Here is a 72,089-nt window from a genome sequence, read left to right as displayed (position 1 = left end):
TTTAAGCTGTTGGGTTTCTCTTCCCATCTTACCATTCTACAATTATATTTTCTTCTTACGTGTCTGGGTATCAAACCCAAGTCCTCATGCTTATAAGCAAGTGCTTTATCACATTGTTAGCCACTAAAATTATCTTTTGATACTTAGTGGGGATATTTGAAATCACTATTTTACAAATAATTAGGTTGTTACATATTTTCATCCGTGGTTATCCCGTTTCACTATAATTAAAATTCAGTATATTTCTCTACTCTTTTCAAATCCCTAAACTCTTAATGTTTTCAAGGCTCCATTTCATATGCTGTAAGTTATCTGAATTTGAAATATTTCAAATTGTGTTGAATAAATTGATGTATTTTAAATAAATGCCCCTGCTTAGAGTTTCCATGTGATGTTTCATTGGTAGAATCATACTTGTGCTTTACTGTAATTGAAAAAGTCTGGTGTTTCTTTGATATCTGGCTTGTTGGTCATTTCTCCTTTCCTTCTAACTTTTATTTACACCACAGTAATCGCATTGGTTATGAGGTACTCACCATAGCTGACAAAATAATGTTAGGACTTTCAGGCTCCTAAACTATGAATTAAATAACCATCTGTTCTTTATAACACAGCCAGCCTCAGGTGATTTTTGGAATGGAAAATGGTGTAACACAGGAGAAGTTGCTTTACTCAGTCTGCCAATTCAAATTTAATCTCAGCAAACACAAACTCTCATAGACACATATTCAGAGAATTATGTTTTTATTGAAACCTGTGCTTCCATGGTACATTAAATTCATGCATAAAATTATCCACCACACCACCTCACAAAAGTACTGGGCTAAGTTTCATAGATATTTAGTCATCACTTCTTTTTCTTCTGCAATTCTGGACTTCTATATCATAATCCATAATCTCATGAAAGCAGGATTAGTTGACTCTATTGTTTTATTAGTAAGAAGAATGGGATTATTTTCTATCAATTGAAGAGTTAAAGAATAAAATTCAGAATTTGATCAGTTTTATATCTGGCTTGCAGCCAGATAGCACTGAGATTAGGTCTGATGAAGCACATTTTTCATCAAGTCCCAGCCCTGTTGGGCAGGGTCAAAATGCACTGAGAGTACCCTCTAGAAGATGCTTTTTTGTTTCATGTGTTTGCTCCAGGTGAAACTGGGAGCTCTAAGCCCAAGAAGTATGGATCATATGATTTCCCTTAGGCTCCACACTCCCACAAAGTTATGATCTGCTAGTAGGGGACTGAAACCATTGTGTATGACAACCAAAGTAACTGAGCACCTCAGTTCTCACTCTTCTGTTCAGAAGTCAGTTGTACGTTCACTTGCCCCATTCACTGACGTATTTGGGGAGTATTCCTAGACTTTGATACTTGATGCCTCTTATAGTATACACTGGAGGGCTTGTGTAAAAAGGGAAACTGTCAGACATACATATTTCAAAGCTCCTGTGTAGAGCAGCATTTCCTATTAAATAAGGAAGGCAATCTCCAAAGGTGAAAGCAGCCTCAAAGACGACTGATCTTTGGCCAGTACTGAGATCAGGACACGTATATCTAGAATTCCTCTATCTATGTAGTACTGTGGATCAAGACCAGTGCCCAGAATATGTGGGCAAATGTTTTGCTACTGAGCTATAGTGTCAATCTACCGGTGACAAACTGAACTCCTTCCCTGACACTACATTGCCTTGCTTGAAAATTAAGAATACTTCAACTGAAAGACTGCATCTTCAATTTATTGATGCTATTGTCAAAGGGATTATTTTAATGTATTCTATGTCAGCCTGTTCATTGTTGGTTTATAGAACAGCTACTGACTTTTCTATGTTTATTTAAATTACTTCTACTTTGCTAAAATGTTTACCAGATCTAAGAGTTTTTTAATATAAGTTTTGGGGTCTTTTAAGTATAGGCTCCTATCATTTGCAAATATCAATAACTTGACTTCTGCATTCCTTATTTAAATCCCTATGAATTTTTTCTTTCTTTTCTGTCCCCTTTAGGAATTCAAGCACTGTACTGAGTAAAAGTGGAGAGAATTGAAGCACTATATTGAATAAGAGTGGAGTGAGTCAACTCCCTTTTCTGTTTCCTGACTTTAGGGGAAATGGTTTCAGAAGTTGTTCATTTAGTTGAATGATAGCTATAGATTATTTATACATAGGCTTTATAATATTCAGATATGTTCTTTCTATTCCTAGTTTCTTCAGAGCTTTTGACATGAAGGGATGTTGAATTTTCAAGGGCATGTTTGGCATGTGATTTTGTCTTTTATTCTGCTTGCTGTATTATAATTCTTGATTCATGTATGCTAAAACATTCTTTTCAATAACTGAAGTGAAACTAACTTGATCGTGTTGTCCAATGACCCATGACAGCTCATGTCCTACTGACCTAACTGGGACAACTGGAGATGCAGAAAGGACAAAACATAGAAAACAAACATACAGAAAGTTGGAGTCAGGTGTCTGTGTGCTTGGATGGAGAAACACAGCAGCCCCATTACCTCTTTTTCACTTGTCTTCTCTTGTTTTACTTTGCTTCTTTTCTCTATTCTTTAAAACCTTTCATCTTTTCTATTCTTTAAAGCCTTTCTTCTTTTCTATGCTTTAAAGTCTCGGTCCTTAGACACACACTGTCACATGTTTTCTTTAATCTCCAGCATAACTCCTAAAGTCTTGGTCCTTAGAATTGCAGACACACAACAGCAGCCATACCTGCAGCAACCGCAGCCTTGGCAGCATCATCAGTGGCTGGCAACCTTGCAAGCAGCCAAAAACCAATCAACCTAATCAATCTGTGTCTTCCTTAAGCGAGTCTGTCATATACAATGGCAAACAAGGAGGTGGAGTAACAGTTCTTGGAGAGGGGCATGACACTGTAACAGGAGAAATCTGCAATCGCTATTCTCTAAACATTAACATCTTAGGAAAAACACCTGTGCTGCACTTTGCCCTTGCCCTCTTCTGTGGCTGGGGCTGTGCCAAACTCAGCTTGCAGATTATTTGACATAGCTGTGCTTATGCCAAATTCTCATAGACCTCTAATCTGCTCCTCACAATGGTGTATGACATTCTTTTGTATGTAGTTTGATTTAATTTGAAGCATTTTATTGAGAATTTTTGTGTTCATGTCTATAAAGGGAAATGGTCTATAATTTTCTTTTTTGCTTATGTCATCCCTTATGTGTATCATGGCAGTACTTGCTTTATAGAATGAATTTGGTAGTGTTCATTCCTGTCTACTTCATGGGATAGTTTGAGGAGCATTGGTGTTAAATCCTTCTTAAATAATTGATAAAATTCAATAGTGAATCTTTCTGGTTCCTGGTTCCTCTTTGTTGGGAAACTATTATTTCTTTAATCACATTGCCCATTATATATATCTTTTAGGGGATGATAACCTCTAAGGTCAATTTAAGTAGCTCATATATGTCTAAAAATGGATCACTTTCTTCAGATTTTGCAGCTTATTAGAATGTAAATTTCCAATGTATTTTCTAATGATCTCATAGATTTCCTATGTTATTTGCTGTGATATTGCTCTTTTCTTCTCTAGTTTTGCTAATTTGGCTCTTTTTCCCCTTTCTTTTGGTTTGTTTGCCTATGGTTTTTCCATCTTCTCTTAATTTTTCCAGGAACCAGTTTTATGATTCATTGATTTTTAATTTTTTGTGCCTTCCATTGCATTCATTTCTATCCTGATCTTTATAATTTCCTTGGTTCTACACAATTTAGACTTGTCTTCTTTTACTCTAAGAGCTTGAGGCACATGATTTAGTGATTTATTTGAGATATGTCTGGTTTTTGTAAGGCAAGAAAGGAAGCAAATATGATTGACGTACTCTCCATATAAGAATAAATATAGAATTTGTAAACATGTTGGAAACACCATGAGGAAGAGATGAAGGTGGAATTAAGAAAAATAGAAGACAGTAATTCATATATACATGGAAGAGACACATGAAAACTCCCTGAGTAAATAACTTAAGCAAGAAAAATGTCATTTTTAATTTACAAACTAGAAGAACTGTATGGCAGAACAGGTCCTGACACTCGGGGAAGGATGTTGGTAACAGTGGAAGGAGGTTGGAAGAAGGGAAAGGATGGAGGAGGTGAATATGGTGCAAATGTTGTGTAAACATGTATGTAAGTTCAAAATGATACCTGTTGAAACTATTCCAGTAATGGGGGGAGGGGGAGATAAAGGAGAAGGGTGGAGGGAGTGAATTCAGGTGTGTGTTTGATGCATTGTAAGCAGTATTGTAAATAACACAATGTGCCCCACCCAGCACAACAATAAAAAAGAATCCATCTTAGTGGGAAAAAAGCTGTGTGTGTTGGCTTGTACCTGTCATTCTAACATTAGTGGGAAGTATAAATTAGGAGTACTGTAATCCAAGCAAGTCTAGGCAAAAAATAGAAGACCCTATCTTCAAAATAACTACAGCACAAAGGGCTGGAGATATGGCTCAAGTGGTAGAGTGCATGCTTATCAAGCATGAAGTCTTCAGTTCAAATCCTAGTACCTCCAAAAAAAGTAAAAGAGAATTTCAAAGTCTTCAGAGATAGGTACTGAGTTCTGTCCCACACACATATATTAAATTCGAGAGCTTATATTGTAAGTCCAATTTTCTGCTTTTATGTCCATTATGGAATGTATTAAGTTGAGAATCCAAATTTAAATTATTGACTCATTAAAATGCACTACTGTTTGCCATAATCAATATGTCAAACTACATCTTTTCAAGCATCCTCTTGGGTAAGAGTGTTTTAGGCATAAACATACAGGTGACTAGAATACAGTTTTCATATTAAAAGTCACACTCTTTATAAGATCTAGTTGTATTTAAATGTTGGATGCTGAACTTTAAAAAATAAACTCATTACAGCAATGAAAGAATCTTTTTTGACAGGAATCTTTTTGGTCTTTCACAAATTTATCAATAATTATTACATGAACATGAAAAATAAGTACTGTGGCACCTAACTTGCTTAGTGCAGCATCTGAGCATTAGAGAAAAGACTGGGAGGTTGGAGCAACATGGTGGCTGAGTTAGAACCTATAGCAATGGATTCCATGGTCACATGAATTTGAACAGGTATTTGTGCACAAATCTACCTTCAGAAGTCCTAAGGAATCTGGGTGAAAGAACACAGCACACAATTATAGAACAATAATGAGGAGAGCTGTAATCTACCAAAGATCTCAAGTTAGCACTTAATTAGTGGGTTGTTTGGGGGAGATCTTTAAAATCCCTCACCTGTCTACTGTCTGTGTTTGTCCTGCCAGAACTTGACAGAGTACTTTACAGATAAAGTTACGTATTCTTCCTGATATCAAAAAAACAATCCACAAATTTCCTTTAGAAGTTTATGGATAATACTATAGAAGGTTGAGCATTCTAGGAAGCAAAAGAAATATTGCCTATGTATCTGTAACTTTGCAATGTATTATTGTGACACAGTATGACAGATTTTTATGTGTTAAGTTCATAGATAATGGGTGCCAGATATTTGGTTCCAGATATTATTGTGGGAATATGCCTGTAAAGCTCTATTTTCTACTAGATTATCATTTGAAATGGTAGACTGAGTGAAGCAGATTATCCTCCTATATTAAACAATTTCCACTGTGACACAGAACACCTGAAGATGAGTGGATTATAAAGAAAAGATAAACAAATTTATTTAACTCACACTTTTCTAGGCTGAAAATCCAAACATCATGGTTTTAGCTATGTTGACAACCTCATGTTAAATGAGATTACAGTGGTGTGAACACATGTGAGAGGGGAGAACACATGACAAAAGCCAAAGCCAGATACCAAGGAGGAGACAACATTTGTCCTTTATAGAAAACATGGAATAGGATACCACCAATGAAACTTCACATAGACATTCAATATATTTTAACCTTCTTTAAAGCACATTTTGAAATATTGCAATATCTTGTGACTCATAATATTTTCAAAACTAATTATTTTGTAAGGATAATTTCAAAATGGCAACAACATCTTCAAGAAGAAGGTAATAAAATGGAGACTCTACAGCACTGAATGTTTTAGGGATGGGAAGCAAGTAATGAAATATAATTAACTTTATGTTGTGAAAGTTAATGACCATGAGTTAATGTAACAACAAAACCAGATGGAAAATAGAGTATCCCATTCAGCATCAAAATATAATTATATTGACTGCATTTGTACCTCAGGGATAGAGTCCTCTCATAGTGAACATGAAACGCTGGGTTTGATACTCAGTAATGTAAGAAAAAAACATAATTGTGGAGGGAGTGGTTGGAGGAGAAACACAGTAGCTTAAAAGCTAGCATCAGGATAACTTGCGTGGTGCTGAAGGACAATTGGGTTAAAGAAGATAATTGAAGGAATTTGTTTCACCTGATACCAAGACAACCCTTATTACCCATCATGTCTTAAAACTTTCAGAAACTAGCATCTGAACCATTTCTGGAGGAGTGTAAAATCCTCACATTTAGTTCCACATGAATCAGAATTTCTGGAGATGAGATCCAGTTATCTGCATTTTTAACCTCCCAAGGTGATTCGAATAAAATTCAAATTTAGGAATAGCGATATAATTCCTGGAGATTACCTACATAAGTAGATATCGCCCATGTAATTTTAAAAGAAAATTTATTTAAGCTATGAAACACATATGAATTTGAAATAGAGTTTACCATTTATCCTGGAGATCAGGGTCATTGCTTAGAAACAACAGTGACTGCACAGGTGTATTGGATCCACTTGTGATGTTTTTGAAGGAAAAGATTTTCAGAAAACTCACCAAATTCAATGAGGACATAAAACAAACAATATTCATCATACAGAAAATGGAAAGAAATGAAATTTATCCAAGTTGACTCATGATATGACTAAGAGAAATTTAGAGGTTTGGATTGTGGGTTTTGCTACTCTATACTAGGAAAAGAATGGAAGACAAACTGAGGTTATATTGACCTTCTGCACTCTCCAGAGGGCACTTTGTATGTCCCTATTCCTTAGGCTGTAGATGAAGGGCTTTAGCTTGGGGGTGACCATAGTGTACATAACAGAGGATACCACTGCTTTCCTAGGGGAAGATGACACAGCTGAAGCAAAGTACTCACCAACAGCTGTTCCATAAAATAAACAAACAACTAAGAGATGAGACCCACAGATGGAAAAATCTTTATTTTTCCCACCTGATGATGGGATTCTATGAATAGAGGATATAATTTTATAGTAAGAGAGAAGGATGGCTGAGATTGGGAGGAAACCAAATATGGCACCAGCAAAATACATGACTACGTTATTTGTGAAGGAGTCAAAGCAGGTAAAATTCAAGAGTTGAGAAGGGTCAAAGAGGAAATTACCAATTTCCACATCCTTAAAGTATAGGAAATGTAAGGCAATCAAATTGTGCATCTGGGAGTCCAGAAGGCTAAACAGAAATGACACCAAAATTACAAGACACAGAAGCTGGAGTTCATGATAACTGGGTAATGCAGGGAGTGACAGATGGCCACAAACCAATCATAGGCCATCACAGTCAAAAGCATGTCCTCCATACATCCAAAAAAGAGAAAAGAAAACATCTGAGTCAGGCAGCCCACATAAGAGATGACTCTGCTGTGAGTTTGGATATCTGTAATCATCTTTGGGACTGTTGTGGTGATGAAACACATGTCAGCCAAGGATAGGTTGGAGAGGAAGAAGTACATGGCGGTGTGGAGTTGGGAGTCTGACCTGATAATCAGTATGATGAGCAGGTTCCCAAGCACTGTGATCAGGTACATGGAGAGGAAAAGGCCAAACAGGATGGGCTGCAGGTCTGAATCCTCTGAGATTCCAATGAGATGAAATTCTGGGAAACTTGTTATATTTGTTGGATCTGTATTTTTTGGACACCTTTTTAAAAAAATAAAGTTTGGGAAAATTAAACCAAGAGGCATGTAACAATCTGAATATACAATGAACTCAATTATTCCGAAATAATATATTCACACATGAGAGCATACATTTCAACAATGTTTCTCAGGATTTTTTGCTTATTTAATTTGTCGACAGAGTATAACTATGTAGCCCAGCATGACCTATATCTTATGAACATCCTTCCTCAGCCTCTGTATTGCAGAGATTATTACCCATCATGCCTGATTTCACGATTTTAATACATTCACTCTTAGTGGAACTATTTAATTTTTAACTTCTGTGTCATTTACCTTCATGAGTCCATACCTACTTACATGATTATCAGCCATGATGAAACATTAGAGGTAAGATGTCTATGATCTCACAGCCTATTTTTGAAGATAAATTGGAAATAAGTAGTAGCCTTCCTCACTAGTGAAATACTCATGCTTAAATTGTTAACAAATACTTAAATAAATCTTAATTTATTCTAACACAATGTTACAAATTCCTTTGTCTCTGTGTGCTTATAAACTGCACATTAGAGCCATGACTGTATTATCTGCACATTAAAATTTATAATTCATAAATAGAAAACATCATTAACTCTCTGTTATCTTTTGGGGGCCTGATCATTCTTTGATTTTCTGATTTCTAGTTTTTATGGATCTGAGTACTCTGTCAAATTTTAATTTTCTTTTAAAGCTCATTAAATTACTGATGATGGATTAGGAGAGATATACATGTAACTTGAATTCAACTTACACTCTATATACATGTGTCAAAGCATCATTTAACACCAATTATATGGGGACTCCAAGATGGCGGCTAGAGGGAGGAAGCAGAAAGCGAGCCTCCTATAGTTAAATCTTGGAGAGAGGCTGGAGACACACTGTGCAGGCATAATCACTGAGAAAAGGCATAACTTTGACCCCTCCACACCTCCAGATGGCACAGAGAATCTCCACTTCACGTTAAATGGAGAAACAAGGAGGGCCCCCAGGCCGCCAGTCACCAGCGCCCAGACTGCTTGGGAAGACGCAGACCAGGTGAGCTTTGCGGTACCATGGTACTCCCACAGACAAGCCTGGGCCAGAGCAGCACAGCCCCCTTGACAGACTGACCTCCACCCCGGGACAAAAGAGAAACTGTATAATAAGCAATAAGAGCAATAAAGACACGCTGGAAAGAGGGTGGGGTGCCCTGAGCACTGAAGATTGGGGGAAGGGAATCCTTCCCAGGACTGTAAATACACCAGCCGGGTGGGCCGGAGAGGCTCCAGCAGGAGAGGGGGTGGGGTGTGTGCCTGGCAACCAGGAGCGGGAAAAATGGTGAGAGTGGCAGAGGGAGGAAAACTCCACAGGAGAGGAGGGAAGACCCACTTCCCATGTGAACTGTAAACAAACATGGCAGCTGGCAGGAGCAGCAGCACCACCCAGTAATCAGCAGCAGGAAAGCTTGTGAAAGTGGCAGTGGGAGGAAAACTTCACAGGAGAGGGGGGAAGACCCACCTCCCACATGAACTGTAAATAAACATTCAGGCCTGACAATGCAGGTGCAGTGTCACCTTTCCCAGTGCTTGGAAAGGGGAAAGCCTGTAGCAGAGGCTCCTGAACAGGAGAACTCTGAACAAACAAAGACTGCAGGGCCAGGTGAGAGCTAAGCTCAACCCAGAGATCTGCAAAAACAATGCCTCCAGCAACAGCAGGCTGAAAGCAGAGGGCAGGCAGGCCACAGCTGCAGATACCATTCTCAGAACTGTCTCCAGACTTTTTTTTTTTTCTCCTTACCTTTGATGAGAGAACAACCGAATTACACCTGCAAGTAGAAAAACTTACTGAAACTGTATTCCATTTGAACATGGGACACTAGGTGGGGTTTTTGTGTGTGTGTGTGTGTGTAGTTTTATTCTACTTTATGCGTCCCCTTTGATGAGACAACTACAGAACAACATCTGAGGCACCATCTCCAGGATTGGAGACTGAGATAGACACCCAAAATATTAAGATGGAAACTTCATTGCATTTGAACTTCAAGGGTTTTTTTTTTTTAATTTTCTATTTTCCATTTTATTTTAATTCATTTTTAATATATAGATATTACTTTGATTTACTTATTTTTATTTTTATTCTTATCTTAATTTTTTTTATTTTTTATTTTCAATCCTATCTCTGTCCCTCTAATGTCTGTTCAGCTTACTGTCAATTAGTACACTAATGCTCTCTGTTTAAACTTTTGAAACTTCCTTCTCTGAAACCTTGTTCTGCTTTCTCCCTCTTGTCTGTGTATTTGTTTTCTCCTTTTCTTTAACTTCTTGCTTTCCATCAGAGCTCACCCTTCCATTCTAAATATTACTATTGTTATTATTACAAGCTAGAAAATACTTAATTGCACCCAGTACAGTGACAGTAACAACACCAAAGACAATGACGGGAAGACAGAAAAAACAGGAAAACCAGTTTCCCCATAGCAAAAAATTAGTACAGGAACCAGAGGGGAATGAAGAAAACACAAACTCAGATCCAGACTCCAACAAAATGAAGATAAACTATGCCAAAGGACCCAAAGAAGCCCACAAGAATAATTTCAAAGAAGACATACTACAAGTACTCAATGAGAATTTTATAAAGATGATACTGGATAGGGTCAACCAAAATGTATAGGAGACACTCAAGAAATTTCAAGACAACAAAAATAGAGAATTTGAAAAAGCAAAAGAAAAAATAAAGGAAACCATAGAAGCACTGTATAAACACCAAAGTGAAAGAGAGAACATGAGGAATAAATGGATAAATGAACTCAGGACAAAAATAGACAACATTAAAGAGGAAAACAGCCAGGATATGGAAAACCTCAGAAAAAAAGAATGAAATAGAACTGCAAAACAAAACAGAAGGCCATTCCAGCAGAATAGAAAAACAGAAGACAGAATCTCAGAACTTGAAGATGAAATGGTAATTAAAGGAAAAACTGAAGAACTATTAATTAAACAACTCAAGACCTGTGAAAAGAAAATGCAAGAACTCACTGACTACATCAAAAGACCAAACTTGAGAATCATGGGCATCGAGGAAGGAGAAGAGGTGCAAGCGAAGGGAATGCATAATCTATTCAACAAAATATAATGGAAAATTTCCCAAATCTAGCAAAAGATATTCCCATACAGATGCAAGAGCCCTCCAGGACACCACACAGACCAGATCAAAATTGAACTACACCACAACATATCATCATTAAAACAAGTTCAGAAACTAAGGAAAGAATATTGAAGGCTGTAAGAGAGAAAAAACAAGTAACATACAAAGGCAAACCCATCAAAATCACAGCAGAATTCTCAACAGAAACATAAAAAGCAACAAGAGTGTGGGGTGAGATCTTCTGGGCACTGAATGAAAACAACTTCAATCCCAGGATACTCTACCCAGCAAAGCAATCATTCAAAATAGATGGAGCAATAAAAGTCTTCCATGCTAAGCAGAAACTAAAACAATATGTGACCACAAAGCCACCACTACAAAAGATTCTGCAAGGGATTCTGCACACAGAAAGTAAAACCCAAATTAACCATGAAAAGACAGGCAGCACCAAACCACAGGAAAAGAAAAAGCAAGACAGTAGAGAGTAACCTCAACTTAGGTACACACAATCAAACATTCAAACAACTAAGACAACTAAATGACAGGAAACACCACATACCTATCAGTACTAACGCTTAATGTTAATGGACTTCATTCACCCATCAAAAGGCACTGCTTGATGAAATGGATTAAAAAGGAAGATCCAACAATTTGTTGCTTACAGGAGACCCATGTCACTGACAGAAATAAGCATAGGCTTAGGATGAAAGGCTGGAAGAAGATTTACCAAGCCAATGGCTCCCGAAAACAGGCATGAGTAGCAATACTTATCTCTGACAAAGTAGACTTCAAACCTACATTGATCAAACGAGATAAAGAAGGACATTCCATACTAATTAAAGAGGAAATAGACCAAAAGGAAACAATAATCATCAATCTGTATGCACCCAATGTCAACGCACCAATTTTCATCAAACATACCCTGAAAGACCTAAAAGCATATATAAATGCTAACACAATGGTTGTGGGAGACTTTAAAACCCCATTATCATCAATAGATAGGTCATCCAAACAAAAAATTAATAAAGAAATCCAAAATCTAAAACATGCAATAGATCAAATGGACCTAGTAGATGTCTACAGAACATTTCATCCAACCTCTACACAATAAACATTCTTCTCAGCAGCCCATGGAACTTTCTCCAAAATAGATCATATCCTAGGGCACAAAGCAAGTCTCAGCAATTATAAGAAAATAGAAATTATACCATGCATACTATCTGATCACAATGCAGTAAAAGTAGAAATCAACAACAAAAGTAAAGACAAAAAACATGCAAACAGCTGGAAACTAAATAACTCATCACTTAATAAAGAAAGGATCATCAATGAAATAAAAGAGGAAATTAAAAAGTTCCTGGAAGACAATGAAAATGAAAACACAACCTACCGGAACCTATGGGACACAGCTAAGGCAGTCCTGAGAGGAAAGTTTAGAGCCATGAGTGCATATATTAAATAGACTGAAAGATTCCAAATTAATGACCTAATGATACATCTCAAACTCCTAGAAAAACAAGAACAAGCAAATCCCAAAACAAATAGAAGGAAAGAAATAATAAAAATAAGAGCTGAAATCAATGAAATAGAAACAAAAAAACCATACAAAGAATTAATGAAACAAAAAGTTGGTTCTTTGAAAAAATAAACAAGATCGATAGACCCCTGGCAAACCTGACTAAAATGAGGAGAGAAAAACCCCAAATTAGTAGAATCAGGAATGCAAAAGGGGATATAACAACAAACACCATGGAAGTCCAGGAAATCATCAGAGACTACTTTGAGAACCTATATTCAAATAAATTTGAAAATTTTAAAGAAATGGACAGATTTCTAGATACATATGATCATCTAAAACTGAACCAAGAGGAAATGAATCACCTGAATAGACCTATAACACAAAATGAAATTGAAGCAGAAATCAAGTCTCCTCAAAAAGAAAAGTCCAGGAACTGATGGATTCTCTGCTGAATTCTATCAGACCTTTAAAGAAGAACTGATACCAACCCTCCTTAAACTGTTCCATGAAATAGAAAGGTAAGGAAAACTGCCTAACACCTTTTATGAAGCCAGTATTACACTTATCCCAAAACCAGGCAAAGACACCTCCAAAAAGGAGAACTATAGGCCAATCTCCTTAATGAACATTGACACAAAAATCCTCAACATAATAATGGCAAACCGAATTCAGCAACACATCAAAAAAGATTATTCACCATGACCAAGTAGGCTTCATCCCAGGGATACAGGGGTGGTTCAACATTCGAAAATCAATAAAGGTAATAAACTACATTCACAGAAGCAAAGACAAAACCCACTTGATCATCTCAATAGACGCAGAAAAAGCCTTTGATAAGATCCAACATCATTTCATGACAAAAGGTCTGAAGAAACTAGGAATAGAAAGAAAGTACCTCAACATCACAAAAGCTATAAATGACAAACCTACAGCCAGCATTATATTTAACGGAGAAAAACTGAAACCATTCCCTCTAAAATCAGGAACCAGACAAGGATGCCCACTATCTCCACTCCTATTCAACATAGTACTGGAATTCCTAGCCAGAGCAATTAGGAAAGAGGAAGGAATAAAAGGAATACAAATAGGTAAAGAAACTGTCAAAATATCCCTATTTGCAGACGACATGATCCTATAACTTAAAGACCCAAAAAACTCTACTCTGAAGCTTCTAGACATCACCAATAGCTATAGCAAGGTAGCAGGATATAAAATCAACATAGAAAAATCATTAGCATTTCTATACACTAACAATGAGCAAACTGAAAAAGAATGTATTAAAACAATTCCATTTACAATAGCCTCAAAAAAAATCAAATACCTAGGTGTAAGCCCAACAAAAGATGTGAAACACCTCTACAAGGAAAACTATACACTTCTGAAGAAAGAGATTGAGGAAGACTATAGAAAGTGGAGAGATCTCCCATGCTCATGGATTGGTAGAATCAACATAGTAAAAATGTCAATACTCCCAAAAGTAATCTACATGTTTAATGCAATTCCCATCAAAATTCCAATGACATTCATTAAAGACATTGAAAAATCTACTGTTAAATTTATATGGAAACACAAGAGGCCACAAATAGCCAAATCAATATTCAGTCAAAAGAACAATGCTGGAGGTATCACGATACCTGACTTCAAACTATATTATAAAGCAATAACAATAAAAACAGCATGGTACTGGCACAAAAAACAGACATGAAGACCAGTGGAAAAGAATAGAGGACCCAGATATGAAGCCACACAACTATAACCAACTTGTCTTTGACAAAGGAGCTAAAAATATATGATGGAGAAATAGCAGCCTCTTCAACAAAAACTGCTGGGAAAACTGGTCAGCAGTCTGCAAAAAACTGAAACTAGATCCATGTATATCACCCTATACCAAGATTAACTCAAAATGGATCAAGGATCTTAATATCAGACCCCAAACTCTAAAGTTGATACAGGAAAGAATAGGAAATACTCTGGAGTTAGTAGGTATGGGTAAGAACTTTCTCAACGAAACCCCAGCAGCACAGCAACTAAGAGATAGCATAGATACATGAGACCTCATAAAGCTAAAAAGCTTCTGTTCATCAAAAGAAATGGTCTCTAAACTGAAGAGAACACCCACAGAGTGGGAGAAAATATTTGCCAACTACACATGAGACAAAGGACTGATAACCAGAATATATAGGGAACTTAAAAAACTAAATTCTTCCAAAACTAATGAACCAATAAAGAAATGGGCAAGTGAACTAAACAGAATTTTCTCAAAAGAAGAAATTCAAATGGCCAAAATCACATGAAAAAATGCTCACCATCTCTAGCAATAAAGGAAATGCAAATTAAAACCCCACTAAGATTCCACTTCACCCCTGTTAGAATAGCCATCATCAAAAACATCACCAACAACAGGTGTTGGCGAGGATTGGGGAAAACGGAACCCATTTACACTGTTGGTGGGAATGTAAACTAGTACAACCACTCTGGAAAAAAATTTGGAGGCTACTTAAAAAGCTAGACATTGATCCACCATTTGATCCAGCAATACCATTCTTGGGGATATACCCAAAAAACAGTGTCACAGGTTACTCCAGAGGCACATGCACACCCATGTTTATTGCAGCACTATTCACAAAAGCCAAGTTATGAAAACAGCCAAGATGCCCCACCACTGACGAATGGACTAAGAAAATGTGGTATCTATACACAATGTAATTTTATGTAGCCATGAAGAAGAACGAAATGTTATCATTCCCTGGTAAATGTATGGAATTGGAGAACATCATTCTGAGTGAGGTTAGCCTGGCCCAAAAGACCAAAAATCGTATGTTCTCCCTCATATGTGGACATTAGATCAAGGGCAAACACAACATGGGATTGGACTTTAAGCACATAATAAAAGCGAGAGCACACAAGGGAGGGGTGAGGATAGGTAAGACACTTAAAAAATTAGCTAACATTTGCTGCCCTTAACGCAGAGAAACTAAAGCAGATAGCTTAAAAGCAACTGAGGCCAACAGGAAAAAGGGACCAGGAACTAGAGAAAAGGTGAGATCAAAAAGAATTAACCTAGAAGGTAACACACACACAGGAAATCAATGTGAGTCAATGCCCTGTATAGCTATCCTTATCTCAACCAGCAAAAACCCTTGTCCCTTCCTGTTATTGCTTATACTCTCTCTACAACAAAATTAGAAATAAGGGCAAAATAGTTTCTGCTATGTATTGAGTGGGTGGGGGGAGAGGGAAGAGGCGGAGTGGGTGGTAAGGGAGGGGGTGGGGGCAGGGAGGAGAAATGACCGAAGCCTTGTATGCACATATGAATAATAAAAGACAAAAAAAAGAAAAAAAAATTAAATTCTCTTCCAAGTTGAGTGCAAAAACAATTCTTGGAAATACTTCTTTTAATAATAAATATTATACACTGTTTCTGAAAAGAACCCACCAATTATATGCAAATTTTATATTTATGTGTCAGTGAAAAATGAATGAAATTATGCCTGCATGTATATTTATTTATATACTCATGGATATATCCCTATTTATATATGTTCTATTCCTGCATTTTGTTGACATTAAATTTGGAGAAATTTGCTTTCATTAAATATTTATGTTATTCATACAAAAAGTCACCCAGAAACATAAAAAGTACCTGTAATTGAATAAAACATAACAAAGGCTGGGGTGGTGTTCAGTGGTAGAGCACTTGCCTAGCACCTGGAAGGACTTGGATATTAACCCCATATCTATAAATATGAATAAATTAAATAATAAGAACTTATTTAAATTATTTTATTTTATGCAGAATTAGTTTTAACCAATCCCTGATAATCTTAGTTAACCATCCTATGTAGAAAATAGGTCTTTGGATTTTTTTGTTGTTGTTTCTTCAGTTTTTAATTATTTTGTTCTGTGATCCATAATGTCCAGCTAAGGTTACTTTTGTTTATCATCATAAACCTTCATATGAATGACAGACAATTTTAGGCCCAGGGAAAATCCCATAGCCTGGGTTTCTGTACCATCCTCCTCAACCAACCTCCTGTTTCTGTGCATAAGTTATAGGTTTTCTATTTGGAGGCACTGTGGTTTGAACTCAGGTCCTCATGTTTGTTACAGAGGAGCACTACCACTTCAACCTCTTGGCCAGCCCAAGAATACATAGGTCAAGTCAATTCTTACTGATACATGGATTGAAATTATACTATTTCAGCTACTCAAAAGCAAATCGGATTCATTACATGTCAGTACACTCTGTCATTTTATAGGAGGAAACGTGTAATGAAAGTATATAGAGAAAAACATCGGGTGGATATTTTCCTCATATTTAAAATAGATGTAATAATTAACTACAAAGGGATGTTGTAAGTATATGTTTTAAATGTTTTTGAAGTTGTAGGGGCTAGGTCATAAGTTTTATTTACCAATATATGCATCTTTGGCTATTTCAAAGTGTCCAGATACCCTGATCTCTGACCCAAAGCAATTTTATCCTAATATCTATGTGATGTTTGTAGTGGATTTTTCTAACACTTGTGTAAAAAACATAGCCTTAAATTATTTCCTGGCAGTCAGAAAATTAGTTCTTCCATGTTGCTTATTATTTCTATCCATATATAGAATACATGTGTTAAAAATGAAATTTAAACACATTTCCTTCACAATGAGTTTCTATAAAGAGTTCATTTATACCTACAAAATTTGAATTCTTGTATTTCCACATGATCCCACTGGTCTGAAGGCAACTATGCTTCATAATTTGTAGAGATTTCTTGTCAACATTTCTGTCAGTGTTGAAATATGTAATGGTAATCAGTTCTCTTTAAAAAAATAACCTCCAAGTACTTAAAGTAGTCTGAAATACAATACCTATTGCTCGTGAAATCTAAGTTTATTTGGGCATACAGTTTTAAATGTGCCTCTTAAAAATGCTTGAAATGATATACACTATTGAATGAAGCAAGCCTATAATTTATTTAGTTATTTCTTATTATGACAATACTTACAAAACCTTAAGCCTCTCTATATAGTAGAAAAGTGAGAAATTCTAGATATTATGAGAATAAAAGCTAGCATTGGAATTCCAAGGTTTTGATGCATTTTCAGTTTCATTGTTATTAAACTGTTTGGTATGCCAATAAAAATTAGAGCCTATGACATGCATTCTTTGTCAAGATATAAAATCAAATCATCCTGCTAGCCCATAAAGACATTGTCACTAAATATAATACAGGGAGTAATTTCATCTTGTATATATACAGATATTTCCTTTGGATGCAGTAGAAGATAAAGTGCCCTGAAAAGGATTTCAGGTAGTGAACACTTTTGCCTGTTATCATTGACCTACCTAGTACAGGCAGAGCAACCCTTCTCAGTGCTCATACTGCTCACTACAAATGGGCAGAATAGCATGTATCTCCAAAACCTGCATGGCACCTTAATGAGAGCTGGAACTTAATAAATACTTGGCCAAAGTATTTCTTTAAAAAATAAATAATTTCATCATTATGGAAATGTCTATTCTCTTGAAGAACACAATTGCCAAAGGGCACTGATGTAAAATTAAAGTGTTTCTGACCCAAAAACTAAGGTATTCCTGAGCCATTCTGTTTTGTCTCTAGCTTTTTCATCCCCAAGAAAAAATTTGCCATGATCTGTAAGAAAAAATGCTGTAGATCATATTAAATGAAAATATAGGGTCAATTTGTCAAAGACCTTGCCACAAACAAACGGCTATCTTATTTTATCCTTATTTCCATGGGACATTCCTGAAAGGAATGAATATTCAGATAGGAAAGAATCAAGTGATTTGAGCGAAAATTATTTTAGCCAATTTTGATTACTAAAGCAGTGGGTGATTTCATGTTTAACAGAATACATTTGATCCTTCCTCAGTGCCAAGCAAAGCATATCTCTGGGGCACAAGAAATAGAAAGTAGTCATTTTTCACCAAAATCATAGGATATCCATCTACAGAGAGTAAAATAGAATGTGCATGCACAAATAGGAATAGAGTAACTTTAGATTATACAACATGTTAGTTTAAAGATATGCAAAGTAACCATATCATTAATAATAATAACAATATCTGAACTTTTTTACATCTTCACCAAATTAGGAGCTCCCATTTTCTGCTTATTCCTTAATCAGTTTGGTGGTATAATCTACACAGAGGAAAATGTTGAGTCTCAGAGACACTAGCAACCTGCCTACATTATAGAATCAGTGGAGGAGACAAGATTCCACATTAAACTGTTATACTCTGTGTCTGATATGTAAATTTTTTTTGTTTACCAGTGAGTAGAAAGATTTGAACTAAAGACTGGAGATCTTTACCAATGTATATCTGAGGGACATTTTGAAGCACTTTCCAGTTTCCTCAGTAGGAATTCAATAAAAACTGATATTGTATCTTTTTGAGAGTAAGTGTGTTGATTAAAAGAACAAATAATGACATGAATAGCTGCAAGGGTATGATGCAATAGGGGCATGAGAGAAAAATGTACTGAATTATAATGTGCCCATCTCTTTCTGAAGTCTACAAATATTCTTCCTTATTGAGGCAGGCAGTTTCACTGACCCCTCTCCTCTGAGATGTAAGGAAGCCACAAATAGAAGAACATAGTGAGCAAAGGGTCTCTTCATGACTTGGCATAGAAGTGAAATGACAGGATGGATTGTCAGGGATATCCAACCTGGATTCTCCTGGAATGATACTCTATCTGTAACCAGACAGCCCAGTTTAAATGGCACTTCATTCTTTTCTAATAACCTCATACAATTTATAAACATTTTCTCTTTGTTTTTCCAAAAGTAATAACAATGTTCCTAACAACTAAAGGAAGCGGGAGCACATGAACTGGAAAAAAATATGCTATACAGAGTATAGTTCTGTGCCTACCATGTAGGGAGCCCACAATAACAGTTCAAGATTTTATGGCTAATTTTATCCATATCCTCATCCTTATTCTTACCATCACACTCCTTTTGTAGTGCTTAGGAAATAGGTTAAAGGGACACATTTTCTGCTATTGTGGAAGAGATGTGTATACAGAGTTCAATCAGCATAGGTCGAAAGCAAGTTTTGAATAAGTTTTCTGGGATGCACACCAAAACCAAGAGCATAAGGTAGTATTTTCATACTGATATCCTCCCATCTGGCTGCCCAAACTCTCATGTTTGACCCATGCAAAGAAACATTATTTTCAAGAGTGCTACCCACAAGTTTGGGTTTGCTTTGCACTTACTTGTTTATGCTACTTCTGTGCTGGGCCATGACCAAGGTCTGTCAATCTTATGTCAAAGACATAAGTATGGCTGGTATCCAATGAAGGATAACACTCTGTCCTCAGGATTGACAGGAATAAAGTAGCAGATACAGTGTTAGATAGAAGCTTCCTGATGAAAACATTCATGGAGTAGTAAACACACTTGTGGTGTCCTCAGTAGTGGAGTCTTCAACTGAAGGACTGGAAACACAGGCTGATATATGACCATGGAGGATGAAATCACAGGCTTGCAATTAGCCAAGTTGATCCATCCTGCCCCAATCTCCTGGGACTTCCCACCACTGCTAAAGGAAGAAGGCAAAGGATCATTGTATGTTCATAAATTTTGGATATTTCTATACTCCATAGTACAATTATATGTCCTATTTTTTTATTTCTGTCTGTTTAAAAAGAATCTTATATACTTTATTTTTATTTTCATTGTGATAAAAATGTATAAGAAAAATATCATCAAACCAAATAAATATACACATTCAAACAATTGTGAAACTATCACATCCATGGTCTCAAAGTGAATATTTCTATGTATTTAAAATACTCTACTTTCTCTCCCTCCCACAACCCTTAAACTTATTTGAAGTATGATGATGAATTGATGCTTTTAGAATACTAATGCAATGAAGTTAAGAAGAGAGTTTTTATGTATCTAGATGCTAAACTTTGGTGCAATATTCAATCTATATTCCAAAGAATGGCACTAATCCTGAGATGAAATTGCTCTCAAGTGTTACCTCTATGGGGTACATTTAATTTCCACTTCTCAGACTGTACATTAAGAAAGTCTGCATAGGAGTAACCATCATATACAAGACTGAGGCACTACAAACTTTCTAGGATCTAATATTTCACTCAAATTGCAGGTGTCTCTCAAAAAATCACTAAAAATACAACTATTATTCTTGATGTTGGTGGGTATCAAATTTTGATAAATATGTCTTGCTTAAATGTAAATCATCAAATGGCATCATAGTCCACAGATGTGTCATTTAGGTTACAAGAATCATTAAAGATGTGGATCTCACCTGTCAGTTGTTTGTTTATTTTATTGATCAGCTATTGGAGATTACCTTGGTTCAGCTGTATCATCTTCCCAAGGAAGGATGTAGAAGACTCACTGATGTGCACCATGGTTATCCTCATGCCAAATCCCTCCATCTATAGTCTGAAGAATAAGGAACTAAAAGAACCCTGTGGAGGCTACAAAAGAAGGACAAGCTAATCTCATTTTCTGTTCCATCATTTTCCCAATATGGGTTGGAGAAAATGCATCATCTAGATCAGGACTTTCTGTCTTCTTGGTCACATTATTTACCTAGTTTTGTTGGTTTTCATTTCACTCCATGCTCCCTAATATGTCATCAGTGGATTTAGTCAATATTCTGGAATTCATTTATCTTCTGAAACATATTGGTTGAATCCAACATACCTATGTTTCAGGTATATTTTCCTTAAAAACTGCATCTAAGATAACTATTTATGTAGGTAATGTCCAGTAGTTCTGTAATGTTCTTAAGTTTGGTTTTGATTAGGATCACATAAGGAGGTGAACAAATATTGATGACTGTATTTGGTAACTTGGTATCCTGATACATATAGACCTGCCTGTGTTAAGAGGGTTGAAAATTTCTCCAGAGATTGTTTAAATGCTAGTTTCTAAAGGATTTTAAAGTGGATCAGGTAAACTACAAACAATGTATTATGTATTGAGGAATTGGTTTTCTTCAAATATCTTCTTTGAACACTAAATACCTTGTCATTATGCTGGTTTTTAAGCTAATGTGTTTCTCTTTGAATCTCACCTGCTATAATTATATTTTCTTTCTTGTGGGAATGGGTATCACACACAGGGTCTCATGCTTATAAGCTTGTATCCTCCCATCTCGTTGGACATTAAAATCATCTTTTGATGTGAGTGGGGATACTTGAAATCACTACTATCAAATTATTTTCTACATACTTTCACCCATGGATATTAAATTTAACTACCTTTAAAATTCAGTATATTTCACTACCCCTTTCACATCCGTAAGTCTTGAGTGTTTTAGAGACTCATTCATTATGCCATGAGTTATATGAATTTATAATATTTAAAATTGTGATGATTAAATTGATCTAATTTAAATACATGCCCTTGATTACAGTCTCCATATTCAGTTTTAATATAAGGGAAGACTTTTGCCTCTCTGATATCTGGCTTGTTTCTCATTTCTCCTTTCCTCTGACTAGTGTTCACACATCTACATTCCCATTTGTTAGGAGATCCTCATCATAGTTGGCACCATCATGTTCAGATCTTTAGAGTTCAAGTCTCTGAATTACATAACCATCTTTTCTTTATAATCTACACAGCCTCAGGTGTTTTCCAGCAATTGAAAATTGTGTGATACAGGAGGACAATTTGCTTTACTCAGTCTACCAGTTCAAGTGTTAACCTCAACCAGCAAAACTGAATCCTCATGCACACACCACATTTCTAGAATAATGTTTGTACTAAATATTTGTGCAGTAATGACCCATTAAATTTATGCATAAAACTATCCACAAGATTACCTCATAATAGCAGTGAGCTAGGTTTTACAGACATATTGCCATCATTTCTTTTCTTTCTGTAATTCTAGACCTTTTGTAGGATAATCCATAAATTTGTGAAAGAAGAACTATGTCACTCTTTTCTTTTATAATTATAACAATGGGATTAGTTTCTTTGATTTGATGAGTTATAGACTAAAATTCAGGATTTTGTCAAATCTATAAAAACAGAGGAAAGTAAAATAGTGAAGACATAATTTTCCCAGTTGGACACATAATAGAGAACTTAAGTTCTTGTTAATTATTTTCTTCAGAAACATACTATATGAGGGTGAAATGGTGTAAGAACAGGGAACATACCATATCTTACTTGCAAAATCATGACTTCCTTCAGTGTACACATTCCATGCCCTGTAATATGTTCATTGGCAATGAATTTTGTTTAATATTTTGCCAACCAATATGAAAAATATTTCAGTTTATAAGTTTTTTCCATGGTCAGTCACTCTATGTGTGTCAACATAATTTTTCCCACTCTTATCTATACCTTTATGCCTCCCATTGAGTATCAGTCGCAATTTGATTTGGGGTATTTTACAGTGTTTTTTTATCAGTTAAGAACAAATAAATACACTTCAGTAGCATAGCAACCTTTCAGTTGTTGACAACTGATGTCAACAACTGATGTACAAGATTGCAAATGTTCACTTTTGATATAAATATTTGTCCATTATCAAGCACAGCAAGAAAATACCTGTATTAAAATATTCAAGGATCATACAGCACAGAAAAATCTAAAGATGGGGAAAGAAGAAAAAAAAAGAATGAAGTTCATTGTAGCTCTAAGAATACTGTGACAATCCCTGATGGTCCCAGCAAATACTACAGCAGGACATTGTCAGTTTTTCAAGACACTTGACTGCCTTGATATTATCTCCAAACTTAAGACCTTTGGAATCTTGAGACTCTTCTCATTGCCATAACATTTTGTCCTATGTTCTCTCACCAGGTTATCTTATCTGTTTTTTATTATGATATATTCCTTATACAGGTGGGGATTCATAATGATAATTCTGATTTGACTTATATTATACATTAATAATACCACCCATATGGCCTCTGTCCCGCAACCCATTATATGCCTCAGTTAAAGCAATTGCAAGAGGTTTCTTTATTCTTTTGCATGTAGTTTGGAGCACGATAGCTGTTGAAATTGGTGGGTCTGTGAGGAATCTACCTCAGAAGGATTTGGCTCAGCTGTCATCTTGATCTACCTTCCAGTCTTTGCTCAGGTTTCCTATCTAATCAGAGATCCTGGAACTAGCAGTAAGAGTACAGTATTTGTCTTCCAAGGCCATGTAATGGTTGCAGATAACCTTATCTAACATCGGGCAGAGGGAATTCTTTTAAAAGGTATTCTTATTATTCATGTAAATGTGTTCATTTTAAAAAGTGAGTATTCCAGATATATAAAAGTAGTTTGATTGTGTAAGAAGTTGGACTTGAGGATGATAAAATACATATAATTTGACTTCCTCAACAACATACATGTGATTGAAAAGCACTTAATGTGGAACATGGTTGACAGCCTTTAGTGTATTGTGACAAATCAACAGTTTTATATTTTCATTATAATAGGCACAAGTAATGGAGTTACAGGCAAAAAGTTGGATTTTCCCAATCCTAGGTTTAGTATCTGAGTGAGTTAGAACTCTACTTTTCTCCAAAATCATCAATGTTCTCATTTTAGTGATACTTACAGTATCCTAGGATTAAACAGAATATGTATGAACATGTTAAAAATTCTTTAATTATCATTATCATCATCTATACCAAAGTTGATAAATACCAATGAGGTTTTGGATTAAAAAGTGTATTTCATCCCACATGTCTTATAGATCAATGCATTTTTGTGTTTACTCACTGAGACCTTAATATAGTCAATGGCAGGAAGTAAATAACATATATATTATATATAATATATGTACTAATATTTTTAACATTATTATCAACCATATTTTAATATGTTATATTAATCTAAGGATAATATGAACATATCTTTGTTAGCATTAGTATATTGATATGAATGTGCATTAAAACAGAGCACAGTGATGGCAATTATAAATACAACATGTGCATGCATGCCATTGAGTAATTTGTTCATAATCTCACAAGTAAAACTGAGAACCTTTGTCATCTGTGCATCCAATATTTCCTTTCTCCTCTAGTACTACATGTTCTTTTTGGATATTTAAGAATTTCTGAGACAAATAATCCTTATGTATTTTTCACATTATCATTAATATGTAACACAATATTACTTCCTTTAGTAGAAATGCTTAATTCATACAACAAATGGTGGGATTTCATAGTTCTACAAATAATAAAGGAAGAGATAATCTCAGAGGATATACATTATTATTGAAACTCTTAAAATGTTAATATGATCACTTCTGCCTACTATGAAATAAGTGTAGTTTCATATATTTTTGCTCCTTCTGAAACATTATAAAATGTATCAAAATTGAGTCATCTATCTAAAAGTGTACTTTACAACTTGTTACTTGATCATTTATTCTCCCTCAAATTTGTTACTGCTCTTACTCCCATAAAGCTATATATAATCCTACATTCAATATCCAATTATTTGGGTACATTTCTACATTGTCTACATATCAATGACAAATCTCTTGTTGAATACCTCATTCAGAATACTGTGAGCCTGTATGACTTCCCCTATATGCTTGTCATATATAAACTTTATTATGAAGAAAATTAAGTAGATAAATAAGCAAAATGTTTTGGCAAGCAAATTACTTGCCAAAAGTATAGATAAACAAGAAAGATTGTGGATGAGGACTTATTGAGAGAAGAAAATGTGAGCAAGAGAGCAATTTTAATTGTAGATGGAAGAAAAATATAAATAGGGGAGGTGACAGGAGAGGAACTGAAAAGATATGTTTTGAATTTCAATACTGAAAATTCATTGCCATGGTTCACATACAATGACAGCAAAAAAAGAAGTGAGGGAAAGCAGAATTAAATGAAAATGTGCAAGTAGAAAATTACCAAAATCAAATAATTACCTCCAAAAATTAAATAGAAAACCAAAACAAACAAGAAAAAAGCAATAAAGTAGATTAACATAAAATAAATTCTGATTTTCATTTGCTTTCCTTTGTTCTCACTCAAAGCCTGTTTGGAGACTTGGCTCTGGAATGGTCATTATACATAGTCTCAGGTGGTTTCCAAGCATAACGAGGTAGAGCATTGATATCTCAGTACAATCTACAATGAAGGTTTCTGGGGTATGTGTTCTTAACCCTCCAGTCCCACTCCTTTTTCACTTCACTTGTGACTTCTTCCTTCTCCAAGGTCTCTACCAAGTCATAGTGTGTTATTGTTACAGTGCAGGTATTTTTTTTGAGTCAGAAGCTGGTGTGTTATGCTATCCATTCCACTTCTTAGGTCCACATTGTTGTGAGTCCCTAGATGGAGTTGTGGTGGTAGCAGTGCTTAGCCAGACTTTGTAGGTCTACCTTTTGTCTTGCAGGGGTTTCCGTGTAAACAGGCAAACTATCTACAGTTTTTCTTACCAGTTTCTTTGCTGCCTTAGAGTCTATATATGAGACTGCTCCATGGTTTCTGAGCCTTTGTACATGTGTTTGAGTTGGTCACAGTTACTGATAAGCTTGAAGGACATTGACAGAACCAAAACTAATTTGCCACCAGCACTAAATTCCTTAGCACTTATACAGAGATTAGCTCTTCAACAAGGTCTGTCCAACAGAAAGGGTGGTAGATGATATCAGTGAGTCACCATCTTTTCCAGAAGTTCTAAAATTTAGCTCAAAACATCCAATTTTATGTGCCAAACAAAACTTGGAAATAAATGTAAAAAACAACTTTCCAGGAAAATATTAAATGTAAAGGAACTAATTTTTATCTGTATTAATACCACATCAGAATTTACTAAAAATTCATCGATGGATTAAAAATAATACCTAAGGCAATAGAACTCTAAGAAAATGGACACTTAAGATTTCACCAAAAGTAAAAATAATGTCACCAGACATTACCAAGAAACTGGATTGTGGAACAGGCTGGAAACTAGGCACAAAGAACAATGGAATAGGATATGGAGCCAAGAAATAAATTTTAAAACTTATGACCAATTGATTTTTGACATAGATACCATTCATAAACAGTAGTTAATGGAAAATCTGTTTAGTAAATGGTGCATGCAAAACTGGATATCCACATGCATAAGAATGAAATTTGATCCACATGTCATACCATACACAAAAGTCAACTCAAAATGAATTAAAGGCTTACATACAAAACTTAAAAGTGTCAGAATACTAGAAGATAATAAAAAGATTGATGGCATTGATAAAGGAAACAACTTCTTATATATAAAACCTGAGATTCAGAAAACAAACAAAAATAGAAAATAAAATTACATGAAACTTAAGGGATTTTGTACAACAAAGAAGCAATAAGAGAGTAAAAATAAATCATAAAAAATGGAATATATATTTTTAAACCATAAATTATATAACACATAAATACACAAAAATTTGTAGCTCAAACAACTCACTAATAAGAAAACGATCATCTTAATTACAACCTTGACAATGTACCTGCATGTTCATTTCTCTAAAGAAGGCATATAAATGACCACAGGTATGTAAATATGTTCAGCATCAGTAATCATTATGTAATGGAAATTGACACTACATAGATGTGTCACTTCACACCTGTCAGAGTGGCTATCAACCAAAGATGAATGATAACAGATATTGACAATGATGTGGAGAAAGAGACCATTGAACACTATTAACAAGAGTATAAGTTGCTATCGCCATTAAGCAAACCATTATGTAATTTACTCAAAAATTAAAAATAGAACTACTACATCATCTAGAAATCCCTCTACTGTATATATATGTAAATACTGAAATCAGTATGTCAAGAAATTATATCTCCATTGTCACGGTAGCATTACTCACCAAAGCCAAGATATTTAATCAAACTAAGTGTTTACCATCAAATAAATAGAAAATGAATATGGGAAACATACTCACTGAAACACTATTAATCTGTAAAAAGGTATTGTATGGAAAAACCTATGTGACATGTAAAGAGAATTGATGTAAGCATATAAAGACAGAACACAGCGACTCAGCAATACAAGGTATAAAACAGTGAAGCTTGTGGAAACAAACATTAATATGGCTGAGACCAGAAACTGTGGAATACAAAACTATGTCATCATTGGATCAAATTAATATTACTGAATAAAACCATTAAAATGAAGGAGGTAAAGAAGGAAGGACAGAATGAGGGAGGAAATAAAGAAATCAGAAAACAAAGAAATAAGGATGGACAGTAGGAAGGCAGAAAAGAAGAAAAAGGGTAGGCATTCCTGCTTAGAGGGCGATGCAGGTCCTCTGGGTCCAGAGGATTCCACCTACCTTTACTTTTAGTGAGGCTTCACACGAGAAGGTTCACCAGATAGATGACTGAAAGCTTCGGAGCCCCGGATCAGGCCCTCAGACTGGTGGAGTGAAACGGAGATCCATTTTGGATATCTGGACCAGAATGTCTTCATCACATTTTGCTAGTCATCACAGGAAGGATTTAAGTACTGAAATGATTAGAACTAATATTGCTCATAGAAAATCACTATCTTGGAAAGAAAAAAGATACAAGAACATGAACAAAATAGACACTTTGTTTTGAATGATGTCAACATTCCAACCATGGAAAGTATAGTTATTGTTAACATAGATGAGACATTGCAAGACCTTGTTCCAGAAAATACCAATACCAAGCCAAGCTATTCCATGTAATGTACCAATTTCAAGATCAAAGGCCAAAGACCAGATAGGACAGAATAAGAACTTGAAGATGAATATTACATAAGAGTTGTAAAGATTGGAGTTGTGAATATCTCTCTCATCATACTGACTTAACGAGGAATGCTGCCAATGTTTCACCAGTACTGGGGCTTGAACTATGGGCCTTCACCTTGAGCCACTCCACCAGCCCTTTTTGTGATGTATTTTCAAGATAGGGTCTCTCCTACCATTTGCCTGGACTGCCTTTGAACCAAGATCCTTCCAATCGCTGCCTCCTGAGTAGCTATGATTATAGACGTGAATCACCAGTGCCAAGCTTGAAACAGAATTTTTAAGAACATATTCAAAATCATACATTAAAATTTATTACACATACTAAATTATCTGATTGTACTTTTATCACTCATTTTTCATCATAATCATTTTCATTTGATAAAAAAACGGAGAATTCATTGACAACACATCTGCACTATGAGAAGGATTAAAGGAACTTCATCAGGGAGGAGGAAAATGACATCAGATGGCAATTCAGATCTGCACAGGAACAAAGCAGGCTATCCAGAGTAAACTATAGAATACTTTCCCTCCATGCTTTAAGTTTCTTTAATGATGATTGATTAAAGGAAAAACAATATATTATAGAATATATGACAAAAATAGGATAAAGAATGGAAAATGAAAGTGATAGAAACATACAATTGTAGAATTCCTAAGCTGTATGTGAGATGATTTAATGTTATTTGAAGATACACAATGAGTTTATGGTGTACATTGTAACCTACAGACCAAGCAAGAAAAAAGGCAGAGGAGCACACATAAATAAGCCAAAATGAATATAAAATGGATGATTAAAAATGCTGAATCCAAAAATGGCAAAGAGAATGTATAACAGGTGGATAAGACAAAAAACAGATGAAAAGATGGAATATTTAAATGTGATGACAGAACAAAGATATGTATGATCTAAACACAATAGTTAAAAAGCAAATATTTCCACATTGAAAAACAAGTTAGACAGCTACAGCCTCTCTTCAAGAACCTGTTTCATGTATAAAGTCACAGATAGGTTAAATGTAAAAGGCTAGAAATGATGTCCCATGCAAAGGCAAACTGGAATGGCTATATTATTATCACACAGAGTAAATGGCAGAGGAAAAAACAATCAGATTATATGAGATAAAGAGGGACACTTGATAACACTGAAAAGATCAGTTTGTCAAGTGACTGCAACAAACTAAATGCAAATGGACCCATTTGTAGGGCTTCACAGCACACAAACTAAAAACTAGTAGAAGTGAAAGGAAAAACAGGCAAATTCACAATTGCAGTTGGAGATTTTCATACTCCTTTCTCAGAATTGTTAAGTAGAAATTGGTAATTCTCTAAATATTTGACAATGCCATTTAACCAACTTAGAGAACAGCCCACCCAAAGGTGGGGTGGAAAATTCTATTAAAGGCCACAGAGATCATTTATGATGATTGGTAATCTAGAGTCAAATTCTGGATCATAAAACAAGTCTCAATACATTTGGAAGGAAAGAAACAATACAGACTGGGTTGAATTGAAGAAAGTAAACTATACTCACAACTGGGTACATCTGGAAACCCCTTTCAACATTGACTTTGGAATTCAAAATTAAAACAGGATTGTAAAATAGATACAGTGTGGGGTAGATACTTGTGGGATAGGGGAGAGTGAATGAAGGAGGTGAAGGTGAGGGAATATGGTTGATTGACTTCATATACATACATGAAATAGAATGATGAAACCTCTTGCAAGTGATTTGAGTAGGGTGGGGAGATGGTGAGAGTGGTCTAAGCAATGTACAATGTAAGGCTGTTGGCAATTAGCTCAATGATTCTCCCCTGTACAATGATATATCCTAATAAAGTGAAAACAAGAAGAACATATGAAAGGTAGAATAATGAAAAGAAAAGTCTCTCTTCAGCATTTCAAGGAAGTAACAATGGAACCAGTCTGATGGCAGCAGAGCAATTGTGTTGTGGTGCAACTTGAATTAAAACTGGCATGATAGGTGTGAATAAACTGACTTGTCTGCAATGAAATCTACATGCAGATTCAGTAGTAAAGAATGGTAACTTCTTCCCCCCTTTCAAAAGTATTTTTCTTAGGCTTTATCTGTGAGGGTTCCTAGGTGAGCTTTAGGACATCTGAGATGTCCCTGTCCATTTTATGAAAGACAGTGCCTACTCCTGGCCAAGGTCTGGCCAGTACCATATAAATCTCCCCTGTGGGTGGGGTAAAGTGCACATTAGCCAACACCCCCTTCCCCCAGATCCAACAGTGGTCTGCTCTGGTGTCAGTGTTCTAGGCAGAACTTTCAGTGTTTGTTGCCTTTCGAGGCTCAGCCTGGCCTTGGCAACTGCCAAAGCAGCCTTGAAGCTATAGATGTGCCCCAAGCTGTCCCTCCAATGCACTTGGGGCTGGTCCTACAGGAATTTGGCAGGGTTATGACAACAGACCCTGCAGAACTGAGACAAAAGCCCCATGATTTCCCATGGGAACTAGTGATATGTGTAACTATTATTGGACTTTTCTCTATCCCATTGTTTTTGTGGAGAAGTTTTCAATCGGTTAGAAGCTGGCTTCATGCTTGAAGAGAAAAACAGCTTGCTCTAAAGCTTTCTGCACTGATTGAAGAAAAATGTGAGCTACTTGAAAAACATAGCCTTGTTCACAAACAGCAAGGAGCTGCCCGTGGAAGCCTGAAGATCTCCAAGTGTAAATTGGAGGAAGTACTCCTGCTGGAAATAGAGCTGATAGAAGAGAAATGTAAGCATTATACACAAGTTGAATTGAATGTGGAAATGTCAAAAACCATACAGTCCCTAGAAGATGAACTGAAATCTCTCAAACCCAAAGTAGCTATAGCCAAAACCACCTTAAGAACACTTCGAGTCAGTGAAGTGAATCTTAAGGACTCAACAGCACAGGCTTTGAGTGAAAATTTTCAGCTTCAGGAAAGCTGAAAACAGCTGCTCCAAGAAGCTGAAGTGTGGAAGGAACAAATGATTGGACTTAATAAACACAAAGTAACACTTGAAGAGCCTGGGACATCTGCAGCACGAATTCTAAAGGACAAAGACGATCACATCAGGTGGCTAACTGAAGGCATTCAAAAGCTGAAAGTCTGGGCCTTTGTTCTGGGAGAAAACGTAACACATGACAGTGACTTGGAAACAGTGAAGAAGCTTGGCCCAGAAAATCCTGCTCACTTGGATACTCAGATGAGAGGAGCTCTGCAGCACCTGATGAATGCTGTGAAGTTAAATGCTTCTTTAAAGTCCTTGGAATGAGAAAGAGACCAAGTTTACACTCAGCTGCGTGAAGTCAAGAGAGCAAGCAAAGACCTGACAGAATGTATTAAAAATGTCCAGAGCTAACAAGTCATTTTACAGTCTGAACATGCACAGTTTGAAATTGAGAATGAGAAGCTTCAGCAGAAAGCTAAAATAATTCCTGAACTGTTTGAAGAAGGAATGAAATTCTACAGGAAATTAATGGTAGAGGATCACTGCTAGCGAGACACAGAGGAGAAACTTTCCAAAGTGAAAGAAAACATCAGCCACAAAACTGCAGAGCTGCAGACCTATAAAAAGGTAGCCAAAGAACTTGAACAAAAATTGAAGAGAACCAAACTTAATCACCAAAGAGAGATTATTTCCTATGAGAAGAAAGCTCACTTTAATTGGTTGGAGGCCCAGGATGCTGAAGAACAGCTGCAGTATCTTAGGCAAGTCAACGCCAACAACAGACAAAAGTTAATGGAAATGGAGTTGAAATTGAAAATTTTAGAAGAAGATCCAAATGCATTTGAGATTTCAAATGCAGCATGTGGCAGGGAGCATTTTCCACATGGTCCCTCATCATTGGCTCAACCTTCTTCTGAAAGGAGAGCGTTCCTCTCTCCTATTGTGTTGGAAGGTCCACTCAGACCTCCACCTTTGCTTCAGCAGAGAGGAGGAAAAGACTCAAGAAGCCCTGATAATCCACTGGAACATCACACTAGCAAGGAAAGAGGGGACTGGAGCTGTGATGGGCTGACTGGCCATCACGGAGCACCTCCTGAGAATGGGTCCCTGTGTCCTCCATGCAAACAGGAGGGAAGGGTGATCATCCCTCCATCAGGACAACCATTTACTGACCCAGCTCGTCCTCCACATAATTCAAATGTGCCTGTTGAAAGCAAGGCAGTGGGCCCTGGTTTTGTTCCTCCACTCAGAGGTCCCTTGTACCCAATGAGAAATGTCTGTTGACTGAGTGGTTTCCCCAGTCATCTTCCCCCCAAGAGCTGGATGTCCCCCCACTGTATCCACATTATCAAAGTGGAAGTGAGTATTCTGCAGGTTGATTCCACCTTCAAATGATCCTGCTGCTGAACTTCTAAAACCAGAAGAAGAAACCTGGCAACATTAGGATCTTCTTCCAAAGTACTTCAGACTGCTCTCTCATTTTCAATTTAAATTCCTGGTATTACCTACTTGTTATACTTTACCTTAAATTGAAGATTAATAGAATTATAATTCTCAGAATAGTATTGTATAGATGGTTTAACTATGAATCCTATTATATTATTTCCATTATATTTATTTAGATGGTATATTTTATTTTCATTTAAATCTAGATAGTATAAATATTTTAATTTGATTATTTGATCCTCTATTACATAAACATTAATTGCAGTCTTATGTATGTAACTTGTAGTGGGGATATTTTAAACCCCAGCAGCTTTGCCTTCATGCCAAGAATTATATATACTATAATTGTAGACCAGAGAAAAAGGAAGATCTCTTTTGAAAATATTTTTGACTTCTGTCTCAGTTTCAGCTTAAATTACTACTGTTTTTAGTCATTACATTTTACCTCAAAAAAAAAAAAACACTTCACTTCAAACTGAATGATAATAAAATTATAATTGTCAAGATGGTATTTTATAAATTTATGATTTAAATACAAATCTTTTTGCATATTATGAAGCAAATCAGTATGAATAAATTCATGATACTGTATACACTTTCTAAAATATGTAAGAATCTTTTTATTTCAATTCTGCTTTATTTTCATTTAATTTGGACAATATAACTATTTTAACTTGCTTATTTAATCCAGTGTTGCAGAAATAATAATTGGAGTTTTATGGATGTAATCTTGTAGTGGGGATAATTTAAACTCCAAAGTCTGTGTCTTTATGCCAAAAAATCTGTTTACTGTATTGCAGACTAATGTGAAAGTGATATCTCTTTTTAAGGTATTTTGACTCTCTTTCATTTTCAGTTTAAATTAACTACTGTTATTTAGTCATTATACTTCATGTGAAATTGAAGCTTAATTGAATTATAACACACAAGATACTATTTTATACATATATATATAATTTAAATATGAATTTATTTTATTTATGTGATACATGTTATTATCATTTTTTCTAGATTGTATAACCATTCTAATTTGATTATTTAATCCACTATGCAAAAAAAATTGGAGTTTTATGTTTGTAATCTTATAGTGGGGTATTTTAAATCCAAAGGCTCTGTCTTTATCCCAGGGAATGCATTTACTCTAATTGCAGACAAATATGAAAATAAAATCTTCTTTCAAAGTAAAAAAAAGAAAAAAGAAGAAAAAGGGGTAAAGAAAAGATGAATTCCAAAGAATTTAGCAACACCATTTCAGTTACTCTAGGCCATGTATCACTTTGAGTCATAGAACACACAAACATTCACAGCTAGGTTCCTGTTTTCATGTTGAAAATACAACCATTATTCTGAACGCAATTGTAGAATAGCAAAGCTATTATACTCCAGGTTCTTATTCATACCAGTCTTAGTTACTTTAAAAGTTGTACCATTGAGAGAAATTATCTCAAAGAAATGTTTTTAGGATTAGATAAATTCACCATAAAATTAAATTCAGGTGATTAACATCACCTGAACTTTTTTGAGAGAACCATGTCAGCATTGGATATAAATGCTTTAAACCATGATGGAATTATCAGCAATTTCTGCAAGAATACAGGCCAAACTTCAAACTTTTTGAGGGAAGATATTGTAAAGGAGGTACTGTGGGAAATATTGAGGAGAAACAAACAAACGAATATGCAAAATGAAAGTCATAGAAGCTTTGGGAACATGTGAAATTAAATGTGTCATTTAGCACAGAAAATGTGAGGGTTTCAGAACCCATATTTGCTACAAGGGGACACAACATTCTCTTAGTTCTGAGTTCATTGGTCCATCAAGGACAAGAGGCTGCTCTGCTGAGGAGTCTTACCAGGGCTCCCTTCACATCCTTATTCCTTAGGCTGTAGATGAAAGGGTTTAGCATGGGGGTGACAATGGTGTACATTGCAGAGGCAACAGAGATTTCCTGAGATGAATGGGCCACACTGGAACTGAGGTAAACCCCAAGTCCTGTGCCGTAGAACAAGGAGATCACACAGAGGTGAGACACACAGGTGGAAAATGCCTTATATTTGTTTTCAGTGGAGGACATCCTCACCAAGGAAGAGATAATCTGAGAGTAAGAGAAAAGGATCCCTGTCACAGAAAACACACCCACCAGGGAAGTCACCAGATACAGGCAGATGTTATTGATGAAGGTATCCGAACTGGCGATCTTTAGAAGTTGAGCCAAATCACAGAAGAAATGTGGAATTTCAGTGCCAACAGAGAAGGTGAGTTTCATCAGTAACAGAATATGAAGCATGGAGATGAAGACCGTGACAAGCCAACACAGTAGAACAAGAAGCCCACAGAGTTCGGGGCTCATAATAACTGTGTATTTCAGGGGATGACAAATGGCCACAAATCAGTCATATGCCATTACAGTCAGTAAGAAATTATCCATTCCAACAAAAATCATAAATAAATATAACTGAGTGAGGCACGCCATGTAGGAAATACCTTTGCTCTGTGCGTGAATATTCACCAGCATCTTTGGGACTGTGGTAGAAATGAAACAGATGTCAACAAAGGACAAGTTACAGAGGAAGAAGTACATGGGGGTGTGGAGGTGGGAATCAGAACTGGCAGCCAGGATGATGAGCAGGTTCCCAAGGACTGTGACCAGGTACAAGAACAGGAACATTGCAAAGAGTATGGGCTGAAGTTGAGGATCATCTGAGAGACCTTGGAGAAGGAAATGTGTTCCTCTTGTATGGTTTCCTGCTTCCATGTCATGAGTAGGTCTTCTGTGGTAGGAGAAAAAAACAATGTCTAAAGAAGTAACAGCTGGCATCTCAGATAGTTATCAGTTTACAATATCATTTTGGATGGATGTCCTTCACTCTCTGTTGAGTCTGGCCCATGGCTGATTTACTTAACCAGGTGGTAGCTTATTGTTTCTCTTCAATACTTATAATCATTACACTAATTTTAACTTAATGTGAGTTTTCACAATAATTAGATAATTCATGTATTTTCCTAAAAATTTCTATACTTCATTAGAATACCCCAACAATAGTCACTTAACCTGAATTTTTAATACAAACGTGATTCTATGTTCTGCCATATAACTCAGTGGAGTTTTTTTTCCTAAAAATGTGATTTTTAAAATTTAGAAATGCCTCTGCTTATTGTATGGGTCTCAGTAAATGACAACTGCCTTTATTATTAGTGATTTATTATTATTGATATCATTTTTAATTATAACTATTTTGATAATATAGTACTCTGTGCAACTTAGTGGGGCCTATCTGTAATCACAGGTATTTGGGAGGGAGGCAGAGGAGTAGCAATTTCAAGGCCTGTGTGAACAGTGTCAGGCCTGTCAGTCTCAGCTGAGCTGGAACTGAGCAACTTACTGAAACCCTTTGTCATTTTTTAAATAAAAAGTTCTGAAGATATAACTCAGTGGTAGAGAGCTTACCTCGCATTCATGTGGCCCTAAATTAAATCCACAGTGCTGAAAAAACTTGGGTTTTATATACAGGCTTCCTTGAATAAAATTTTGGTGCACAAATGTTGTGAAATTGAGAAAATTATTTAATGTCTCTTAACTTAAAACATCTCAACTGTCGATTAGAGGTATGAAATATTCATTAAATGGTAGTATATTGTATACTGTGAATCTTGTGAAACATGAGATATGTCGCACTTTGGAAATCCTGAAGTTCTTTCCTTTATATCTCAACAGATGTGACTTAGTAGGCTATTATAAATTAACATGCCTTTGAACCGTGAGAGACCTCACAGATACAATTCTTGTCATTATGAATGCAACAGGTGTGTTACCTCTCTTGAGTGCCATATAGCATTTTTAATTACTGAAAGTCTCTATGGTTCCCTCTTTCAGTGAATGCCTGCTAAGAGAATTTCTACAAGAAGAATAAACAGAATGTGGACTGCATATTCAAGAGGAAGACACACTGACATTAAAATCAAACACCAGGGGTGGGGATGTAGTGCAGGGGTAGAACACTTGATGGCATACACAAAGTCTTGGGTTCAAATCACACAGCCCTGAAAAATCAAATAAAATGCACATATATGTGTATTCTCATATATTCCTGTATATTCACAGTAACACACAGGCACACACCACTAAAGGCTTACAGTCTATATTGCAAACATGCTCACCAGTACAAATGGCAAAATATTGTCAATTACTTAAACATAGAGAAACATCATCAAGGACAATTTTATTCTGTGAAGGTAAGTAGTAGAGACATCTCTGAAATAAGAACATTTTAGCTGAGGAAATAAAGATGGATCGTTGCTAATCAGAGGATGTATGCTGAAAAAAATTCACAGTACCTGTACAGATGGTGAGCTGGTATAGAAGAGATTGGAGGCCAGTGTGATGGAGAGAAGAGGATGAAAGTCAGTAGGACAAAATATCTGAGGATGATATTAGAGCTTCTTCTAATTTTTCTTATTTTCCTTTCACATTGGCAAACTTATGTTTATTTTTTATGTCTATGGGTATGAGAGTTTTAACCTATCATATGGGTTTTCAGGGAGTTCCTTGGAGTGTCTCATCTAGTAAGTGGTGGAAAAATAAAATAATAGATGGAAAATAAGAAAACAAAATTAATGACAATATCATAATACGTAATCATGACTTTCACATCCTTTAATATAGTAACAAAATTGAACACTAAAATTTAAAGAAATATATTTACATCTATTTTAAAACAATAACATTGATGAGCACGTAGTATGAATTATAATGGGTAACTGCTTGGCATTTGGATACTAGTTAACATTATTAATTACAAAATTCATTCATGAATGTCAGTCCTTAGGAGAAAAAATATGTTTGTGAATGATCAATAGTTATTTCTGCGGTGAGCTTCAGTGGCTAAAATTCTTATTAAACAAAGACACCAAGGACAATTTTTCCAACCTAGTAATGGATGACTGTTTTCGAACAATAGCCAGCAGGAAATGTAGCATTAAAAACCAGGATATTTGTTTTAAATTCATTAACTGAAAAAATAAACTCCTCCAACTTCAATACTGTGATTCTCATGAATATTTAAAGGGATTGGTAATATGAAAAAGGCAATTGGGACAAGTTTTGAGCATTGTAAATCAAGATGTTACTGGTAGAATCTCTTGTGGAAAATAAGGTGAAATGAAAACTTATAAGGGCTAATCAGCAAATCAAATCTGAAAGAAAATAGGGAATATAAATGTTGGAACAAATTGGACAACACCCTCTACATATTAAATCTTTGGTGAGTTGTAATAATTAAATAATTATATTCAGGCAATCTAGCCACTACAATTTACAAAAGTGTAGACAAGAATTTGGGACTCCAGAAAATAACACCAATTCAAAAGAGGCTCTAGAATGCAAAAGTGAGAAAAGAAAAGAGATGAAGCCTGGAAAAGACAAGTTTCAATGGAAACTCCTTTGAAATTCCTTTAAAATTGAATTACTTCACTGTCATACATTAAAATAATACATGTCTTCCTTCCACATTCTAATTATTATACAAAGGTCAAATACCACATTGTCTCTTATTTGCCTTTTTATTTCCCCAACTCTCACAGGTACAAACCAGCTCTCTCTACTGGCTGTAATGGAAGCTTCCTCTTCCCCTGCATGTCTGTAGGAAGACCACATGGGTTTTCACGTAGGCAGAGACCAGAGAATTAGAGTTAAGGGGTAAAAGTGGCCAAATTGTAGTCCTGTTATCTTAAAACTGAATTCTCTGAGCTCCTCATTAAGTAAATTGTTCTATTGTCTTTTCAGTCCCAAAACAATTAAGATCTCTTGGGATAAAAAGAAGTGCACACAGTAGAGTTTTTTCACCCAATTTGGGTAGCACAGAGTGAGATTTATGTGTTTTGTCCAAGGAGAAACTATTGTTTTCTTTAGTTTTATTTCAAAGTCACAAAGTTGACTCTAAGTAATGTTTACCTCTTACGCCGAACAAATTATAAGAAACAGCTCTCTGTTTAACACCTCCTTAGAAGAATCCTTGAAGATTTTATTAAACATTTTGTGTCCACAATGTTACATAGGATAATTCTTTCTTTTCATTTTATCTCATGTCTATTTTAAAATTCCATTTATTTTTAAGTTGTCAAAAAAGATTTATGTGTTTATCATTTGCAACATGATATTCAGAAGTATTTTACATTGTGCAGTGATTAAATCTACAAATGTAATATCACATCACCTCACATAGTGATCAATTTGAGGGGAGAAGAAAATATCTACTTAACATTTTTCAACAAAACAGTATATCATCATTAGCCAGAGTGTTCATGCTTCACAATTTATCTTTAAACTTATTCCTCATGTCTAACTGGAATTTTGTGTCACTTGCCCAACATTTCCCCAGCTCTGTCCATCTCTACTGTTTTCTGTATTGTCATTCTAACATAAATTCCAACCAATGCTAAACATTGATTCATTTTTCTCTACATTCTTATCAACAAAAATCTTTGGTTTCTTCAAAACTGATACTGTAATATGATATGGTAGATTTGAAATGCATTTTCCCTGTGACCAGTGATGTTAAGAGTTTTTAAAATATACCTGTTAGCAATTTTTAAGCTTTTTTGAAGAAATGGCAGTGCAGATGTTTGTCCATTTTAAAATTAGGTTATTTGTTTTATTATCATTGAGTAGTTTGATTTCCTTATATTATCAGATATTAACTCCTAATCAAAAATTACAGTTTACAAAATTTATCTTCCACTCTTTAGGTTGTCTCTTCATTGTTTGTTACTGTACCTAAGTGTTTTAGTTTGATATAATCCATTTCACTGTTTTTACTTTTCTTGTCAATGCTTTGAGGATATAGCCAAAAACTCATTCCCCAGACCAAGGTTATTGAGTTTTCTGTCTTGTAACAGATTTATACACTCAGATCATTTAACCCTTAAGTCCATTTAGAGTTTATTTTTGTAGATGGCATGAATTAAGGCACTAGTTTAATTCTGGATGTGCTTATTAACGTTTCCTAACATCATTTTTCATTTCATAGACCAAATTTTAGTAATTATGTCTTCTTGGATTATAGTTAACAATAAGTATACTCTAAATTCATAGTTTTTTCATGTGCCATCTATTTTGTTTCATTGGTGTTAGCATCCATTTTTATCTCAGTGTATTGATGCTTTTGTCATTGGAACTTTGAATTATGCTTTAAAGTCAACTAGTACAATGCTTTCAGCTTTCTTCTTTTTTTTTGCAGTACTGTGGCTTAAATTCAGGGCCTTCACCTTGAGCCACTCCACCAAACCTGTTTTTTTAATGGGTTTTTCAAGATAGAGTCTTGAGAACTGTTTGCCCAGGTTGGCTTTAAGCCACGATTCTTCTGAACTCTGCCTCCTGAGCAGATAGGATGACAGAGTCAGCCACTGGCATCCAGCTCAGCTTTGGTCTTTGTAGTGAAGTTGGCTTTCATGATTCTTGTGTCTTTTTTGCTCCCCATGAAATTTTTGATTGGTCTCCTATAACATTAAACAATGGCATTACAATTTTGGAGGGATTACACTGAATCTAGAGAATGATATGGGAAGCTTGAATATTTTCATAGTATTAAGTCTTCTAATTAATGAATATTTTCTATCTTTTCATTTATCTGTTTCTGAAATTTCTTTTGCTATTGTTTTATAATTTGTAGTGTAGTATTTATTTACAATCTTGCATAAATTTATTTATATTTTGTTTTAGAACTGCTGAAAATTGAATTTTCATTTTTTTCAAAGATTTCACTTTTGTTCTGTAGAAACACTAACAGTATGTGATCTTGATATCTGTTCTTAATTTATTGAATTTTATTATTTCCCTTGTCCAGTTCCCTAGAAATTGAAGAAAGAATTGACACTAATATCAGATGCTTAGCAACATGATAGGGAAGGGGAAAATACCCCTCACTCATCCTTTAAGCAGAAGAGAAAAGATTTGGTGTGCTCTTCAGCCTCAGAATCTTCAAAGTTCTAGTTGTATGCAGGAGACGCACGATCTTCACATCCATCAGTCACAGAAGAAGGGGCCTCATATACTTCCCAGCCTGCTCAGTGGGACTGTGGCAGAGAACCATCCAAAGAGAGGTCTTAAAATGAAACCTTTTGCCTATGGAAGTGGAAGAGGAATTTCTAAAAGTTTTAAGTCAAAAGTGAAAGTATTTATTTTAAAATAAGGAATGAAATCATGTTGTATGCATTCCTCATTCTTATTTAAAATAGAGCTTGAAGTCAAAGCCAAAAATAAAAAAGGGAGAAATAAAAGAGATACAAATACAAATAGGAGAGAAATAAGACAAAATATTATTTGGAAATAATATGATCCTTTACTTAAAAACATTAAGCTGTTCACTAGAAAACTCTTAGAGCTAATAAACACTTTCATCCGGATACATACTCAATATACAGAAATGAGTACAGAAATGAGTAACTTTTGTATATACCATAATAAATGTGATGAGAAAGAAAGCAGGGAAAATTCCATTCACAATAGCTTCAATAAACTGAAATTCCTAGGAATAATCCAAATCAAGGCAAAAGTACAAACCAATGGAAAATACAACACTCTGAAGAAAGAAATTAAGGAATACACTTAAAGATGGAAAAACCTACCAAATTCATGGAATGGCAAAATTAACTTTGTCAAAATGGCTATACTACTGAAAGCAATCTGTAAATTCATTGCAATCCCCATTCAAATTCCTATGTGATTGTTCAAAGACACAGAAAAAGAAAAACAGTTATATTCTTCAAATGGAAACACAAAAGACCCCAATTGTCAAAAGCAATTGTGAACCAAAGAGATATGCTGGAGGAATCACAATGGCATTCATTAAGTTATACTACAGAGTTAGTGACAGAACAAAATACTACTGGATTAAAATCAGACATGTAGAGCAATGGAATAGTGGACCCAGAAATAAACCCATGCAGCTAAAGCCCTCTAAATCTAAATAAACGTGACAAAATCATACATTGGAGCAAAGGCAGCCTCTTCCACAAATAGTAGTGGGAAAACTTGAAAACCTAGGTAGAATAGCAAATCTATATCTATATCTCACCATCAACAAAAATCAATTCAAATTGGATCACAAACCTTAATCTAAGGTCTGAAACATTGAAAGTACTAGAGGAAAAGCTAGAAAATTGCTTTAACATACATGCATAGATAATTATTTCTGAATAGGATTCGAGCTGCTCCAGAAATAAGAGCAAAAACTGATAAATGGATTTCCATAAACTTAAAAAGCATCTGCACATCAAATGAAGTAAATTAACAGAGTGAACAGACAGTCTAAGAATGGGAGAAAATCTTTACAATAAACCATCTGATAAGAGACTAATATCCAGTTTATACAAAGACTCTCAATAATTAAATACCTAAAAAACAAATAACACAAGTCACAGTGGGCAAATTAATTGAGCAGGCAAAATGGCTATGATAAAGAAACCAAGCAACAATAAATCATGGTGAACATATTGGAAAATTGGAAAATTTAAGCAATGTTGGTTGGAATGTAAACTAGTTCATTCACTATGGAAATCAATACAGAGATTCCTTAAAAACTACCATATGATATTGATAAATCACTCCTGGGTATATACTGGAAAGAAATCAGTCAGCATACAATAGAGAAAACTGCATACACTTTTGTATTTCTGGCATTATTCACAATAGCTTCGTCATGGGACCAGCCTAGGTGCACAATGATGGATGACTGGAAGAAAATGTGAGACATACACAAACACACATATGCACATATGTACCTATATATGTGAAGATATGTATGTATATTGTATATGTGTGTGTATATGTGTATGTATATGTTTATATGTAATGCAGGGTTATTCAGCCATAAATGGATAGAATTGGAGACTATCATGTTAAGTGAAATAAGCCAAACACAGACAAATGTATTTTTCCTCTCATATGTGCAATCTAGAACTAAATAAAAAAGATTTGAAAGCAGAAGGAGGAACTGTGGGGAGCTGGATGGTGGATGGAGAATGGAATGGGAACAGAGGGTGATCAAGGGTGATTATTTGCAAAGTGCATACAATGAAAGCATGAAAACATCAAAAGAAAATTCATTCTTTTGTATAATCAATTCAAACATTAAGGTAAAAAGGAGCCTTATAAGGAAGTAGAAGTGGAAGGGGAAAAAGTGAGGGTAGAAAATAGGGGACAAGGTAATAGAAGTGGTGAATATGTTCAAAGTACATTTTATACATGTATGGAAATGTTACAACTGAAACCCTTTACTTTGAAAGATTACATGTGATTTAAAAAGGGAAGAATTCTCTGCCTTTTTATTTGTGGTACAAGAGATTGAACCCAGTGGCTCATATATGTTGGGTGAGCACTCTAGTACTTGAATCAAGCTACCAGTACTTCTTTCATTTTTTTCCCTTTTTGATGACACTGGGGCTTGAAATCAGGGCTTCATTCTTGCTAGGCAGGTGATCTACCTATGCTTGGCCATTCCTTGAGCTCTTCTCCTTGCAGTTTTATACCTCCAAGTCCAAAGACACCTCCTTTTTACTGGATAAAGGAGCCATTCCCTAAAATTAGTGTAATCCAGAATAATGGGTATGATTGGATTAGGGCACATAAACTACATTGCAAGAATTGGATTCCCTACAGAGAGAACCAAAAGGAGCTTCCATATGGGAACAGAGGATGAACATTTGGAAAAACTCAGAGACTTTTGTTTGCATTTGTAAACCCATGGCAAGAAGTGGCTATGTCTTACCCCACCCCAGTTTATATTTCTTGATTTAATTTTTCTGCACTTCCAGAGCTGAGATGTGTGGTAGAACCACAGCTGTCTCTACAGCATCTCCCATGCCCACAGGCATAAAGCAGAGTGATATATTGGTAGCGTGGTCATACAAACAGATGTTCTACACACTGGAATGCTCTTTCACTCACCATATTGATAGGTGTGGATTCTCAGCACCCTGGCAGGAATTCAACCCACCAGGCAGCATTGTAGCATGACAGTGTTGGACTGAGAGACCAAACACTTGCTTTTAGCTATTTGTGCCTCAAGAAGAAAATTCCCTGCTGCCCCTGACCAAATGTAACAAACGATCTGACTAGGGTCCTTTTGCTCTACCCAAATAGAAATCTTGGGCAGGTGAGAAGAAGGTCCTGCCTGTTTTCCAGGAATTGGTGGCAGAGTGGGTGACCTTGGGAAATGGCAGTCAGTCCTGGGTCATTGACAGGGAAGCAAATACGCATATGGGATCATGCCTAATGTCCCTGATGGCTAGGGTGGTGGCATCTGGTGTGAGAATTGAAGTTTGACCTGAGGCTCCAGGCAGCTAGGACAGCCACATGACATTGGGACCTAGGGTTCTGGATTAAGACCCTAGGATATATAGCTCTATTGTGCCCTAAGTAAACACCTATGGAGGGAATGGATCACTCCACCTACACCTAACTGTCGGTTTCATATTTGCCACCAATGTCAGCTTTACTTTTGCAGCATCCTCTGCTGCTGCAATGAATTTTACTTTCACAGCTGTCTTCCCATCCTCAGTATCTGCCCATGGCTGGTACTCATCACCACTGTTCCTCTCAGTTCCCCCAGGCCAAACAGTTTCTATTGGCCTTATGCCACTCCTTGCTATAGGAAGATCTTGGTGGCTTTCATATTGCCCTATTCCCAAGAAACCTTCCTTCTTGCTGCCACTGACACTTTTCTCAGTGCTATTTCTTCTTCTCTTTTTTGTTCTTTGTGTCAACTTCTCAACAAAGGCAAGCAACACCACCTGAGAGAAGCTGTTGTTGAGATCTGATATTGCAACTCCAAGAGACAGCACAAGAGGGTGTCACTGAAATGCTCAAAAAGTGCCTTGGGTGGTCTGTTGTATAAAAGAAAATGGACTTTCTCCATAAGAATGAATATAGAATTTTAAACATGTTGAAATCACAAGAAGAAGAGTACTAAAGTAGAAAGGAGAAAAATGGAAGGGATGAACCAATTCAGGAAAGATAATGTACATACATGACAATGTCATAATTAAACTTTCTGTATAGATATGTCAAACAAAAATATCAGTTTTCTCAAAAAAGGAGGACAGGAGGGTAAAACAAGTCCTGTATGGTGGTTGGTACCATTGAGAATGCCTCTTATGAAGCTGAAGGATCATGTTTACAATAATACTGACATTCTTTTATGCACATGAAATCTTTACATTTTTGCATTTTTACAAATGAAATCTTAGCTGGTCTTAGAATTGACCAGTTGACGTGAAAACTTCATTTCTGATACTGCTGCTACTTCTCTCATTGGCACTGCTTCTTTTCTTTTTCTTCATGTTACCATCTCACCAAGAGTAGGAAAGACCTACTCAAGAGAAAGCCTTTATTGAAACCTGATATTGCAATAACAAGGGGTCAGCACAGGAGCACAAGAGGGTGTCTCCTAACTGCTCACAAAATAAATTGAATAACCTGTTTATATAAACTTAAATGGAGATGACAATGTTGTTTGTACCAATTATGGCAGTGTCTTATAATACTGAAGGATTTTGTTTGCACAAATCATGGCAGCTATTTATGCAAATGAAGAACCATGTTTACAACAACCATGGCATTCCTTTAAACAAACAAATGACCAAATTTACACCTATTACAGGTCTTCTGTTGGCTAAAAACTCTTCCTCTATGAGTAGAAGTGGCTGCTGTGGTGGCAAAAAGTCTACTGTAATTAGCTTACTGGGGCAGTCTGTCTGGAGCTTGAGTCATGTTTTAGGGTTGACCTGGTGGTAGTCTGGCTGTCTGTATGGCACTCCTTTGCTCAGTACAGCCAGAGACCCATTGAATGTCCTAACAGCTATCAATACTGAGTTAAGTTTATACAGCCCCCAACCATATTAACATATTTAAAGAAAAATAATTTTTCAGAAGGGTGCTTCCAATAAAGGGTTATCAGCCACATGCTTTAATAGTTTTTTACAGTGCTCTAACAACATCAAAATTCTGTCTTATTGCTCCAGGAATAGGTGGGTTCCTACTAACTACAACAAAAGTATTCTATAAAATGAGAAGCTTCAGTAGAAATTGAAGCAGTTTGATTCTCCATGTTCTAAGCAAATAGGGACTGTTGAGTGTTTTTTCATTGCTTTGTTTGGCTCTGTATATGTTTTATTTTTCCTTTCACTGTGATTTCTCATTTTTTCTTAGAATATTTTCCTTTCTTATCTATGTTGTTTTTCTCTCACTTGCTTTCCATAGCTCTCATTAATATTAATATTAATATTAATTTCATAATTGATAATTTAATTTTATTTACTTTATTTCCTACTTTCTTATCTATCCTTACTGAGACTGTAGTAATTTATTCACATTTTAATTTTACTAGGTTGAAATACCTGATTTTGTTTTTGCTTTCATTCTGTTCTGCTTTCTCACCCCAGAGTGATACCTTAGAAGAAAATAGAGGCGGGGTTAGACTGATTAAAGTACAAAGCCCCACTTACCAATGAACAGACACTTAAACAATGAAGGACAGGAATGTAAAACAGGCCATATTAAGGGGAAGGTACTTGTGTGATGAGGAGGGTAATGGAAGGTAAATATGGTTTATGTATTTCTACACATATATGAATATGAAACATTGAAATCTGTTGAAGTCATTTTAAGAAAAGGCAGAGAGAAGAGGGAGAACAATAAAGGGAATGAATCAAACAAGACTATATTATATTCATTTATGGAAATGTCACAGTTCCCCTACAACAATTACATGCTAATATAAACAATACAAAGAAGATTGTTTGCTAAGGAAGACCCCCCGTATAAAACAAGAAGAGATATCCATCCCAACAGATTTGCGAATCACAAAGCTGAAACACAAGCAACAGTACTCTTCCAAAGTCCATAACTCATTGTAACCATTTAATGTATTCTGAAGTGGTTAAAATGGTTGACAAAGAAATCAGAAGTTTGATTTTAGATATTGTCAGTTCCTCCCAAAAGAGACAAAGAAACTTATAAATGAATAAAGAAGTCAGTTCCAGATTTAGATGAAAAATTCAACAAAATGATATTCGTGTTTCTTTGGCAGAAAGTGTGTTTGCATACAAGGTCTTGCATTTGCTCTTCAGAGCACACTTTGCCACCTGAGCTATAAGCCCAGCCCTTTTCACTTTAGTTACTTTTTGAACAAGGTCTTATGTTTATACATGGGTCAACCTGGACTGAGATCTTACTACTTCTGTTTCCCACACTTCTGAGATGACAGGATCACATTGACATGTCAGTTTTTTATTGCTTGAGATAATCTCACTAACTTTTTGCCTAGGTTGGCCTCAAATAATCATCCTTCTGATCTATGCCTCCAGATTAGATAGGATTACATGTGAGCCACCATATGTGAACAAGAGAGCCCCAAAAAAAGAACGAACTAAATGCTTCAAATTAATATATATCTGAGTTGATGTTCAAAGGTGCATCTCAATGTATGCCCACTGTCAGTATACTTTAGGTTGGTCTGTTCGACACCTTCCATTACTATCCCTTACCCCTATATCTCCCATCACCCATTTTTCGATAGCTTACTACACACATCAGTATATCTCCAACCTTCATTTCTTACGTTTTGTGATATATGGAAAATGTCAGCAGTAGACAAGATCATTCAGAAGAAAGTACTGGAGATTGAAGACAAGGGTGAAGAATTATTACATAACAAAGTGTTATAACAAAACATCATTAATATTTTACAATAAAATTATACTTCATGTAAATCCCAAATATAGTTAGGTATATTTAATCATGTGTATCATTGTAATTCCAAAAACTGGCATGACCTTTGTTACATGTATGGTGAATAAACTTGGATTGCCTTTATTTAAAAAAATAATTGAACTAATATTTATCTATAAATTTCTGAAATCATTTTTATGCTTTCTATCTTGTTCCATTGTTCTTTGTTACAGATTTATGTGCCATTTGCATAACAAAGGCTTCATTTCACTGAAGAGTACTATAATGAATTTTGCTTTTCTTGTTAACATGCTTTGTATTTCAGAATACTTTGCAGAATCCAATGAGAACATTCTATTTTCTTCTGAAATTTTTATGATTTTAGCTTTTGTATCTGATCTATTAATATGTTTTTGAGTTAACTTTAGTATATACTGAAAGATAAGATTTGAACATCTTTGCCTTGTATTGTATGTTCTTGGAATTGTAACTACTTGTGGCTGTCTGCCTTTAATGATATACACTTAAGAGTGAAATGTATTAATCTGTATGCCCAAGTGTCATTACAAAGATAGAGAATTGGATACATAGAAAAATATATCAAATAGATCATAAGAGGCAAGGAAATCATTGACTGAGTCCAAGCATGATCTTTCAATTTCCTATTTTGCATTCACTTATTAATGAAAGTCCTTCCCAATCCTGCCAATCCCTGCATGATGAATGAGCTCACATTGTCTATGGTCATACAACCTGTATGCGTCTGATCCTGTCTCATGAGTGAGCTTGCATTGTACATGTTTCTGCCATTTCATTCCCTGGGGAAAAGACTGAGACCTGGGTAGACTTGCTGGAAATTTCATGTGAGATACATTTTGGATCCACATCAATGTGATGAAATTGAATAATTTTGAATAACTTAAATAATAATCTGCAAATGAAAAAGACATTCAAAATATCTAAGATAGTAAGGTAACAAATCACAGTACCTGTTGATACCATGAGAAAAGATTAATGGAAAAGAAGAAAGAAGACAATTTTACATTATATATGAAATACTTGCCCAAACATTGGCAGTCTAGGTTATGGAAGAACAGTGAAAAGTAAGAACAGCACTTCTCCTTGAACACGTAGCCTAGCCTACTTCCATGAACCCCAGCACTGTACATGGCCCTTGATTGCAGGCTGGTACGCACTGTGTTTAAGCTCTAGATCAGCCCCAGGAACATATATTAACCCTAAACACCTGCAAGCAGAAACATTCTGCAGTCTGCATTGGCACCAACCAATTGAATTGTCACATTCAAGCTAAAACTCAATTATGCACTGTCTCAGCAGCAACAGTCACAGTGTGCCTCAGTGCTATGCTAATCTCACTAAGAGTTTTCATGCATGCTCCAGTATTATACCAGCCAAGCAGTCATGCCCAGCAGTGGCAGCAGTGATGCCAATCTTAAACTGACTCTTGGTGCTACAATGGCTACAGTGGTCCCAGATATAGAGATTGTACATATCTTTTCACAGTGTCCACTGCTTCTAAATATTATCTTGCCATGTTAATCACAAAATCTTATTGATGTTTAAAAAATATAATGAATAAAATTTCAAATGTGTCTTTAAAGAATCACCACAGAGAGACATTTCCTTGGATTTGCTTCATGAAGAAGTTAAACTTTCCTTAGGGGACATCTTGTGACTCTTAAATCAATCCAAAGGAATAAAAAGAATTTTATCTCCAGAAGAAATAATTCTAGCTCATCCTACTGCTGCCTAAATAAACAGAAAAATGAGAGAAACATTTCCATTTTTCTTTTAACCCCAGGGAAGATCAACTATTTGCATATTGTTAAGACAGTAGATCAATTGATGTAATGAGGGGGTCTGATAATTGAGACAGTAGAAACTTTAAACATGTCCCAGGTGCCAGATAGCTGCTATTCTCTGACACTGCTCTCTGTGAAAACCCATGTGGATTTTCTGAAGGTAAATAAAACAACGGAGAAAAGAAAGCTTCAGAGGTAGACATTATTATTATCACCCAGGTAATGTAGGATTTCCTTGTCTGAGATTATTATCACCCAGGTAATGTAGGATTTCCTTGTCTTACATTTTAGGACCTTAATTTATTTTTACTTCCTTGATTTATTTTCTGTAGTCTTTAATACTTATTACTTCTTTCCTACAAAAATTTAGGCTCCTTTTTTGGTACCTTGCAGCCAATTTTATTTTTCTCTAAATACTCACCAAATTTTTTTATTAATGAGATACTGTCTTTTTGTCCATATTTTTTTTGAATTTTCTTGTTTTTACTGGTTGATTCCTCTTATTGGTAGTGCTTATGAGTTCTATATTGTAGTTCTCATTTACAGTCCACAGTAGCATCTAACAGTAATTATTTCTGATATTCAACACTCAGTCAAATTTCTTTTCTTCCTATTACCAATCCATTTAAATTTGTAGAAAATATCAAATGATGAAAGTTCATTTTCATGAATTTATCACAAATACTCTAATGTTTTAATGTACCATCTCCTGTTCAGTGCAGTTGGGAAGAATTTTTTTGGTGGGTTTGAGCTCAGGTCTTGCTAGGCAGGCACTGTACCATTTGAGTCACTGTGCCAGCTCAATGTTATTTGCAAACAAAAATTATTTAATGGGTTGTGGTATTGTCCTTGATATCTTTGCTTAATGAGAATCTCAAACCTTGCTCAGAGCAGTGATAGCTGGATAATTTTTCACAAGTGCATTTTTCTTTTGTAATTGTGGATAGATTTATATTCATTGACCAAGTTTGGTAGTGAATTGTTTTAACCAATGTTCCGTGTTTATACATAGAAATGATATTACCTGATAACCATTTATTTTTATAAAATACTTATATAGCACTTTAACTTTACTAAATTTCTCACACATAGGCAGGCCTGTATTAATTTTTTAAATTAATTTTTGTGACATGGTTGATTTTACTTTCAATATGTATCATAAATCCAATATGTATTTATTCAACATCTTCAATTAGAAAGGATACTTCTAATTCAATGAAAAGCAAATGATGAGACTAAGTTGTCAAAGTATCACTCCTACAAATAAATAGTAATTTTGAGAGTGGGGGGAACATCAAGGAAAAATACTGAAAGGTGTAAGGTAGGCTATTTCTTTGTCACACAGGCTTCTTAAATCAATTCCTGTATCAACTTCACTGTCTGATATGTAATCACACATGCTGTTCATTCAGCCTAACGTATTTCATCATTCTTTAATTTCTCTCATTAACATTTGGCCTTCTTTCTTGTTCCTGCCCATATATTTAAGTTGCAGACAATTCTCTCTTAGCTTACAAGATATGAATGTTCTTTTGTCAATCCTGTCTATTTTTAAATAATCACTATTCTCAGACATTCATAATGTTGATCATTTTTTAAAATAGAAAGCATGCATATTTATTTTCCTGTTTTCATTTCCTTTCTACTATTCCAAGATGGATTCAGTTTTTCTAACTTCTGAATAATTGCTTCAATTGTGTCAATTATATATTTTGCCATTAATTAAACTAATATTAATAAAGTACATATTCACTCAAGGACATGAACACATGAGCACACACAATCACACATTCCTTGTATATGATTGTAATGTTGGTGTATCTTTATTTCTTATTCATACCTTTCTAGGACACTTTCTTTTTCACTTTTCTTGGAAAACATCATTGGCCATGCGTTCTCTGGAATTAGGTCACAGTTAGTAGTGGTATATGGCAGTCAAAGGAGGTATCAACCTTCTGTATTAACAATGACAATAATGCTACACTTGAAGTCTGCCCCATTGTTTACATTGGTAAATGATAGCCATATAAGGGACATCTGTTGTGATGTTAAGAACAGAATCTGACTTTCACAAAATGCCCAATGTATATCACAGTAATCAGAGTAGACAAATTATAAGCATTGTCTCATTTAATTTTTCTCTTCAATCCTACTATTTAGTGAACATTTTCTATTCCTATGGCAGTGTATTTTTGGCTAACAGAGTTTGAATGATATATTATATTTACACAGATGATAAGAGAACTGGCCAAACTCATTTCTGGAATTTGAATCAAGAATAGAGTTTGTAAATCACAAACCTATACTGTACACTGGGGGAATTATCTTTTCAAAATAATTATCATAGATGTCCTGTGTTGTTAGAATGACATAAGATATTACAATATAAAAGAAATGAAGTGTCTTTAACTAATTTGAAACATCATAGGTTCACATATAGAGTGATAAAAGTGAAGATTGTAGGGCCTAGTAGCTCATACTTGTCAGCTACTTGAGAGGTAAAGATCAGGAGGATCACAATTCAAGACCAGCCCATGCTGAAAATGGGCGAGACTCCATTTCAACAATCAAGCCAGGTGTAATAGTACAAGTCTGTAATTGCAGCTAGAAGGTATTGGGTCAAGTGATAGGGTGCTTGCCTAGCAAATGTGAAGCCCTGAGTTCAAAATACAATTACCATCAATAAAAGGAATAAAACCAATGATTAGATGATAAAAGAGAGAATTTGATAATTCAATAAAATTGTGAATACTCATGTAAGTGTTACATGAAAATTGTCTACAACATGGCTGAGGAAATCTTTATCAGGAGAAAAATCTCATGTATTTTGTTTATCATCCATGGGTGAGATTGTAAAATGACTATTTCTGAGTTTCTCATTTGGCTATATGTTGAGTTACCTTGTTGCTTCCTTCTAAAGCAGAGAAGTCAGTAAATGGGAATAGAAAATGACACAGAAACATCAGAATTTCTCCTCTTGGGTCTCTCAGATGGTCTGGGACTTCAACCCATTCTCTTTGAGCTGTTCCTGTCCATGTATGTGGTCACAGTACTTGGGAATATGACCATCACCTTTGCCACTCTCTTTGACTCCCACCTCCACACCCCCATGTACTTCTTTCTCTGTAATCTCTCCTTTGTTGACATCTGTTTCACTTCTACCACAGTCCCAAAGATGCTGGTCAACATCCAGGAACAGAGTAAAGGCATCTCTTACAGAGGGTGCCTCACTCAGGTATATTTTTTAATGACTTTTGGTGGGATGGATAATTTTCTGCTGACTGTGATGGCCTATGACAGGTTTGTGGCCATCTGTCACCCCCTGAACTACATGGCCATCATGAACCCTCACCTCTGTGTCCTGTTTGTTCTTACATCTTGGTTCATCATTTTCTGGGTTGATCTGCTTCACCTTCTACTGTTAATGCGTCTGAAATTCTCCATTGGCACTGAAATCCCATACTTTGTCTGTGATCTTCCTCACATTCTTCACGTGGCCCTCTCTGATGACCATATCAATAACATTGTTTTGTATACAGCAACTGCCCTGCTGGGTATGTTTTCTGTCACTGGGATTCTCTTTTCCTACTCTCAGATTGTCTCTTCCTTAATGAGGATGTCTTCAACTACAGGCAAATATAAGGCATTTTCCACATGTGCATCTCACCTCTGCGTGGTCTCCTTGTTCTATGGAACAGGACTTGGGATGCTCCTCAGTTCTGCTGTGACCCATTCTTCCCAGGGAAATATGATCGCTTCACTCATGTACACTGTGATTATAACCATGCTGAACCCCTTCATCTACAGCCTGAGGAACAAGGACGTGAAGGGGGCCCTGGGAAGACTCCTCAGCAGAGCAGCCTGTTGTACTTGACATATTACTAAACTCAGAGATAAGTGCATGTTGTCTGCTCACAAGGAAAATACTGTGGATTTCAATATCCTGATTCATTTTTTGGTAAAACACAAACTTATTTTCTTATTGTCACAAAGAACCTATTACTTTGGATTTCATATTTTTATATTTGTTTCCCCTCCAAACTCTAGAAAGCAATTACTTTTAAATTTTGTTCCCTTTATATGGTTCGTGTAGCTTCATGTTTGGAAATGTTATGAACAGGCATTTCTGAGATGTTCTAGTACAACTAAAGTACTCTTATCTGCATCTGATATTGTTCCATCAAAAATCACCAATCTTCATCAAAACTTGAACATTTTTCCATGGAAGAAATGGGCTGAAATTCATTAAATCAAAATGACTGCCATATCACAACTCTGCCTGTCACTTTGTTAGGAAGGCATTCTACCACTTGAGCCATGCCCACAGCTCTGCTTGTTACCTTTATGAATGACTTTATGTAGTCCTGAAAACATTTCTTTGAGATTTTATTGTCTGATTCCCTATACTTTTCAAAAGAGAAGAAACTGGACTGAACACTGTGTCCACATTTCTACTTTTTATCCTATACTTTCTAAGAACAACGATTGGATTTTCAATATTGAATATGGAATCTATTTTCGAAAACAGTCCATTCATTTGATTCAGTGAAATAATTCATGTGACAACTCTTGAGATATTTCTCCATCCTTTCTGATTTGGTTTTTCCCTTTTTTCTGACTCCCTCCCTTCTTTTTCTTTCCTGCCTGCCCTCTATCCTTTGTCACTCCTTTGCACCTTTCCTTCATTCTTGGCTCCTTCTCACCTTTATTTTTTTCTGTCCTCATTTTTTTTTTATCTCTTACCTTTCAGTTGTTTTATTGATTAATGTTAACTGCCTCCATTTCTTTTTAGGGCTAAATAGTATAATAATATGCAATATATGCACAGCCCAAGCTATTTATCCAGATATTCACTAATGGACATTTTGAAATTTCATCTCTTGTCTATTTTGAATATTGCTGTGATGGGTATGTATGCACATTTATTAATCATATTATTATATCCTAATCAATGACAGAATACATATGGGATGACATTCTTCTAATATTGCAGCACATGTGATGTATCCAGTTTTGTTTGTGTATGTGCACTCTATCCTAGTTGTCCAGTTATGAAATAACTGAATCATGCATTCCCTAAAGTTGCTGAACACATTATGACTACATTCTTGACAAAAATTTGGGTAATATATATGGGAACTGAACCATGAAAGATTATGTTAAATGTATATTTAACATTCTCAGAAATAGCCAACTTTTTCTTAGTACCTGGTATGTTTTAAATTCTAATGTGTGAGAATTTTTATGTTTATATCATTGGCAATACTTGTCACTTTCAATTTTATTACAAATGTATTCTCCTGTGTCAAGTTATGTTACTGTGCTTTGGATTTATATTTATCTATGAATAATAGAAGACCTTTTCATGTGTTGTTGGCAAATGATATAACATTTGTGGAGGAAAGACTTCAGGGTTTTGCTCATTTTGTAACTGTGTACATTGTTCTACTTTTTCTATAAATGTCTTTAAACAGTAAAAGTACTAAACTCTTCTTCAATATTTGTTTTTCAAATATACCATGGGATGTCTTAATATTTTTCAATCATGTAACTTATCAATATTTGTTGTAGTCAACATCATGCACACTATATCACTTTGATGTTTCTCCTCCCATCTAAAAGAAATCTAGTGTCCTTTGATCATTCTCTGCCCCATCTCCTGCAACACAGCCTCTAGTAGTCACCATTTTTCTCTTTTCTTCTGTGAATTCTACCCTTTTTTGTAGCAGCATATATATTTCTTCATGCAATTTTTGTCTTTCTATGATTGACTCATTTCTCCTAATATAGTTTACACAGGATCATGTATGCTGTAGAAAATGTCAGAATATACTTTCTTTCCCATGTAAATAATGTTCAAATGTGTGTTTGGATACACGCACATACAATACATATATGTGTACATGTATGCATATATATTACATTACATATATTTACCAATTAATTTGATGATAATATTTAGGATGTTGATTATGTATCTTGAATATTGTGAATAATGTGGCAGTGATAATAAGATTCAACATAAAAGTTGATATACCAATTTCAGAGGTTTGGAAATACAAGCAGTAGAAAACTCTTGCATCTTAAGATAGTAATTTTACTATGTTTTTGGAACCCCTGTATTATTTTCCTTAATGTGTATACTAATTCATATTATTATCCAAGTACAGGAATCACATTTCTCCAGATTCTCATCAATACTTCTCATCATTCTTCCTTTTAATAGCCACTCTTAGAGACATGCTGTGTTATCATATTTTTGTTTTAATTAGATTTAACCTTATGGATAGTGATGATTGTCATGGTTCGTGGTTATTGTATGCATTGGTGAGTTGGTTTGAAGAAATTCTGCTCTGGTCCTTCACAAATTCTAATCAAAGATTTGCTTTCCTACCATGGAGTATGTAAGTTCTCACTAGGTTATCAAACATTATTATACAATGGAGAGAGTCAAAAACTTGTCTTGATTCTAATTTAGTGAAAATGTTATTAGTATTTTCACCATTTGTTAATAATATTGGCCTTAGGTTTGTCACATAGGCTTCATTATGTTGAAATGTGACCCTTCTACTCTTTGTTTCTTCCTGGCTTTTATTGTCACTACACTTCTCTGTTTATTGATATGATCATGTAGTTTTTGTCCCTGATTTTATTTTTGTGATATATTATGTTTATTGAAGTATATTTTCATTACTGGAATGAAAGCACCTTGGTCATTGTATGCTACCATTTCAATGTGTTGATTTTACTTTGTGAGGATTTCATTAAGAATTTTTACATCTATGTTCCTTAGGTAAAATAGTGCATAATATTTTTTGTTGTGTCCTTTTGATGTTTTAGTATCAATGTAATACTGACATCATAGAATAAGTTGGTAACATATCTTCTATTTGTTTTTTAAGGATACTTTGATCAACATTGTTAGATTTTAGCAGTCTGGTAGAATTAACTCTGAAATCATCACTGAGTGACTTTTTCTTTATTGGGAGAATTTTTGTTACTGCACATAGATCTATTAATGTTATTATTATATTTCCTTCATAGAAATTTGCAAATTATATGTGTCTAGGAATTTTTCTGTTTTTTCAAGGATTTAAAATTTACTGAAGTATGTTTTCAAAATATTCCACAATGATTCTCTGTGTTCTATTTCTATCTGTTGTAATGTTATGATTTTTCCTTTCTAATTTCATAAATTTGTGTCTTCTCACCCTTGTTTTCATTGGTTTGGCTAAGGGTTTTTCAACCCTGTTTATCTTCGTAAAGAACCAATAATTGATTCATGTATTTTTTTGTATTGATGCGTTAGTCCTTTTTCATTATTTTTTGCCCTGATTTTTTTCCATGTTTCATCATTCTTGATTTCTTGAGATTTTGAAATTCATCAGTACGTATGTATTTGAAATCTCTGTTTTTTAAAACAATTATTTTATCATTTTTACATTTATTTACATGTGTATACATTATTTGGGCCAACTCCTGCCCCCCTCTCACTACTGGGCAGAACCTGTTCCACTCTCTTGTTCTCCAATTTTGTCAAAGAGAAAATATTAAAGATAATAAGACAAACAGAGTGTTTGTGTTAGTTTGAGATAAAGATATCTAAACAGAGAGATTTCTTATGTTGTTTCCATGTATATGTGTATTACAACCCATGTTGGTTCATCTCTGCCATATCTCTTCAGTACTACATGTAGTAGTATATTGAGCTTTCATTTTAATTTCAGGATAATAATTATTTAATTTCTTCCCATCTTCCTTCAATGACTCTTTGATTATTCAAAAGTGTATTGTTTAATCTCCAGTTTTTAAAAAATTTGTTTCTTTCGTTATTTTAAAATATAAGAAATTATTCCATTTTTCCTGTATAATGTAAGGCCTGCTGCTGTTGGATAGCATGTTTTATTGATGTCTTGAAGTCTGTTTTTTCAAGGGTGAAGTTTATCTGTGAAGCTTCCTTGTTAACTTTGTGCTTGGATATATTAAATATTAATGACAGTTGAGTACTGAACATACTCATTATTATTCCACCTGAACCTATTTGTCCCTATATGTACGGTAGTGTTTTTTTTATGAAACTGTGTGCACAAACAGTATATCCCATTAATTTATTCAATGCATTAGTATATTGTGGCATTGAAATCTTTTTTGAAATTTTAGTTTTGATGTTTACTTCATTAGATGTGAATATAGCTACACCTGCTTGTTTTCATTTTCCACTTCTTTGGTATATTGTTTTCCATCCTTTAATTTTCAGTATGTGTGTATCTTTGCTAGTAAGGTTTTTCCCTAATAGACAACAAATATGTCCCAAAGCTTCATACACTCAGTTTTATAAAACAAACACTACTGGACATAAACACAGTAATAGTTTATGATCTCAATAACCCACTCACCTGTAGAGAGGTCATTTAGATAAAACATAACCAAAAGTTCAGAATGAATTAACACTGTAGAACCAAAGGACACAAAAGACATTACCGAATATTCCAACCAAGTTCTCCTAAACACATTCTCCTGAACACACATTCTTCCCAACATCCCATGGAACCTCCTACAAAATAGCTAAATTTTAGGATATAAATCAAGTTGTAACCAAACTTGATATTTGAAATGATTTGCATTTTTTTCAGACCATAGTGGAAACCAACCACAAATTAATAGCAAAATAGGCTATATAAAAGATACATATGTAAAATGCACTTTCTAATGGTTGGTGGGTCATTAAATAAAAAGGAAGGAATTTTTTAAATTAGCTAAGAGAAAATGAAAATGAAAACCCCACAACTCAGAACCTGTGGGATAAAATGGAAGTGGATCTCTCAGAGTAGTTTACTGCTGTAAATTTTGAAATTAAGTAATATCCACAGATATAAACAAGAAAAAATAATTATGTACCTTATATTCTTAGAAAAACAAAGTCAGTCTTATCACAAAATTAGTAGAAGGAAACAATTAGCAATGATTAGAGCTGAAATTATTGAATGGGAACTAAAAGAACACTACAAAGGATCAATAAAATAGTTCTTTCAAAGTGTAAACAAGACTTACAATCCCTTAATCAAATTAATCAAAAGAAAGAAAAAGTACTTGTACTAGTACAATTATAAATAATGTTTTGGCAATACAAGAGATCCCACTAAAATCCATAGAATCATCAGGGACTGTTATGAAAACTATATTACAATACATTGGATAATATGAGAGAAATGGGTAAATTTTTAGACACATATAACCTATCAAAATTGAACCTCAAAGATACATGTAACCTAAACAAATAAATAATAAGCAAAGAATCTAAAACAGTAATGAAAAATCACTCAACAAATAAAGCCTCAGACCAGACAGTTTTACTTCTGAATCTTTACAAACTTTCAAAAATTTACACAATTGCCTCCTCAAAGTATTTTACAAAATAAAAAGGAAATTAACACTTACAAACTTTGAATAAAGTCACAACAAATTAAAAAAACCTACAGGTCATTATTTTTATGTATGCAAATGCAAAATCCTCAATAAAGTACTTCAAAACCTAAATGAATGGCATTAAAATTGGTCATGAGTAATGACCAATTTGGTTTAATTACAGGAATGCAAAGATGAATCAATATATACATAATATATTTAACATATTACATATCAGGGAGGGGGAAGAAAGGAGAATGATGAAGGAATTCAAATCAACTAAGCTATATTTGCTATGTTGAAAGAATTTTTTAAAATGGCACAATGTACTCCCACCCAACACAGCAATAAGAGAAAAAACATATACCATATTAATAAATATCACATATGATTATGGAAATAAGCAGATAAGTACCTCAGTAGCTCCAGAAATTAAAAACTTTGACAAAATCCAACATCTCTCCATAATAAAAGTACTAAAAACTCATGACAGAACATGGAAGTCATCTTATATCCATTTCCTGTGTTAGAAACATGAATATGTTCTCCCTATCTATCAAGTTTATCCTGTCATGCTAAAATAACTGTCTGCTTAAAAAAGGAATATATCTCATCCCAATAAAAGCTAAGTATGACTGATAATATAATTGACATTATGTTGAATGAGGAAAATCTGAAATCATTTTTTTTAAATCAGGAGTAAGACTAGATATTGCCTACTATCACCACTCTTGTTTAGTAGTGTTTGAACTCTAGAGCTAAGCAATAAGGGAAGAGAAAGAAATAAAAGGGATCAAAATAGGAAAGGAAAAGTGAAATGATCCCTTTTTGTATGTGATGCTATCCTATACTTGAACGTCCCCAAATAGTCCACTGGAAGAATCCTTGTCTTCTATACACTTTCAACAAAGTCACAGGATAGAAATCAATATACAAACTCAGTAGATTTTCTATACACCAACAAGAAACTTGAGGAAAAGGTAGTCAATAATACAATCCAATTCACAGTACTGTCAAAATATATAAAGTACCTATTCATAAATTTAACTAAATGTGTTAAATACAATGAAAATTGAAGAAAAAAAAAACTTATTTCCCCTTGATTTATTGCTCCTTTTATTGTTATGAAGTGACTTTCTTTGTCTCTTTTGACTGAAGTTAGTTTGAAATAAACTTTGTCTGATATATAAGTATTACTACTCTGCCTATTTTGGGGGGTAATTAGCTTGGTAAATCTTTAAGACTTTCACCCTAAGCCATTGTTTATTTCTATCAATAAGGTGGGTCTCTTGTAAACAACAGATGTTTGGATCTTCCTGTTCAGTCCAGTCTCTAGATGGGGGAGTTGAATTCACTAACATCCACTGTTAGTATTAATAGGTATGCAGTGGTTCCTGCCATTTAGTTGTTTTTCTGTTTAAGGATTTGAGTGTCTGCAGCCCATTCAATGCTATTCCCTGAGTACTTGTCTCTTCTCTTGAGGTTAACTTCTGTCCTTTGGTGGTTTTGTTTGTTTTCATCTTTTGTGCGCAGAATTCCTTGCAGAATCTTCTGTAGTGGTGGCTTGGTGTTCATATATTGTTTTAATTTTTGTGTATTGTGGGAGACTTATATTCCTCCATCAATTTTGAGTGATAGTTCTGCTGGGTATAGTATCCTAGGACTGAAATTGTTCTCTTACAGTGTTCAAAATACCTCACTTCACGTCCTTCTTGCTTCTAAGGTTTCTGTTGATAAGTCTGCTGTTATTTTGATGGATTTATCTTTATGCATTTTTTCTCTCCTACAGCCTTCAATATTCTTTCTCTTTTCTCTGTGCTAGTCATTTTAATGATAATATGTCACATTGAGATTCTAACTTGGTTGTCTCTTTTGTGTCCTGGAGGCTTCCTGTACCTGAATGGGCAACTCTTTCCCAAGATTTGGTAAATATTCTGCTATTATTTTGTTAAATATATTGCATATCCCTTTGGCTTGCACCTCTTAAGTTTTCATTTTTAACATTTCTGGATTTCTTTCTGAATCCCTATTTGTTGCTGATTTTCTAATTCATGCTATTGACTTTCTTTGTCCAAATCTTGAATCAGTTTCCTTATGGTGTTTATTTGTTTGCTTTATTTCTCATTGCATTCATTAATCATTTTTACAAGCAAAGTTGTAAATTAGTTTTGGTATTTCAGCCACTTCGGTATCTTTAGACGTCATTATTTGGGTTTGGTAAACATTTGGAGTAATCATATTTCCTGCTTTTTTTACCACTTGAATTTCTATGTTTTGATTGTACATCTCTTATGTTGGATATCTTTTTCACTACTCCAAACAGTAGAGGAGAGAAAGCATATAATATTTACAAAAACAGCAATTCAGAATCAAAGCTATTATGAAGATGCAACAAACCAGTTATAAACATTAACTACTCCCCAAATAAGGATATAAAAGAAAAGAACTAGAGTACTTATGGGAGAAATTTAAGTTTAATTTTAAATATATAAGTATTAATAAATTAAGTACTAAAAGAAGAGAAAATGGGGAACAAAATAGGAAGAAAAGTTATGAAAGAGGGAAATATATGTTCTGGATTTATTAGAAGTTGTGAGAAAGAACACATTAAGGAATATACAGGGAGAGACAAGATAGTCAGAAAATATGATAGAAACACATGAACAATAACAGCTAGAAAATAAAAATGCACAATTTAAAAGAAATAAAAAATGAGCAAAAATAAAATAAATGGAAAATGTGAGCAAAAATTTGTTCTTCCTTGCTGAGGAAGTGAAAATATTTCTCTCCCCATATCTAACCCCAAGCAGTCTTTTCTCTTTGTGCTCTCAGCAGATTAGGTGACAGTGGTTTCTCTGCTTTGGAGATTTAGGTCACTGATAGGGCACCCACCCAGCATTTGCAAGATCCTGAGCCACAACCCAAGAGCAGCAAGTGGGCAGAAAATGCTTTTTGCAAGTTGGCCAAATGGAAGCATTTATTCCCCTCCTAACTCCAGGCAGCTGATGACTCCAGACAACCCAAGTTACTTCAGGCTAGTTCCTTACTCCTGTTGATTCAGTGATTGCTCCCCACTCAATTTGTGGAGCTTGCCATGTCAGTAATGCTACCTCCCTCTTCACTCGACATGTATGCTTCACTCACCACCATGGAGTGTGAGAACTCCAAATCTGCTTTCTACTTGACTCTTGCCAGATCATACCCAGAGCTCCAGGAGGTGGCACCACTCCAGTAATCACTCCCCATATGCTTGTTGTAATGATTAACTCATCGTTCATGTCCCTGCTTACTCCCAAACTGTCTCCCACTTGACTCAGACCATGTTCCACACCCCCAAGGTTGTGGCTTCTGGCCTCGTGGTTTGCAATAAATCACAGTTTTATGTATGTGATTTTGTGTCAGTACCAACTAGTTTCATATGGTCCACATGAGTTCATGTGCTTAGTGTGTGTGTGGGGGGGGGAGGGACAAAGCTTTCTGAATTGAGAGATTTACAACTACAGGTTCTTTGGTTCTTCAAAGTTGATGTGTTTGTCATCAAGTCCTCTCCTGAGATGACTCCCCATGAGTGAGCTGTGAAGTGCCAGAGACCCTTCTCCAGAATTTGCTTGGTGAGTGGAATGTACACCTCTCATTTTATGGTTTACTTTTTTGCAGAGTTCTAGCTGTTTATAAAAACTTGTGCACATGTGGGGTCTCCAAAGCAGTATTTCCTGTACTCATTTGGCTATAGCCCCATTGATGGGACTCTTCTTGACTTTTGTCAATTTTGCTAAGCAGTCTATATTAGTGTACTTTGTTATTTTATGAATTTAAAGTTTAATATTTCTGGATTTCCCCTATTTATTAGCTATCTACTATTTATTATTTCCCTTCCTTGACTTTGCATGCCACCACCTCTCCTTAGTATGCCTATTTGAGAATTTGTTCTTAAAGATTTGTGGAGTTGTAGCAACATGGTCCTATCTCTACTCTGCCATATAGCCCTTCTCCCATATTTATTAAAATTTGAAGCCCACAAAAGTCAAATTAATAATTTTATAATAAATTATTTTTAAGGATAAATAATACTTGTATGAACATTTACATCCACAAAGGAGGGAAATCACACAAAAATATAAAACATGATGAAATATTTGTAAGAGATAACTAGCACATAAGAACATTTTTATTATAAAGTGTAAACTTTATTATTAGAATAATATAATACTGAGCTGTGGTTAAGCACTTGAAAGTTCCCAAGTGAAGGGAATTTCTACCATTTTCTTAAAATATTGTAAATGCATATCACTGTTTCTCAATTTCTTTAACGAGAAACATTTTTTAAAAAGAAGAAATGATATTTATTATTCTCTATTTTTACACCTTTTTATTCATATATTGTAGTTGTGAAGGGGTTTATGTTGTAACATTTCCATTTTTACATACAATGTGTCCTGGTTAGACTCATCCCCACCATAATTCTCCCTCACCATTATTAAAATGAATTCAACAGGTTCCAGTGTTCCATATTCATATATGAATAGAAAGTATATTGACCATAAATCACTATCCTTTAACGTCTTCATTTACCACACCTCCCACTAGTATCCTACCCTTAACATGATCTGTTTTACATTCTTGTAATTCATTGTTGTGTACACTAACTGTTAAGAGGGATTTTCTCCTGGTATTTCATCTATAATTATATTGTACTTAAATCAATGTAGCTTCATCTATTACCCTATTTTACCCCTTCCCTCATCCCATATTTTTCAACAGCTTTCAGTGTAGTTTCTGCCTTGAAACTACACAAATGTGATGTGTTCATTCTCTACCATTCCCTTCTCTTTGCCTTCCTCCCCTAGCCTCCTCTAATAGTTATGCTATTGAAACATGTTTTGTATGTATATTTATATTTGATCATGCTTCTTTTTGTGTGTGAGCTTATCATTTAGATTATCTCTCATATATGAAAGAAAGCATGTGACCTTTATCTTTCAGAACCTGGCTAATGTCACTTAACATTATGCTTTCCAGTTCTATCCAATTATCTGTGAATAACAAATCTCCATTCCTGTTATTGGAAGATAATATATATTCATACTATCTATCTATCTATCCATCCAGGTAAATGCATATTTTCTTTATCCATTCATCAGTTGTAGGGCATCTGGTCTGTTTCCATAGCTTGAGTCTTGTGAGAAATTCAACAACGAACATGGGTGTACCGTATTTTTATTGTATCAAGACTTACATTCCTTTGGATATATTCCCAGCAGTGCTACTGCTGGATTGTGTGGCAGTTGTGTTTTCAGTTTTTTGAGGAATATTCATACTGTTCTTCAGAATTATTGTTCTAGTCTACATTCCCATGAATAGCATAAAGTGGTACTGTTTTGCTGCATTTTTGCCAACATTTGTTGATGTTTGTAGTCTTGATGGTAGTCATTCAAACAGGACTGAGGAAAAATTTTAGTGTGGTTAAGATTTGTATTTATTTTATGATCAGGGATGTTGGACATTTATTTGTGTTTTTATCATCCATTTGTATGCCTTCTTTTGAGAATTGTCTGTTCTGTGCATTTGCCCATTTTTTCAGTGGGTTGGTCATTCTTTGAGAGGTTGGTTTCTTAAGTTCCCTCTGTGATCCCTTGTTAGATGTATAGCTGGTCAAGATTTTCTCCCATTTTGTGGGCTGCCTCTTCAGTAGAGTGAACATTTCTTTTGCTGTGGAGAAGCTTTTCAGTTTCATGTAGTCCCATTTGTTGATCCTTTCTCTTAATGGCTGAACTATAGAAGGTCTATTTAGGAAGTTCTTACCTATGTCTAGATGATCCAGAAGTTCACCTGTTTTTTCCTATTGTAGTTATAAATATTCAGGTCCTACATTAAGGTCTTTGTTCCATATTGAATTGATATTAGTTCCTGGTGTCTTTCCCTTTTTGTGTTAAAAGACTATATCACATTTTGCTGTAATGGAATTATTATGTGTAATACTTTTGGTCTTCCAAGATTGTTCAGTTGATATTATGAAAAGGAGTTGTGCATATAAGATATGAATATATTAGAATTGAATAATGTAAGATTTATTTAGCAAGATTGGATTTGTCACAATGGAGAAATATGAAAGGTGCATGCAACTCAGTGAGAATAATATAAGCATTTACATGCAAAATGTATATAGTCCTGGATGTGGCTCTAATACTTTCCATTTCTCACACATTTTTTTTCCTTTTCAAACAGTATATGAGCAACATATAACCTAACAAAGGTCTAAAAACTTCATCTAATGAGAGTCTCAGGGGATGCAGAAGGCATCCATTCTCAGTAGAATTATCTATGCAGGCTGCAGGATACAGATATCTCTTAAATAATTTTGCTTATGTGTGTGATAATGTTATGCCTGTGATGCCCTATGAATAGTTCATGGACAGCTGCTACCTCCTGCATTAGTCCATTACCATTAACACACATTTGTTGCTTTTTAGATTTTATGTATTTTTGACTAGGCTTTTTGACTCCAAGTTGCATAATTTGATTGCCTGGCAATTTATCTTCTTGGAAACTGCCAAGTTCTTATGTGACCATGCCTAATTCTTTAATCTTATCTGTTTGGTCAGCTTCAGGAATACTATATTGAAGAACATTGCAGCCACCACATGTGTTTCCTTTCCATCTGTAGGATCATTTCCTGTTATTATAAAGCTGCTTCCATCGTTGTGAGAATCCCCTAATTGAGTGGGAGTATAAAGCATTCTAAATGGGTTGTGTGTCTCAGCTTTTAGGCGTTGGCTTATTTAATGGAAGAAGCATTCGATTATGACTTGTATAAGTTGTGTCACATTGTCACAGAAAAAGTGAGGTGGTCTCCTTGTTAAAGAGTGTCATCATTCTCACACTGAATTCTTACACCTACACACTGTCGTATAGGTACATTAAAACACTTCAGTGAGTGTCCACTGTAGAACCAGTGTAATATTGGGGTCCACAGCATTTACTAGAGGTGTAGTTTTATCAAAGCTATAAAACTTATTACCTACATTTATAAATACTTCCTTTCTGTCAGATTATTTTTGTTATTTTAAGGCCTTAATTTCTCATGATTTTTTTTATAGTGGAATGATTGACAGAGTTGGGTAGAGGAATGAAAAGGAAAAATTTTTAATGATTATAAATGTTTCAGCTTGTAAAATTGATAATTTCCAAAGATGCATGTTAAAATAGTTTCACATGTTAACTTAATAAGTGCTACTTAAATTTGTATATAATATGGTTAATGTGTTAAATTTTTGTGACTTATATTTTAACTCAATAACAACAAAATAAAATGGTGATGGACCTTTAAAAATAAATAGGCATTAAAGAAGTGAAAAATAAATATGATTTTCACCTGAGGCAGAGTCTATAATCTAGTGTGGAAGTGGTTTTACCTCTCATGTTCTTCCATAAGTGGTAGAAATTCCTTAGAGTCTTCATATGATAATGTCAAACAATTTGGCTAATAATTAGGTCTGTGTATTGATTCACCAAGTTCATATAACAGTCAATAACCAGCATTTTCTTCCAGGCCTTCAATTTGATGTCTCCAGTGTAGGTCATTTGATACCTGTCTCATCTTCCATGGTTGCCTGACACTGTATTCATATCAATCCTAGAACAGAGACTGATTCTTTATTGGGCACCAGGCATAAGAATGTTTTGGGTCTACACACCTTGATCATGAACAAGCAGAGAGGCAGCATAACTGAGTAAGTACAGAGAGGTAAATGTGTGAAGGACTATTGGAAATATTGTTTCCTCATCATGAGGACAAACATGATAATTTGGATAGATAGATTTGAGTATACTAATATAAAAATGTGCAAATGGTGAATATAAGGAAAATTACCCTATCAAAATTAATATGTTTATCTTTAGAGGCAGGTATAAAGGAGAATGGGAATATGCAAACATAATAGAAATTCGTATCTTACAACTAGTTTTCAGACCTTTATAAAATATTAATAATCCTGATGTAAGTATTATGAAATGCCATTGTGCTGATAGAGGTAGTGGCTATTTTTAAATGTAATAATGGCTCATAATCATAGAGTTTCATAAATTCCAGGAAGAAAGTAAAATTCTTCAAGACAATAAACTAAATTCAATTTTGATAAAATTGATTCTACTTGGAGGCCAGGATACCTGGATGTTAAATACCTCCATGTAAATATAATAATAAATGAGAATGAGAACCACTAGTTACTCAATTTAAAGATGTTTAAACATTTTCTTTCACAAATACATAAAGTAGTTAATTATTCTCCTCATATTCTTCCCTTTCAACTATTTAGGGGGAAACATGGTGTACAGTTGTGCAAAAACTATTCATGACATTTTACAATGTTCATTTTCTACAGTTAAGTCAAAGTGTTGTTGAGCAAATATGAACTTGACTTTTTCTCATGTAACAGAAACGAGGGAATTCAAATAAATGTATTTGGAATTATTCATGTTAAAATGTATTAATTAGGAAAAAGAGGCTTGTGAATCAATCTTGGGCTTTGGAATTTGCCTTAGTGCTAAAATCTTCAATTATAAATAAGAAGGTTTTGAACAGAAGAATGATGAAGCATATTACTTGCTGCAAAGAATTTGTAATAAAAACAGCAAAATGCTGTCTTCCATGCCAGATGTATTGCTGACATTGCATAGGCTTGACACAGACAAGCTTAGTATGAACTAAATAACTAGAAACATGCATCTTAAAATTTATTATTTTTAACTACTTTACAGAGCAGAGAAAGCTAATGCCACATTTGTGAGCAGAATGCTATGTGAGAATGTGCATTAAACTGAGCCAAGCTGATAAAAAGTTGAAGCTTCCCAGAGCCACTGAGAGAAGTTACATGTTAAATAATTTTGAAATATATACACATAATGTGAACTGAAGGAAGACAATCATATAACCTCAAAATAATGGCAAACTTCTGGGATATAAGTTGGAAACCACAGTGTTTTTGATTATGAGCTATAAACTTTGTTATTAAGATATTGCAGCCTGACCTCATGTAGTATTCACAAACACTTAGTAATACCTGTCTCAAAGGATAAACAGAACATGGTGTTATGTGCCTATAATTCCAACTGCAAAGGAGATGGGGGTATAATGAAAATGATACATAGGTGGATAATGTAAATAGTATGAGACCCTATCTTAAAAACAACTAAAGCAAAAAGAACTGGATATGCAAGTTGAGTTGTATAGCAGAACCAGAGCCTGACGGGCAGGAGCAGGGGCACGCACCCAGCAACTAGGAGCAGGAAAGCTTGTGACAGTAGTGGAGGGAGGAAAATCCACAGGAGAGGAGGGAAGACCCAATTCTCACGTGAACTGTAAACAAACATTCTGGCAGGAGCAGCAACAACACCCAGTAATCAAGAGCAGGAAAGCTTGTGAAAGTGGCGATGGGAGGAAAACTACACAGGAGAGGGGGGTGAGAGGAAAACTCCCACATGAACTGTAAATAATCACGCAGGACTGAGAACACGGGTACAGTGTCACCTCCCCCAGTGTGCTTGGAAAGGGGAAAGCCTGTAGCAAAGGCTCCCACACAGGAGAACTCTGAGCAAACAAAGCCTGGGGGGCCAGGTGAGTGCTAATCTCATCCCTGAGATCTGCATAAATAAGGCCGCCAGCAACAGCAGGCTGACAGCAGCAGGCAGGCAAGCCACAGCAGCAGATACCATTCTCAGAACTGTCTCCTGACTTTTTTCTTTTTCTCCCTACCTTTGATGAGAGAACAACTGAATTACACCTGCATGCCGAAAAACTTACTGAAACTGTATTGCATTTGAACATGGGACACTTGGTGGGTTTTGAGTGTGTGTGTGTAGTTTTGTTCTACTTTATGCGTCCCCTTTGATGAGACAACTACAGAACAACAGCTGAGGCACCATCTCCAGGATTAGAGACTGAGATGGACACCCAAATTATTAAGACTGAAACTTCATTGCATTTGAACTTGAAGGTTTTTGGCTTTTTGTTTTTTTTTTAATTTGTATTTTTCATTTTATTTTAATTCATTTTTATATAGAGATATTTCTTTCACTTATTTTTTATTTTTATTCTTATCTTTATTTTTTTTATTCATATGTGCATACAAGGCTTGGGTCATTTCTCCCCCCTGCCCCCACCCCCTCCCTTACCACCCACGCTGTCCCCTCCTTCTCCCCCCTACCCCCTCAATATCCAGCAGAAACTATTTTGCCCTTATTTCTAATTTTGTTGTAGAGAGAGTATAAGCCATAATAGGAAGGAAGAAGTGTTTTTGCTGGTTGAGAGAAGGATAGCTATACAGGGAGTTGACTCACATTAATTTCCTGTGTGTGTGTGTTATTTTCTAGGTTAATTCTATTTGATCTCACCTTTTCTCTAGTTCCTGATCCCCTTTTCTTATTGGCCTCAGTTGCTTTTACGGTATCTGCTTTAGTTTCTCTGCGATAAGGGCAACAAATGCTAATTTTTTAGGTGTCTTGCCTATCCTCACCCATCACTTGTGGGCTAAAGCTTTTATCATAAGCTCAAAGTCCAATCCCCTTGTTGTGTTTGCCCTTGATCTAATGTCCACATATGAGGGAGAACATACGATTTTTGGTCTTTTGGGCCAGGCTAACCTCACTCAGAATGATGTTCTCCAATTCCATCCATTCACCAGCAAATGATAACATTTCATTTTTCTTCATGGCTGCATAAAATTCCATTGTGTATAGATACCACATTTTCTTAATCCATTCGTCAGTGGTGGGGCATCTTGGCTGTTTCCATAACTTGGCTATTGTGAATAGTCCCACAATACACATGGGTGTGCAGGTGCCTCTGGAATATCCTGTGTCACAGTCTTTTGGGTATAGCCCCAAGAGTGGTATGCTGGATCCAATGGTAGATCAATGTCTAGCTTTTTAAATAGTCTCCAAATTTTTTTCCAGAGTGGTTGTACTAGTTTACATTCCCACCAACAGTGGAAGAGGGTACATTTTTCCCTGCATCCTCACCAACACCTGATGTTGGTGGTGCTGCTGCTGATGGCTATTCTAACAGGGGTGAAGTGGAATCTTAGTGTGGTTTTAATTTGCATTTCCTTTATTGCTAGAGATGGTGAGCATTTTTTCATGTGTTTTTTGGCCATTTGAATTTCTTCTTTTGAGAAAGTTCTGTTTAGTTCACTTGACCATTTCTTTATTGGTTAATTAGTTTTGGGAGAATTTAGTTTTTAAGTTCCCTATATATTCTGGTTATCAGTCCTTTGATGTATAGTTGGCAAAAATTTTCTCCCACTCTGTGGGTGTTCTCTTCAGTTTAGAGACCATTTCTTTTGATGAACAGAAGCTTTTTAGTTTTATGAGGTCCCATTTATCTATGCTATCTCTTAGTTGCTGTGTGCTGGGGTTTCGTTGAGAAAGTTCTTACCTATACCTACTAACTCCAGAGTATTTCCTACTCTTTCCTGCATCAGTTTTACAGTTTGGGGTCTGATATTAAGATCCTTGATCCATTTTGAGTTAATCTTGGTATGGGGTGAGATACATGGATCTAGTTTCAGTTTTTTGCAGACTGCTAACCAGTTTTCCCAGCAGTTTTTGTTGAAGAGGCTGCTATTTCTCCATCATATATTTTTAGCACCTTTGTCAAAGACAAGTTGGTTATAGTTGTGTGGCTTCACATCTGTGTCCTCCATTCTGTTCCAGTGGTCTTCATGTCTGTTTTTGTGCCAGTACCATGCTGTTTTTATTGTTATTGCTTTGTAATATAGTTTGAAGTCAGGTATTGTGATACCTCCTGCATTGTTCTTTGAGTGAGTATTGCCTTGGCTATTCGTGGCCTCTTGTGTTTCCATATAAATTTAACAGCAGATTTTTCAATGTCTTTAATGAATGTCATTGGAATTTTGATGGGAATTGCATTAAACATGTAGATTACTTTTGGGAGTATTGACATTTTTACTATGTTGATTCTACCAATCCATGAGCATGGGAGATCTCTCCACTTTCTATAGTCTTCCTCAATCTCTTTCTTCAGAAGTGTATAGTTTTCCTTGTAGACGTCTTTCACATCTTTTGTTAGGTTTACACCTAGGTATTTGATTTTTTTGAGACTATTGTAAATGGAATTGTTTTCATACATTCTTTTTCCGTTTGCTCATTGTTAATGTATAGAAATGCTAATGATTTTTCTATGTTGATTTTATATCCTGCTACCTTGCTGTAGCTATTGATGATATCTAGAAGCTTCAGAGTAGAGTTTTTTGGGTCTTTAAGGTATAGGATCATGTCGTCTGCAAATAGGGATATTTTGACAGTTTCTTTACCTATTTGTATTCCTTTTATTCCTTCTTCTTGCCTAATTGCTCTGGCTAGGAATTCCAGTACTATGTTGAATAGGAGTGGAGATAGTGGGCATCCTTGTCTGGTTCCTGATTTTAGAGGGAATGGCTTCAGTTTTTCTCTGTTAAGTATAATGCTGGCTGTAGGTTTGTCATATATAGCTTTTATAATGTTGAGGTACTTTCCTTCTATTCCTAGTTTTCTTAGAGCTTTTATCATGAAATGGTGTTAGATCTTATCAAAGGCTTTTCCTGCATCTATTGAGATGATCAAGTGGTTTTTCTCTTTGCTTCTGTTAATGTGTATTATTATATTTATTGATTTTCACATGTTGAACCACCCCTGTATCCCTGGGATGAAACCTACTTGGTCATGGTGAATAATCTTTTTGATGTGTTGCTGAATTCGGTTTGCCATTATTTTGTTGAGGATTTTTGCATCATTCTTCATTAAGGAGATTGACTTATAGTTCTCCTTTTTGGAGGTGTCTTGCCTTGTTTTGGGATAAGTGTAATACTGGCTTCATAAAATGTGTTTGGCAGTTTTCCTTCCCTTTCTATTTCATGGAACAGTTTAAGGAGGGTTGGTATCAGTTCTTCTTTAAAGGTCTGATAGAATTCAGCAGAGAATCCATCAGGTCCTGGACTTTTCCTTTTGGGGAGACTCTTGATTGCTGCTTCAATTTCATTTTGTGTTATAGATCTATTCAGGTGATTAATTTCCTCTTGGTTCAGTTTTGGATGATCATATGTATCTAGAAATCTGTCCATTTCTTTAAAATTTTCAAATTTATTTGAATATAGTTTCTCAAAGTAGTCTCTGATAATTTCCTGCACTTCCATGGTGTTTTTGTTATCTCGCCTTTTGCATTCCTGATTCTACTAATGTGGGTTTTTTCTCTCCTCATTTTAGTCAGGTTTGCCAGGGGTCTATCAATCTTCTTTATTTTTTCAAAGAACCAACTTTTTGTTTCACTAATTCTTTGTATGGTTTTTTTGTTCGTATTTTGTTTATTTCAGCTGTTATTTTTATTTTTTCTTTCCTTCTATTTGTTTTGAGATTTTCTTGTTCTTGTTTTTCTAGGAGTTTGAGATGTATCATTAGGTC

At 35.1% G+C, this 72,089-nt stretch overlaps 1 protein-coding gene and 2 pseudogenes across 1 annotated transcript; 2 read left to right on the top strand and 1 right to left on the bottom strand.

The window, feature by feature from the left end:
• The first annotated feature begins 33,228 nt into the window (after positions 1–33,228).
• Positions 33,229–33,295, top strand: LOC141417090 (small nucleolar RNA Z39; annotated as a pseudogene).
• A 1,205-nt stretch (positions 33,296–34,500) lies between these two features.
• LOC141416799 (olfactory receptor 7D4-like) lies at positions 34,501–35,439 on the bottom strand (annotated as a pseudogene).
• Positions 35,440–52,149: 16,710 nt separating this feature from the next.
• LOC141416251 (olfactory receptor 7D4-like) lies at positions 52,150–53,106 on the top strand. Its single transcript, XM_074053305.1, has one exon. It carries the CDS (start codon positions 52,168–52,170, stop codon positions 53,104–53,106), a length of 939 nt encoding a protein of 312 aa, XP_073909406.1. The 5' UTR covers positions 52,150–52,167.
• The last annotated feature ends 18,983 nt before the right edge of the window (positions 53,107–72,089 follow it).

This window comes from Castor canadensis, chromosome 14, assembly GCF_047511655.1.
Source record: "Castor canadensis chromosome 14, mCasCan1.hap1v2, whole genome shotgun sequence".
NCBI classification, from domain to species: domain Eukaryota; kingdom Metazoa; phylum Chordata; class Mammalia; order Rodentia; family Castoridae; genus Castor; species Castor canadensis.
This window is presented reverse-complemented; position numbering and strand designations above follow the sequence as displayed.

Coding starts and splice junctions, on each gene's coding strand:
- LOC141416251 (XM_074053305.1), top strand. CDS start 52,168: ATGGGAATAGAAAATGACACAGAAACATCAGAATTTCTCCTCTTGGGT.